Raw genomic sequence first — 53,326 nt, 5'->3', positions numbered from 1 at the left:
TAACAATAATAAAAGATAAATAAACAAGAATGTGTCCATAGTTCGTACTACGCGGATGTTTTTCTAAAAAAAATAAAAAAAAATAACCAACAACTGTGAAGCTAGTATGTTATCCATTATAATATAAATGCAGTTTCGATCAGTCCGAGCATCTATATTGTAAAAAAAATAATTACCCTCCACTCGCACAATCAATATATGAACACTCCCCATCCCCTATATGGGTCATTTAAAAAAAAAAATGTCGAATTTTCAGTACACCAATGCTATTTTTTTTTTAAATTTCTAATGGAAATTTCAATTGTAATGGTTTGAATAAAAGCTTGTCGGATTTGTGATTCAGAACATTAATTAAAAACACATCTGTTTTGATAAAATTAAACTGCATATATTTAAGTCCGATTTTTGGGGTATTTGTGTGCATGAGTACAGTGTCAGAAAAAACACATTTTAAATGATTTTTTTCCGATTTTCTAATCGCCTTGATATCTGCAAAAGAAACTTTGTAAAAACGTTACTGTAACGAAAAAAATTGTAGCTTCTTTATCATTGTATGTAACACTATGATATTATCTCAGAAACTAAAGTCATTCTGAGCGTACGGGAGGTGCATGTCCATCCTGTCACCGCTACTTAAATCAGCCGTTAAATTATTCTCCCTATGAATATTGAATCAGTCAGTTTTGATTTCAAAAGTGCAAAGTAATCTTTACATTTAAAACGCCTCGTTTCTTGAACGGCAGTGTCACTGTGAAGAGAACAGAAATTTCAAGACATTTAGTGAAAAAAATAGTGTCATGACTTTTTTTCATGTTTATGCTGTTATTAACCCGAATAATGTCAGTTGTTATGTTCCGCTGATCTCCGTCTAATCTCCGATTGCTACATTAACATTACAATTGAAATTATTGCAAACCTATTGCAACTAAAATTTTCAATTACAAACGTGTTTTGCAGGATCTCGAAATTAACGACTTCAAGTCTAAACCTCCTGATTGCACTTGTGCTAGTTCCCAATTCACATATAATCCTGCTGGCCACGTTATTACCGGTGACCTTAACATTGTTAATAACACTTCTCTACGAAATGCGTTATCGAAAGGTCCGAAATATCGTGAGCCTAATTTAAATCCATCAATTGGAAATACAACTTTAAAATTTTGATGGATTCAGTCGAGGATTATGCCAGGCAATGGGCTAAGCGCGAGAAGGAATTAAGACGTTGACACACTTTCCGAATGGATTAAGGCAGTGAGGTCTTTGATACAATTCAGAATTAAGAAACTGAATGGGTCCATCAATGTCCATGCTACGTCAAACTTTAAAGACCCAAATGTTGCAAAAGACCTATCCGACCTCCATGACAAATATGTTGTTGTCCCCGCAGATAAAGCCCCGAATAACATCGTTTTTGTGTGTAAAAGTCATTACATTAACTGCTTGATAAGCGAATTAGGTATTGACAATTCACTTGGAAACTCAACATATACCCTCACGATCGAAACTTAGGGAGCTACCACACTGAAAATCTAAATTAGTCAATTTGACCAATTTAATTAGTCATTTTGACTGTCCTCTAGGTGACAATGCACTTTAATCATTTTGACTATGCTCTTAGTCGTTTGACTAGATGATAAGTCATATTTGACTGGGTAGGGTGGTCATTATGACTATGTTAGGAAGTCAAAATGACCATATGTTTTACTCATTATGACGAATTGGATTGTTTAATTGACTATGCACATTTGTCAGTTTGACAATTGAATGCAGTCCATATGACTAATTGAAATAGTCGGAAGTGACCATGTTGGTTAGTCAACATGATTACTGTGAATAGTCACGACTGTTAGATTGTTATTCTAATTTGTGTTGTTTTTTGTTCTACCATTTATTTTGTGTGCGTTTCATTCCGTTTCGTTCTTGTATGGTTCAATCATTCCTTCTGTTATTCTTCTTTTTGTTGTTTCTCTTCCATGGGATTGACAAATACATATGGAATATAATATCATTAAAAATACCACAGCAGCAATACTAACAATGACAATAGTATAGGACCAGAAAGTGCTCAATGTTCAAAACCGTCCTATATCTTAAGTGTCCATGTGTAACCATTACTTAGTGATACATATTAAAGTCTAAAAATCAAATAAAGAAAATAAATTTATTATATCAAAACTCATTGTTCATTTGAAGTGTTTATTTCAAATATTTTGTCGGTATCAACTCAGCATATGTCAGTGTGGTATTCTCTATGGTCAAAAATCTCTTAGCTGTGTTCATACAAATAGAAATGTCTTCATTTGCTGAAAAATATAAATATATCATTTTAGAAGCTAAAATATAACAATAAACAAGTATATCAGTCATGTTAAAAGTTTAAAGAATTTTTTTTTTTTTTTTAAATCTTTGATCTAGTGATTTAATCACTCATCTTATACCATAAATTTGTAATGTAAGCACCGGGATCTTGACAGCCACCCATCTTGTACCACAACATTTCAATGTAAGCACCAGGATCTTGACAGCCACCCATCTTATACCACAACATTGTAATGTAAGCATCGGGATCAAGCCAGCCACCCATCTTATACCACAACATTGTAATGTAAGCACCGGGATCTTGCCAGCCACCCATCTTATACCACAACATTGTGATATAAGCACCAGGATCTTGACAGCCACCCATCTTACAACACACCATTGTAATATAAGCACCAGGATCTTGACAGCCACCCATCTTACAACACAACATTGTAATATAAGCACCAGGATCTTGACAACCACCCATCTTACAACATACCATTGTAATATAAGCACCAGGATCTTGACAGCCACCCTGAGTTTATAATTTATTGTTGCTGATATCGATTGCAGTGTTTGTTTTTAACAGTATTTGATCAGGTCAAAAAAAGATATCGTTAAATACTCTTTTCAATCGACAACGTGTTGTATGTGTATCAAAATTGATATCCCGTATACATATCCCCCCTTTTTTCAACATGTGCCGATATTACTTTCATTTATACTCTTTTTTTCTTAAATTCAATTTTTGTAAGTTAGAATTAAAACAAATATACATCATACTTACTTAAAACAATTGGTTTATTTGACAAAATAACAGTTTCCGTGCCTTCTGGTTTGTTTACATCTACACCATCTATGGAACAAAGGGAACGCGAAAGAGTGCGCGTGAAAACCGATACTCTACACCACGTGGTACTGTGACCACTCTCCTAGTCAATTGACCATGCAGGTAGTCATAATGACTTGATGGGTAGTCATATATGCTTTTGACTACCTTTCGGCTGATATTTGACTAACTGAATAGTCATCGTGACTAATTTAGATTTTCAGTGCATTTGATTTTTAGGGGGGGGGGGGGGGGGGGCTAGGATGAAAAATTTTGTCCTGCATTTTTTTTTTTAGCTGTAATCTCTGTCCTGCCTTTTTATTTTTCACTCTGTTTTCACTCTGTTCGTTCCTACCTTTTTTTAAAGTTTATCCTGCCTTTTTTTTTACCTAAATTGTCCTGACTTTTTTTGCAAGTGTCTCATCCTGCCTTTTTTTTTACTCAAACTCCTGTCCTGCCTATTTTTTGCAAATTTCATCCTAGCCCCCTCCCCCCATAAAAATCAAATTGTAGCTCCCTTACCAAAGAGGAAATCCTGGATAATCATAGGTCTCTTCTATGTTCCTTTGGAATTTCAACCAAAAAGGAAGAACTGGATCTTCCATCACTGCATTGGATACCTAAACTACATAAGTGTCCTTACAAACAACGGTATATTGCTGGGTCTTCCAAGTGCTCCACAGCAATCAAAGACGGGCTTCAAAGTTATTGTGAAACTGCCTATTCTAGAGGTGGCGTGAATCAGACGTGGATACTTAAAAATTCCAAAGATCTTTTAGAGTACATACAATCTAACTCTCTTTCAGCTTGTAGCAGTATTAAAACATTTGTCTTTTCTACTCTTTACACAAGTATTCCACATTCCAAACTAAAAGACAAATTGAAAGAGTTGGTATTACTTTGCTTAATAAAAAAGAATTGCCAACGTAGATACAAGTATCTTGTCTTAGGGTGGAATAAATCCTACTTTGTAAAAAAGAATCACTCTGATTCAAACAAAAAATTCTCCGAAACTGATATTATCAAGATGCTTGATTTCTTGATTGACAACATATTTGTTACGTTCGGAGGACGTGTTTTTCAACAGACTGTCGGCATTCCAATGGGAACCAACTATGCCCCTCTACTTGCCGACTTGTTTCTTTATTATTATGACGCTGACTTCATGCAGGAACTTCGTAGGAAGAAAGATTAGAAGTGAGCAATATCCTTTAACTCTACTTTCCGCTATATAGATGATGTTCTTTCACTAAACAATTCAAAATTTGGTGACTATGTGGAACGCATCTATCCCATCGAAGTAGAGATAAAGGATACTACAGATACAGTTAAGTAGGCTTCATATCTTGACTAACATCTAGAAATTGACAATGAGGGTCGGTTGAAAACAAAACTTTACGACAAAAGAGATGATTTCAGCTTTCCAATTGTGAACTTTCCATTTCTAAGTAGCAACATTCCAGCAGCACCTGCATACGGGGTATATATCTCCCAATTGATACGATATTCCCGTGCTTGCATTTCCTATCATGATTTTCCTGATAGAGGGTTGCTGCTCACAAGGAAGCTATTAAACCAAGAGTTCCAAATGGTGAAGTTGAAATCATTCCTTCGTATATTTTACGGACGCCATCACAAGTTGGTTGACCGTTATGGAATAACCGTTTCACAAATGATATCGGATATGTTCCTACAATCCCCTTCCCTTTCATGAATGTGACCTACCGAATTATACTATATACCGGATTTGTTTTCACATAAGCAACACGACGGGTGCCACATGTGGAGCAGGATCTGCTACCCTTCCGTAGCACCTGAGATCACCCCTAGTTTTCAGTGGGGTTCGTGTTGTTTATTCTTTAGTTTTCTATGTTGTGTCATGTGTACTATTGTTTTTTGTTTGTCTTTTTTTATTTTTAGCCATGGCGTTGACAGTTTGTTTTAGATTTATGAGTTTGACTGTCCCTTTGTTATCTTTCGTCCCTCTTTTAATATGTTATTCCTAAAGTATTGTTTGCTTTGATTTGCTTATGTAGAGGGTTGTTTGTATAAATAACTTTTAATAAATTTATTATTTTCAAAGTTCGACATTTTTTTTAAACGACCCATATAAGTTCAATTGATCGTTAAATTGGGCGTCAAAACTATAATTTTACTTTTAAGGTAGACACCAAATGGAAGTTTTTAACGACCTTGACTGGCTTTACAGCCCTTGCACGGTCGGCCCTGGCTTGCGCCTTTTTGGGCATTAAATATTTTTACCATGTGGTAATTGAAATAATTTAGAATGATAAAGAAAGTTTAATAAACACAAAAATTTAAAAAGCAAAAATTTGGATAAATAAATGAATAAAAAAAATAAAGAATTTAAGATTAAGTAAATGTAAGGTAGATAGGGTGTCTACCTCCATTTTGATTTTGGGGAAGAAAAAAACAGAAAACAAGGTCAAGATCTTTAATAGAATCTGCAAATCTCAAAATCTCAAAATTCTATGGTGTAGTTTACGCTTTATTGCAGAAAATTGGGTTTCCACTGCATAATCTATACAAAATCTGTCAATTATGAACACCGTGTAGCGTGAAATAAGCCCAGTGACCCATACTCTTTTTAAATTTTGTTTAAAAAGCATGATATAAACTTCATTTTAGGAAATTATTTAAAAGTTCTATAGATTATAATTTAGACACGCCATCTACCTTAAATTAGAAATATCATATCAGAGTCATCATAGGGAACATGTGTATTACGTTACAAGTTAAAATGAAACTTCATAAAAAAAGTACCTTGATTTATAAAAACTCAAGTTAACCCACGAAGCTGGCACTGTCATCGTGTATTTGTTCCACCTAACAGAAGTTCCAATGACAACTTTGTTATAAACATTGTCATAATATCTATTCCTGTTGGAATACATATTCTATACCTTTTGTTAGTTTAAACATATTTATTTTATAGTGGATTGGGAAACAAGTTTTGCAACTTATATTAATCCCTTTCCACTTTGCGGGTGCGAGTGCTGCCTTCCGTTAGGAACATATACTGTAATATTAATTCCTGTGGAATTGGAAATAATATTCCAGAATACTTTTTCCTTTTGGAACTTATATTATGAAGGGACTTCTGTTCCATGATAAGACTACAATCTGGTTACATTTGGCCTTCAATCATAGCATAACAGCACACAATTAAAAACAAGAACAAAAGCTAAACATATGGAATAAATAGCTAGATTTAAAACATGAATATATCCTTTTCTTGAAAAGATATTCAGTGTATAGCACTAACTATTATATGAGCTTTCGTTATACCAGTAACACAAGCAAATGATATACGTAGACAAAATGACTATTTATATACTATATATAGTAGGTCTAACCTTTAAACAATAAATTATAACGCAAACTCAATTAAAACTGTTTGCCGTCTGACCAACTTTGACAGTAAGTTTATTATATATACAATGTATATTTCTTTATTAATTTGATTACCATAGCCGAATCATGGGAGGGGGCCTGAGGCCCAGTCTCCCTCCCGCATTTCGTGGGAAAACTGACTAGGTTGGTTATATAGGAAAACAGTGAAGCATGACTGGAGCGGACCCCCCGCTTAGGTCAGTCAGTGTCCCCACCACCTTATGAAAATCCCCCCTCATGAAAAGGTCTGGATCCGCCAAGTGCTGATATAATAGTTCATATCTTAGAAAAATTTAATTTCATTTTAATTTAACAAATGACCACAAATTAGTCACCAAATGAGGAATTAACCGCCAAGTCGATTTTTTCAAGTTTTTATAGTATTTGGAATGAACAAAGTGGGGGGGGGGGGAGAGAATGACACTAAATTGGATATGCGTGAATCCTATTTTGGTATCTGATAAACGTGACCAACTTCTTAATATTAGCAGACCGTACGCGTATTTGGACCGTACGCGTACGGTCCAAATACTCATACGGTCTGGAACATATATATATTCACGAAAGCGACAGACACGGAAATTAAATCACCGTTTTTCGATTTGAAATTTACTCTTTTCAAAGAATTTCCGGTCAAACGTCATTTCGATTTCACCACATGGTCACAGATTTAATATCTAAACAACTGTTTAGAGTTTATCGTAATGGAATACACGTTTGAAAGTAAACCGGGTACTACCGGATTTATGTAAGATAATTGTCAGAAAGTCTCAAGATCAATATTTTACTTGATCATTGACATTGGGTTCTGTTGTAAACTGAAGTGATGTTTGTTGAGCTTTCTTAGATCTTTATAGGGTTTTCCCTGTTAAAAATTCGTTGTACACAGTAATTTACCGATTTTGTCTCTAGAGGTGATCAAGTAAGAAAATCAGAAAAGGTACAGAATAACTCCTCTGCAGACCCGTAGCAGACTGGGATACAATCATACTCAATGTTTCACTAACAGCTACAATTCCAATAGTGTCGACTTTAACAGTGCTTATTTGTTTAAAGGGGGGGTCCGGACAAACCCCTGGAACCCTCTGCTGCTCTGTGTACATTAGATCTAGTCCAAATAATTATGACATCTGTCAAGCCAGGCTATTTTTATTTTTTCTGGGTTGTCTTAGAAAAAAAGTAAAATAGCCTTGCCAGACGTCATAATTATTTGGACTTCATTAGACCCAGAGACTTTCAGATACTACCTTAGATTGGTTTAGTAGCATTTTAATAGACTGGTTTAGTACCTAGCCAACTTTTATCAAGGACGTATAAGTAACATATATATAATTATATTCATAAGTAACATATATATATATTCGTGCTTTCATTAATGAAATATTTTCATTTTACCAATTTTTGAAGCTTGAGTTTATTTTTCCCCCGAACTATAAAGCATGTTAAGGTTACAAAATCTTTGGTATGATATCCTGATAAGTAAGAGCAACTGAAAGAATTTAAATAAAGCTTGTAATCGGTACTATTTTGGGGGAACATTTCCTGTCTCATGATTACACATGTCAAAATTATTGGAAAACAGCAAAAACTTTCTTTTTTAATAGTTTGAACCGATTTATTTTATTTGATTTCACTTCTTATGTTTGCTTTAACCATTGTTAACTTGAATTAGTACCATGCCAGCAGTCACTGCCAGTCAGAGCTCAGACATAAATAAGTCTAAATTTGCTTTTGACTCTATCATCTTGGTCTTTATTTTTCTCCCTTTGATTTAAGACAAATAATGACTTCAATGAGTCAATAAGTGTAATGCAAGTAAATATTCGTCCTGAATTAAAAAGTTGCAAATATTGACAGCTACAAAAAAAAAATTCTCTGAAATTTTATTGCTAGAAAAGGAGGAGGGGGATGCTGACAATGTAACAGTGTGAACTTTAAAGGTTCAATGTTGGTATTAAATAAAGGCAACAGTAGTAAAACTGTATATCTCTGTTCAAAACTAATAAATCAATAGAAAAAAACAAATCTGGGTTACAAACTAAAACTGAAGGTAACACATTAAATATAAGAGAACAACGACACAACATTAAATTGTAACACACATATAAACGAACTAAGCATTAGACAAAATCCAGAATACACTATGTAACTTACTCCTGCATCATTTAGATTTATTTAAAAGACCTTTATTCATTGTTATTTAAGTATATTAATGAAGAAACATATGAAGTTTCATTTTTTGTTGCAGATTATGTTGTCAATGTGGGACCCAGATAGAACCAAATCCTTCCAACATGTGTGTAGCTTGTCTTAGAACACAAGTTGATATAACAGAAGGTATTCCTAAACAGGGTGTGTTGTACTTCTGTAGAAATTGTGAAAGGTTTGTATTGTATTGATGTCTATAGTGGTCTATTATCCAGCAGCTTAGGTCCTAAATAAGTATAAATTTGTTTTTTTTGTATTTTGGTAGATAAATAACTAAACTGCAATATGTTTGGGGGAAGTGAGACCTTACAATGCCTTAGGAAAATGTTAAAGTTTCCAGACATTAATAACTAAGAAACCTTCATGGAATGTGACTTACCATCAACAGAAGCTCATTTTGAATTATGAACAATGATGAAAAAAACCAGTATTTGAAACAATATTTTGGAAATATATATTACTTTTATCACTTTTTTGTAGTTAACAATCATGATAAAAGTTACAGTCTGGGGTATATTTTTTAATTCATAGAATTTTATGAAACTTTGCCAAAGGAGTCTTCATTGATCAAGTTCAAGAAAAACCAACATAAAAATTTTCTAAGGACTTGTAAATATATTCAAACTAAATTACAAATATCAATAATATAAAAAAAACACCATTTTTTTCTGAATTTACAAAACTAGTTATACACAAAATAAACAAATTCACCGAATGCTATAATGTGTCATGTCTTGTAGATATCTACAACCTCCTAACCACTGGGTGGCTGCACAGCTAGAATCTAGAGAGCTGTTATCTGTTTGTCTGAAGAAACTTGGTGGTGGACTCAAGACTGTAAGTGTTGCAACTCATAATATTGCCTTGATTAATATACAAAACAAAGATACACATATGTCTGCCTTGTTTGGTATAATAATAATTACACTAGATGTATGTTTCATTGTTATACTTTATTTTGATTGGCTAAGGGCACATCACTTGTTATTCCGTAAGCAATTGCATCACTCAATAAAACTTTTCATTCATGAAAGCACGTGGTCCCACAATAAAGTGCACAGGTGAACAATATACAAAATTTATAAAATTCGTGTTTTCATGATCATAGCAAAAAAATGTAATTATAAGTATTGAATGCTTCTTTTTGTAACTGTATAGGGTTGTAAAAGCGTTGACCGTTCCGCGCTTCATACAAAATGTACTTCGGTCAACGCTTTTACACCCCAATAAATTTACAAAAAGAAGCATTCAATTCTTAAATAAAAACAAAAATAGTCTAGGCACAGGGGCTTGTTACAATTGCAGGGTTACTATCCATACGAACCACTAAAAAAACACAAGGGAGGAAGCTAATTTGCGACAATGCTTCAAATTATTATTGTAAATTTTTTCTAAGACTTTTACTTACTTTGTGACCTGGATAAATATGTTCCCACTTGAATTATCTCTCCAATGACATATAATTGTTACCTTAAGTAACCTATATAACTATTGTAATCCTTAAAACAAACTCGACATTTCTGAAATAGAACCAAAATATTTTTAAGTGTGGCCTGAGCATTCTTGGAACCATCAGTTAGGGAGGCCAGCACTATTACATTACAGTAGATATCATGCACCGTGTCATCTTTGTGACTGATATAATGAACTCACTGGCCCCCTAAAGGCAAATGTCAGCTATTTACCAAGACAACTTCATAATTACTAGTTCCAGTGCTGAATATGAATTTATACTTTTATCTGTTTCAGGTTAGACTGATAGATGCAGGATTTGTTTGGACAGAACCTCATTCACAGAGAATTAAAACTAAATTGACAGTACAGAAAGAGGTTTGTTAAACTAAGTTCCAATATATCTTATTTACAGAGAATTAAAACTAAATTAAATTAGAAGTGGTTTTTTGGGATACGATTGCTGTCAAGCAATCTGTAGACTTTTACCATTGACCCTATGACACACTCCCTCACGTCATTCGTTTTATTCTAAACATTCGGCAACATCTCAGATTCTTATGATTGTCTTGCTTTAAAAGGTAAAAACAAGCAAAACAATTGAACATAAACAACTTTCCTGTAATGTTTTACTCATAATCTTCATGTGTGATATTTTCCTTGACTTGTATGCGTGTATTTAACAATACGGAAAATCAGAATTAAACAGTATTTATATTTAGTGTTTTTATAAATTTAGAAACACGTCAGAGGGAATTCCCAAATTTTGATAACTTGCGAGAGTTCTCTGAAAGCCGATCGATAATTCTATTTCTGTCACAAGAACTGAAGTGGAGTATTTCTATATTTTACCGTTATGAAACTGATATTTGATACTGTACTCTCATAAAGAAATGGAGAACCATTCATCATATCATTTAATAAACGTTCTTGTTCCAAATCGCAAGTCGCGGTTTGTTTATGTATTAATGTCCATGCGTGGTCTCACTAATTAAAGACAAAAAGAATTGTAGAGACAAAAAGCGTCAAGAAGCGACAAGAAGAATAATATTAGCAACAAGAAACTATTTAGCGACAAGAAAACATTTTTTTTATTTATATTACTCATTCGAAATGAATATTAAAAAAATATGCAAAAGAAAACAATTTCAACGACAGGAAAGTTAATTTTGATAGGGGAAAAATGAAACTTGTAAATCTAATTCAATTGCTACATTTATTTACATGATATTTTATAAGGTATCACAGGAAGTATATTTTGTCTTTTTATTTGTTTTTAAATCCATTTTTGTACAATATATAATTAACTTGCAAAATGCATTATTTGTGCATAATTGTCCAGAAAATACATACACAAATTGTGAAATACAAATTAAGAACTGAAATCAAACAAGAGGAAAACATAATTAAAATGTGAATATTTTTCATCATTTTATTTAGTGTATTGTCTCATTTAACGATATTTATCATGTTTATGCATATAGATTGAAGATTAAAGGAAACTGATGACAATCTTGAGTTTTCAACAGGTGTTCACTATTCGGTACAATAATTTTATATTCTGGTGCGTGTAATTGATGAAGGTGTTAATGGATGTTATTGTTGCAATAAAATAAAGGACACGCACCTAGTTAATCTCATTTGTTGCTCTTAATTGTGTATTACCTTAGAGTGAAGCCACAGCTAATGTTGGTCCTATCAGGAAAAATTAATTGTACAGTTAGGAAGGAAATAATATTTCATGTTTTTGTTTTATTAAATCCTTCAAAAGGAAGGTGACAAATCTTTGTTTTTATTTTCATTTTATAGCGTTTACATTTCCTTTGCTCTTACACATGTTTAATTTCTACATCTATCAATATGATAATAAAAAGTACACAATCTCCTCATCGAATTTTTTTTATTTCTTCATCTTTCAATATAATCCTAAATGTATGTGATAACAAAATGTATTCTTGTCGCTAAATAGCTTCTTGTTGCTTTTTGTCACTTATTATTTTTCTTCTTGTCGCTTCTTGACGCTTTTTGTCGCTAATTAGTGAGACCCCACATGCGTGTAGTTTTCCTGATTTCAAGGGGTATCAGATTGAGTGATTCCCCGCTTCATTGATTAATTTGAAACTCATGGGATTCTTTCTATGTCTGCCTGCATATGGAGGGCTATTGTTGTTGCATAATTTTAAATCACATGCATAATTTAAATTAAAATAAATGTTTCATCGTAAAAATTACCTATAACACCCCTTCAGCAGAAATGGAATCTTCCATGTTATCGTTTCGAGTTGTCTCCCTTTTCGAAGTATTCGCCAAGAAGAATTAACTCGTTAATGCCGGTAAACGTCGTATTATATTAAGAACGATCTCAATGGAAACAGAGGAGTGTGTACGGAAAGGAGTCATGCCCTCTGATCCAAAGGAACTTCAATAATTAAAGAGTAAGAAATGGGGTTCCTCCTAAACTGGTCCGCCGTTCTATATATAGCTTCGCATCGAAGGTCAGTGAAGCGATAAGTGAACACAATAGGGGTCCAGTTTAGGGTTCCTCCTAGAATTACGGTGATAAGATACGGAAGCAAGTTAACTCGTACCACGGCATTGGAACCAAAAAAGTTAACTTGTACTACTGGGAAGTCGTAACATTCAGAAAAATATATAAAAAATATGATGTTTTATGGGTTTCTGTTTGTAAACATAATAGAAATAAAGTTGAATTACTTGAATTTTACACAGGAGTTAAATGAAAACTTAGACAAAAATAAAGAATGTTTTAAAGCATTAATGTTTTAACTGATCTTTCAAACTAGAACATAGGCGGATCCAGCCCCCCTTTTTTTTGTGGAAAAAATTTGGTTGATAATAAAGAGAATCATTGAAGCATGACTGGAGCGGGCCCCCTCTTAGGTCAGTCAGCGGGTCCCCTCTTAGGTCAGTCAGCGGGCTCCCCCTTAGGAAAAGTTCTGGATCCGCCACTGTAGAACTTAATCCAGAGGAAAGTTGAAACATTGCTTTAACTGTACCTTATTAAAATTGAACATGTTGAATATGTATATATCCAATTTAAGTTAATTAAAGCTGTAATCCATGATCACAAATTGAATGCTATGTTTACAATTGTTGAAAGCCATGTGCTTTTTTTGCGGGGAAAATGCGGACCCCCTTAACAGGAATCAGTTAAATTTCATTGTTACATTTATTTATAGACAGTAAAAATAATTTTGGCAATCATTTTGACTAACTGCTAAGATTTAATTATTCATGAAAAATTTTCTTCGGGTGAAACTGTATATACCTTAATTATCTACATCTGCCACAGTATTTTATCCAATATACAAGGAACATAAGCTACAAATTGGTCATTGTACTTTCAAATTATATACATTTTACAGACTTAAGAGGTATTGGGTGAAAGTAACGTATATCATGTATATTCATCATTTAACACCATTTGAATGCATTTAAATAAGTTGGTACGAGTTAGCAATGGTACGAGTTTGCATTGGTACAAGTTTTTTTTTTAATGGTACGAGTTTACAATGGTACAGGATAACTATAATTCGATAAAACACAATAAGTACATGGCTCATACACTTGTAACGGGGATTGGCTATTCTTTAAGTTGAGTGACTATTCAGATTGTTACATTTTGCATGTGCAGTTGAATTAGTTTAGAGAATAATACTATCCAGCTGTACCAGGGTTACCGGCCAAAAATGCTTGAGACTCGCGCATGTTCATGCTTTTTTTGCAACAGTATTCTTGGATCTATTTCTTTCCTCTTTGATCTTTTGAATTTTGGCCAAATCTCATGCATTTGTTTAATGAAAATTTGGCAGAACTGCTATACATGTGTCAATGAAAACTATGGCAATCGTATCCCTCAGAGCATTCTGCTCTTTGATTAAACATGTTAAATTTTCATTAATATAAAATTATTTGGTCATTTATCCACAGTATTGACCTACGGTAAAATCAAAAACAAAAATTCATTAACTTTCTTCATATTTTTGATTGAAATACATGTAATACCAAAAAGATCATGTTATATGCTAGCCATTGAGACAACAAGTACTCTTCACAAGAGACCATATGACACAGAAATAAACAACTCATCAAGACAGTAGGAAACATACAATTATTTCTGGATCACCAACATTATATATGTTTGTTTTATTTAAGGTTCTCAATGGAGCAGTTTTACAGCAGGTGTTTGTTGTGGAATTTATTGTCAAGAATCACATGTGTGACGATTGCCACAGAGTGGAGGCTAAAGATTTCTGGAGAGCCTGTGTACAAATCAGACAGAAGGTAAAGTTAAATTTATTGTCAAGAATCACATGTGTGACGATTGCCACAGAGTGGAGGCTAAAGATTTCTGGAGAGCCTGTGTACAAATCAGACAGAAGGTAAAGTTAAATTTATTGTCAAGAATCACATGTGCGACGATTGCCACAGAGTGGTGGCTAAAGATTTCTGGAGAGCCTGTGTACAAATCAGACAGAAGGTAAAGTTAAATTTATTGTCAAGAATCACATGTGTGACGATTGCCACAGAGTCGAGGCTTAAGATTTCTGTAGAGCCTGTGTACAAATCAGACAGAAGGTAAAAAAAATGCACCTGCTTTTCTAAAATATGTTTTTCATACTTGGCAATCAGAAGTGACTGAATATAACATCCAACAGAAAAATGAAGCTACTTTTGTAACAATGATTGCAAAACTGGGGGTGTATTTACCATGAATATTGGGCAGTGGAAAATGGTGGGACAGTTGAGACAGATCTTTCATGTACAAACAGGAAAAAAGAAGAATTCTGTACAGACTGCTTTGTCAGTTTCCCCTAAGAAGAAAGAAGTCATTTAGTATCAAACTACACTTCTTTACAAAAGTCAGTACTGATAGTGAAATTATATTTGTGAAAGTTTGTCAATAATATGCTAAAAGTAAGACATTGCAATAAGTGAATGGTGGAGTGGGGAAAAGTATTTCTGAAATATCCGGCATTAAATCATTTATTCATGTTATAGAGGTCACCAGTCTTGCAGGAAATGGGGAAAAGCAATTAATTCATTTATTAAATACTTGAATTTATTTCTGGATTCTGCATTTTAATATTGAATATTTTTTGTATTATATAAGAAAAACTGTTTTACATATTGATTTATACTTTTGTATACTTTTCAGACAAAGCACAAGAAGACATTTTACTATCTAGAGCAGATTATTATGAAGCACAAGGCCCATGTGAACACAGTCAACATTAAACCATGCCATGGTAACTATATCTATTAGCTTGCTAGGTCAATAACACACAGTCAACATTAAACCATGCCATGGTAACTATACCAACTATAGAAATAAGAATAGTGTGGCATGAGTGCTAATGAGACCACCTCAGCATGTTAGGTCAATAACTTTGAAATATACATACATCTGATGTACAGTAGTTGTCATTTGTTTATGTAATATATACGTGTTTCTCGTTTCTCGTTTTGTTTATATAGATAAGACCGTTGGTTTTCCCGTTTGAATGGTTTTACACTAGTAATTTTGGGGCCCTTTATAGCTTGTTGTTCGGTGTGAGCCAAGGCACTGTGTTGAAGGCCGTACTTTAACCTATAATGGTTTACTTTTTAAATTGTTACTTGGATGGAGAGTTGTCTCATTGGCACTCACACCACATCTTCCTATATATGTTTATAATATGTAAATATGATCTTTCCTCTTTCTATAGATGTTTAAAAGACAATTGTAACTCATTGAGTCATATTTTTACAACTCTGCTTCCAGAAGAGAGTGTATGATAGTAAACACCTTTACTGTCTGTCCATCTAAAGAAATTAAGAAAACCAATAGAAAACCAAATAAAAAAATTTAAAGAAAATGTTTTAAGATATAACAAAAGAAACTAAGAAACCAATTGAAAATAGAAAGAATGAAACTATTTAGAATATAGAGGTTAGTGGAAATGGTGGACAGTGGATTCAAGAATATTCAAGAATGAGTTTATTTAGAATATAGAGGTTAGTGGACTTCCCCTAGGTTTGGAAACAACAATGACTAATTTGTAACATTTATTTTTTAGAGGGTTTAGACTTCTTCTACATACAACCACAGGATGCTAGAAAGTTGGTAGACTTCCTCAACACAGTCGTACCATGCAGGTTTGTTATTAGGGCTGTTCCAGAAAATACTATTTCCCCTCCACAGGGACGGCACTTTTTTTAACCCCCACCACCCACAGAAATAAAATTTAATTAGAACAGCACTCCCTTTGCATTTTGGTATTTCAAATACAACCACCCACATAATATTTAAAAAAATTGCCTTCCCTGGGGGGACATAGTATTTTCTGGAACAGCCCTTACTGTACATTCATTTATTTTTGGTGGGTACCAATTTCATGGTTTGAGGAAAACTTACTTATTTGTAGATGTTTAAAATCCTGGTTTTGACAAAGTCTGCACTCATTCCTATAGAAAATTTGTATAATTCCTTGCTCATTTAATAGTTGTTTTTCTGTACACGGAATTGGTATTCTATGAACATTCTTGAATCCACTCTATCTCAGTTTCAAAATTTGAAAAAAAAGGAATGGATAAGTGTTTCAGGGAGAGAAACAGTTTAAATAAAAAAAAAAAACAGAATTTTTGCTCAGAAGAAAAATGGATGCACCATAAACACCTATTCAATATATATTTATAGATATCGTTTTAAAAAGTTGGATAAAGGGGAATCTCAGATGCAATATCAATTGAAACTTTGATACTTTGAAAGGAGTAGGGAAAACACTTTGTTCAATTAAAAAAAAATTACACGATGAGGGTGTCCATTTTCACTGTGAAGTTCTCAATGGTCAGCACTTTTAAAAACCATCTGTTTTCTTTATGGAGGTAACTCATTTTTTTAATTTTCTTTTTATCATGAATCTCAAATACCAGTGCTAGTTTACAAGTTAAAAATATCCCTTGGTTTTGTAATATTTGACAAATCTCAGGAAAAAGAGTTTAATAAGATATCATATATATAAAGAAAAATAGTATATTTTATCCAGGGTTTGTATACACACCTTCTCTATTTGTAACTCAGATGTTTTATTTCAGAACACAGACGGCAGAGGAATTGATATCCCATGATATCCACAATAACACGTTTAATTATAAACACACCTTCTCTGTGGAGATCATACCTATTTGTAAGGTAAGAAATTGAATCTTTTATAAGAGAGTTAGAAAGTTTACCTATTTTGAAATTAAGAAGTTTGCTTACAGTTCTCCCATTTAACATTACATACAGTCTGCAGGTAACGCTACACTGGGTTTTGCAGAACCCTTACTAATTATTTGTTTTTTGTTGTTGTTATGAACTCATTTATTGGTTTAACCCTTAGACTGCTACGCGCGACTATTGTCGTTCCGATAAGACAGTCCGCTACTGCTACTGGCGACTATAGTCGTTTTCCGTACTCGTTTGTTTACACAGTTACCATGGAATGGGCGGAGTCAATATTCATGAGATTGCGGCAGTTTCGACTTGTATGGATTTTGATTGGCTTAAAATCTGCGTTCTTTCGAGTGTCTCTTGACTTTTAATCAGGTATAAGCGATAAACCGAAAGTGAAAATTTTTGATGAAAAAAGTGACAAAATGGCGGACATTGTTTGGAGAAATGGCCAACACGTTCAGAAGTATTTCAATGATAACGATTTAACAGCGGCGGACGATTAAAAGGATTTGGACGAGAACCGAAGATATAATAGACAGAAATGGAAGTATTCTATCAAAACTGCAAACAGAAGACTTTTAAAGCGAGAATTACGGGATTCCCAGACATTGTTCAAAATGGATGACATGAAACAGGATTTGCGATGTTTATCATTTCGCCTTTCAAATGTGAATCAATATTGACTAACATCGATAGACCCGAACTTTAAGTTTGTCAAGATTATATATTGATGAAAGCTTTAAAAATGAACTTGTCGTGTAAATATATTTGTACATGGAAGTAAAAGTCGGCGCAGTGAAAGTTGGAGGAAAATACTGGAAAATATTTGCATCAAAAAGGCCGTTGGTCTGAGAAGAAACTTTTATTTTTTGATAATCACAATGGAACTTAGTTCATAAAAGATATTTAAAACTATATTGGTTCAATTCTGAAGTCATGGATACTTTTACATTGATGGATCGTTTAATAAAACATGAAAAAATAAGTTTACCTTTGTTTACCTATTTTCGCACCAGTACAGGTAAAACATGACCAGAGACTCACACAAAAATAAAATAAATTAAAAATACAGAATCTAACAATACTTTTTTATATAACTTTTATTGATGAATATTCAATATTTACAAAGATACAGCAATTGTAAGTGAACATGTTTATTTCATCAGTGATTAAAATTTTACTCAGCATTACACAAAAGTACAATAGAAATCAATGCAGCAGTCTAAGGGTTAATAAAGACAGAATGACTGTGGATTCATTTATTTTCATGGGTATCAATTTTTGTGCCGAAAAACTTTCATGTTTGGGGATATTTGATTTCGTGGTTTTGCCAATCTCTGTATAAAAGGCCTATTGAAAATATGTTATTGGTTGAACATTTGAATTTGTGATTTAACCTGTATCCTTGAAACCCATGAAAATTGGTATCCAATGAATAATAATGATTCCACAGTATAAAGGGTAAGAAAAACTTAAAATTCTTAGTCATATCAATCTGTAGTTGTATAGTACAAATGTATTCATTTTAATTAACAGGATAATATTGTGTGCCTGCCTCCGAAGTTAGCTCAGACACTTGGAAACATTAACCCACTGAGTTTGTGTTATAAAGTTACCAACACAATACATGTTATAGATCCTACTTCACTTCAAGGTAAGTAAAGGAACTCTGAAAGGGGTTTGGAAAACGATAACAAAAAAATACTTCATCCCAACCTAAATTTGTTTGGGCTTGGCCCTTTTAATCAATGTAATCCCAAGTGGAATAGTACATCTTTGAATCTGTGCTCATATCCATAAAGAATTATATCAGGCTAGTGTTAACAAACTTGTTAAGAATTATTGAACAATCTTACCTATAATTAATGGGCATCAATTAATCATTTTTAATGTAATGTGCCAAAAAAAGTTATTTTAATGAATAGTAATATTGCAACTATTGTAGGTAAAACTTAGAGTTTTGGTCTAATTAGAAAAAATCATCCAAATCTTAGGGCCAATTTAACCCTTAAAAAGTTCAGATGAAACAATATTTCCTACAGAATGGGGAATTTGGTTAAAGCAATGAAATCAATAATATATAAAAATTCCTTACACCACTAAAACTGATACCCATGCATACATGAACTTAACTAAAATTAAATTGGCTTTTTAATTTTCATCAAATTTTGACAAAATATTTGCTTTGATCCTTTGCTTTGATGAAAATATAAAATTTAAAAAAACATGAATCATACACTTTTCAGATTTTTTGATATTTTCAAAAGTAAATAATGATTAAAATGTTCTGCTGATTTTTACAGAGTTATCTTCCTGTTGTGTTATGTACCACCTTAATTTGTAAGCATAGATTCCAATTCATTAATACTATTTCAAGATATTTTTATATGGTTTTTCCTATATTTCAGTGGCAGAAGTAAAATGTCAACAGTATTGGAGATATCCATTTCTTAATGTGTGTGAACCTAAACAGCTGGTCGAGTTCATGGTGATAGATGTAGAAATAGTGGCAGATAAAGACAAACCAAATAAAACTCCTGTGTCTCATAAGGTATGAATTTAGAGTTAATTCCCCTGGCAGATAAAGACAAACCAAATAAAACTCCTGTCTCTCATAAGGTATGAATTTAGAGTTAATTCCCCTGGCAGATAAAGACAAACCAAATAAAACTCCTGTCTCTCATAAGGTATGAATTTAGAGTTAATTCCCCTGGCAGATAAAGACAAACCAAATAAAACTCCTGTCTCTCATAAGGTATGAATTTGGAGTTAATTCCCCTGGCAGATAAAGACAAACCAAATTGAACTCCTGTCTCTCATAAGGTATGAATTTAGAGTTAACTCCCCTGGCAGATAAAGACAAACCAAATAAAACTCCTGTCTCTCATAAGGTATGAATTTGGAGTTAATTCCCCTGGCAGATAAAGACAATCCAAATTGAACTCCTGTCTCTCATAAGGTATGAATTTAGAGTTAACTCCCCTGGCAGATAAAGACAAACCAAATAAAACTCCTGTCTCTCATAAGGTATGAATTTAGAGTTAATTCCCCTGGCAGATATAGACAAACCAAATAAAACTGTTTCTTCTAATGTAGAAATTTAGAATTATTCCCTTTGAAAGAGAAATATGAGCCTTGCTTTCAATGATTGTTTAACGAACTTCTGTTAAGCTTGTTTCTATATATATAACCTTATATATAAACTTATTTCAACTGAGCTTTGTTTGCTATGAGAAATATTGCCATAGGAGACAGGGCATTTGACTGTCTGTCCTGTCTTCTTGTCTTTCTGTTTGTCCCAATTTCATTGCAAAGCTTGAGGTGGACATTCATGTCCATAGACAAGCTCTTGTTATATTTTTAAAAAATGCACAATTTATTTATTTCTGATAATCACGATGCAGTTTAGCTTTCACTCACTTATTTAATGCTATTTTAACTATTTAGAAAGATTTATCTCCCCTTCGCAAGTGGAATTTAAATTGTAACAATGTCTTTGTAATACAAAATTTCTGTTAATAATCTCATAGATATGTATAGGCCCCCACCTTAGTGGAGGAGGCAGTACAAGCTGTATCCTTCACTGCCTATCTGTCTGTCCCAGCATTTGGTTGTCCAAAAATTGGTGTCCTTTCTCCAACTTTAGTTTGCCCAAAACAAATTCTATGAAACTTATGTACAGTGCTAATTACCACAAAACATAGATCAAGGTTGAATTTTGATGGCATCACTTTTATTGTTCAAGAGTTACAAATGGAAAAAAAATGCTTTTTTTTTTAGATCTTTAACTTAATTTTACCTGAATAAAATGTTAGGAAACATACACTACTTATTACCACAAAACACAGATAAAGTACAAATTTGAGTAGTCACGTTTACTGTTCTTGAGTTATGTCCCTTTATAAAGCTATATGCAAGCAGGGGCATCAGCAACCCATGGACACATTCTTCATTTATTTTATGTGATTAAGGTTTTGTAATGAAGTACTTATATGAAGTCATCCCCAATTATTTTGTTATAAAATAGGCCGTTATTTTTCTCTAGGTTTGAATTGTTTCATATTTTCATGTCATGGCCTTTAAAACCCGACCATACAGTGTGGATTCTACTTATTGTAAAAGGCTGTAGGGATGCCTACAATTGCTTACATTCACTTCATTTGAATTTTGGTGGATAGTTGTCTCATTGGCATGCATACCACATCTCCTTATTTTTATATTGTCCTCCAAAAAGTTGTTTAGGAAAACTAATTCTTCAGTGTTATTTGATTTACAGCATGTTTTAGCCAACGTTTGTGTGAATCAGGTGACCAGTACTGGACTAAGTGATCAGCAGTATTTCTGTAGAACACATCTAGGTCATTTACTGCATCCTGGAGACTCAGTTTTAGGGTAAGTTTATAAAGCAGTATTAACTACATACTTGTGGCAAATATAAACAACGCAAACATAATCTTAGTTTGCCGACAACCCGTCATGCTCGATGGACACTAGATTGTATTAGAAATATTTACAAATATTATTATCATCATTATTACAATTACAATGCATATTCAAACATCATACAATTCTAATGTATGTATTATCCTAAATACACCAAAATCAAACTTCCGACTAAATGCACCCCTTCATAGACGGTCATGGCCGGCCAGGAACAACTAGAGATAAAACGATATAATCGACCAAAATTCTCTAGAAACCTGTGTCAGTGGATGCCAAGTGCGCAATCCCATCTCCAGGGTCAGGTGCTCTGACCTACACCTTAAACATGTGTTTACTGGCAAATTGAATGCAGTAAAAATATCAACGTATATACATGTACATCAAAAGTTAAAGTTGAGTGTTCACTCGTTGCATGACAGCTAGAAAGTGACCCTATGCTTTACTACCAGAAAGTATACCCATTGGTCACTATGTGTGACCCTATTATATCATGTACATATTCATACCACCCGTACCCGTCAATACAATATTTTCCCGCTATACTAAACGAAACGCTGGAAAACACAATTATATAACAAGGACTTCTACATCATTTTGATTGGTTGATAAATTAATGGCTTCATGATTCTGTCTTCACAATAAACTTTTGAATCTGCAGGCTTTTAAAAGTATTAATTTAGGCCTGTGACCTCAAATATTACATGCATATGTAGGACATTATTTAAAGTGTCAATGAGATACCAATCTATCTTGTTTTTAGCTCACCTGACCTGAAAGGTCAAGTGAGCTTTTCTCATCACTTGACTTGGCGTCCGTCGTCCGTCGTCTGTCGTCCGTAAACTTTTACAAAAATCTTCTCCTCTGAAACTACTGGGCCAAATTTAACCAAACTTGGCCACAATCATCCTTGGGGTATCTAGTTTTAAAAATGTGTCCGGTGACCTGGCCATCCAACCAAGATGGCCGCCATGGCTAAAAATAGAACACAGGGGTAAAATGTATATTTTGGCTTATATCTTTAAAACCAAAACATTTAGAGCAAATCTGACATGGGGTAAAATTGTTGATCAGGTCAAGATCTATCTGTCCTGAAATTTTCAGACAAATCTGACAACATGTTGTTGGGTTGCTGCCCCTGAATTGGTTATTTTAAGGAAATTTTGCAGTTTTTGGTTATTATCTTGAATACTATTATAGATAGAGTTAAACTGTAAACAGCAATAATGTTCAGCAAAGTAAGACCTACAAATAAGTCAACATGACCAAAATTGTCAGTCAACCCCTTTAGGAGTTATTGCCCTTTATAGTCAATTTTTAACAACTTTTCGTAATTTTTTGTTACTTGTTCAAAAATCTTCTTCTCTGAAACTTCATTGCCAAATTTAATTAAACTTGGCCACAATTAACATTGTGGTATATAGTTTAAAAAATGTGTCCGATGACCCCGCCTACCAAACAAAATGGCCGACATGGCTAAAATTAGAACATAGTGTTATAATGCAGTTTTTGAATTATATCTTTGAAACTAAGATATTTAGGGAAAATCTTTCAACATTTAAATGTCCATCAGAATAAGATCTATTCCCTCACAAATTATCAGATGAATCTGACAACTCCTTGTTGGGTTGCTGCCCTTAAATTGGTAATTTTAAGGAAATTTTGCAGTTTTTGGTTATTATCTTGAATACCATTATAGATAGAGATATACTGTAAACAGCAATAATGTTCAGCAAAGTAAGATCTACAAATAAGTCAACATGATCAAAATTGTTAGAGGACCCCTTAAGGAGTTATTGCCCTTTATATTCAATATTGAACAACTTTTCGTCATTTTTGTAACTTGTACAGAAATCTTCTTTTCTAAAACTATGGGCCAAATTTAACCAAACTTGGCCACAATCGTTACTAGGGTATCTATTTAAAAAAAGTGTCTAATGACCCCACCTACCAACCAAGATGACCGACATCAGTAAATACAGTAACAGGTGAGCGACACAGGCTCTTGAGAGCCTCTAGTTATAGATAGAGATAAACTGTAAACAGCAATAATGTTAAGTAAAGTAGGATTTACAAATAAGTCAACATGACCGAAATGGTCAGTTGACCTGTTTAGGAGTTATTGCCCTTTATAGTCAATTTTTAACCATTTTTAGCTCACCTGGCCCGAAGGGCCAAGTGAGCTTTTCTCATCACTTTGCGTCCGGCGTCTGTCGTCGTCCGTCGTCGTCGTCGTCGTCGTCCGTCGTCGTCCTGCGTTAACTTTTACAAAAATCTTCTCCTCTGAAACTACTTGGCCAAATTAAACCAAACTTGGCCACAATCATCATTGGGGTATCTAGTTTAAAAATTGTGTCCGGTGACCCGGTCAACCAACCAAGATGGCCGCCATGGCTAAAAATAGAACATAGGGGTAAAATGCAGTTTTTGGCTTATAACTCAAAAACCAAAGCATTTAGAGCAATTCTGACAGGGGTAAAATTGTTTATCAGGTCAAGATCTATCTGCCCTGAAAATTTCAGATGAATCGAACAACCTGTTGTTGGGTTGCTACCCCTAAATTGGTAATTTTAGGGAAATTTTGCTGTTTTTGGTTATTATCTTGAAAAATATTATAGATAGAGATAAACTGTAAACAGCAATAATGTTCAGCAAAATAAGATTTACAAATAAGTCAACATTACCGAAATGGTCAAATGACCCCTTTAGGAGTTATTGCCCTTTGTAGTCAATTTTTAACCATTTTTCGTAAATCTTAGTTATCTTTTACAAAAATCTTCTCCTCTGAAACTACTGCGCCATATTAAACCAAACTTGGCCACAATCATCATTGGGGTATCTAGTTTAAAAATTGTGTCCGGTGACCCGGTCAACCTACCAAGATGGCCGCCATGGCTAAAAATAAAACATAGGGGTAAAATGCAGTTTTTGGCTTATAACTCAAAAACCAAAGCATTTAGAGCAATTCTGACATGGGGTAAAATTGTTTATCAGGTCAAGATCTATCTGCCCTGAAAATTTCAGATGAATCGAACAACCTGTTGTTGGGTTGCTACCCCTAAATTGGTAATTTTAAGGAAATTTTGCTGTTTTTGGTTATTATCTTGAAAAATATTATAGATAGAGATAAACTGTAAACAGCAATAATGTTCAGCAAAATAAGATTTACAAATAAGTCAACATTACCGAAATGGTCAAATGACCCCTTTAGGAGTTATTGCCCTTTATAGTCAATTTTTAACCATTTTTCGTAAATCTTAGTTATCTTTTACAAAAATCTTCTCCTCTGAAACTACTGTGCCATATTAAACCAAACTTGGCCACAATCATCATTGGGGTATCTAGTTTAAAAATTGTGTCCGTTGACCTGGTCAACCTACCAATATGGCTGCCATGGCTAAAAATAGAACATGGGATAAAATGCAGTTTTTGGCTTATAACTCAAAAACAAAAGCATTAAGAGCAAAACTGGCATGGGTTAAATTGTTTATCAGGTCAAGATCTATCTGCCCTGAAAATTTCAGACGAATCGATAGTCAATTTTTAACAATTTTCATAAAATTTGTAAATTTTTACTAACACTTTTAACTGAAACTACTGGGCCAATCATTATAGATGGGGATATATGTACGCAGCAAGAATGTTCAGTAAAGTTAGATCTACAAACATATCACCATCACCAAAACACAATTTTGTCACGAATCCATCTGTGTCCTTTGTTGAATATTCACATATACAAATGTACCAAGGTGAGCGACACAGGCTCTTTAGAGCCTCTAGTTCATAAATCTTAGTTATCTTTTACAAAAATCTTCTCCTCTGAAACTACTGGGCCAAATTAATCCAGACTTGGCAATCATCATCTTTGGGGTATCTATTTTTAAAAATGTGTCTGGTGACCCGACTATCAAATCAAGATGGCCGCCACAGCTAAAAATAGAACATAGGGGTAAAATGCAGTTTTTGGCTTATAACTCAAAAACCAAAGCATTTAGAGCAAATCCAACACGGGGTATCTGCCCTATAATTTTCAGATGAATTTGACAACCCATTGTTGGGTTGCTGCCCCTGAATCGGTAATTTTTAGGAAATTTTGCTGTTTTTGGTTATTATCTTAAATTTTATTATAGATAAAGATAAACTGTAAACAGCAATTATGTTCAGCAAAGTAAGATTTACAAATAAGTCAACGTGACCGAAATTGTCAATTGACCCCCTAAGGAGTTATTGTCCTTTATAGTCAATTTTTAACAATTTTCATAAAATTTGTAAATTTTTATTAACATTTTCCACTGAAACTACTGGGCCAAGTTCATTATAGATAGAGATAAAATGTAAGCAGCAAGACTAGTAAAGTAAGATTTACAAACACATCACCATCACCAAAACACAATTTTGTCATGAATCCATCTGCTTCCTTTGTTTAATATTCACATAGACCAAGGTGAGCGACACAGGCTCTTTGGAGCCTCTAGTTTATTAGACCATATATATATTTAAAATGGTATATAAAAATCATCTTTGAAAATGAACGCACAGAGTTGTAGAAATTGAAAGTTCAGTAGTTTTCTCTAATGTTTTTACATGTAAACTTTAAAAATAAGAAGATATGGTCTCATTGCCAAAACTATTCACCAGTGACCAAATGATTATTATTAATGATAGGTCACTGTTCTGCCTTCAACAATGAGCAAAACCCATACTATACCATATAGTCAAAAAAATAAAAGGCCATGACAAGACAAAACATATAGTGTATATTTAGTTAGTACAAAGCTATTGATTGAAAACTACTTTTCATTAATTTACATGAGCATGGGTAGTAACATGCATTTTGTTCTTTGAAGGTTTAACTTTACTAACTGTAACCTGAATCACGCAGAGTTTGACAAAATGAAGGCTGACAAGATCCCAGACGTGGTGAGTTATATTAACACAATAAGTACGGGAAAATCATAATCTTGACCAAGCAGAAAACACACAGTTAAGTAGAGGCATTGAGACAGGTTTATGAATAAAGGGAAATCTGGGGTAAATGTCAGTGAGACAGCAAACCAACAACGCTAGAAAATTTATCTCAGGGATGGTCTTGACTCCAACAGGGAACCAGAGTTATTTGGACTAATGAATTAAAGGATATATGTGAATTATTTGCTAATGAGGCAGCTACCCAATGACATACATTCTTTTGTGAAATGTCATTTGATAAGAAAAATTAGTTTTATTTTTGTCACGCCTTGTCAGAGTCAAAAAGCAAGACATAGGTATGCTGTTTCCGGTGTCTGGGATGGCGATGGCGTCAACAATGTATAAGTTTGTGATTAGGTCTAGTTTATGGTGAACGGCAAGTGGTAGGTCAATCATATTTGGTATGCAGTTGTATAAGCATTGGCACATCTCATTTCCTTGGAGATTATTTTGCCCTGCCCCCTCAGTCATGGTCTATTGACTTCGAAACTTTTGCTTATTTTACATGTATTAGTTTGTGATTAGGTCAGTTTATGGGGAACCAAAAGTGGTAGGTCAATGATATTTGGTATGCAGTTGTATAAGCATTGGCATATCTCGTTTCCATGGAAATAATTTGGCGCCGCCTCCTTAGTCAGCGTCTATTGACTGAATTTTTTTCTCTTAAGTAATCATGTATTAGTTTGTGATTCGGTTAGTTCAAGGGGAACCATTAGTGGTAGGCCAATGGTATTCAGTTTTATAAGCTTTGGCACATCTCATTTCCATGTACAATATTTGGCCTAGCCCTTCAGTCACAGTCTAATGACTTTGAAACTTATCTTAGTTTACATGTATTAGTTTGTGATTATATCAGTTTAAGATGAACTGCTTATGTTAATTTAATGATATATGGTATGCAAATTTATTGGCATTTACAAGTATTGTTTCCATGGAGATTATATAGCCCCACCCCTTCTTCATGGTCCATTGACTTTGAAACTTTACAAGGTAATGTTAGTATTTATATTAGGGAAAGACTTATAATAAGTCAATGGGATTTGGTATGCATTTGTTTAGCATTGGCATATCTCATTTACATGGAGATTGTTTAGCCATATAACTCAGTCATGGTTCATTGACTTTGAATATTTGCATAACTTGTGTAAGATGTTAGAGTATTGCTATTTGGATTTCAATATTTGCATAATCAAAATAACAAAAAGGTGAGACACATGTCTGTGATAACAGTTTATTATGGTGACTTGAAAAACACCAGTACCACTCAGATTACAATTCTACCTTGACAGGTAAGTTTGTATCTAGCCTATAAAATACTTATTTAGCCTTGAGTATTGAAAGGTCAGTTTATCCCATACATACAAAAGAAGTTTACCTATGAGGGTCAGAATGGGGTTTACAGAATAGAGAATACATGTAATAGCAACAAAAAATAATAGAGAATAGAGAAAATGAACATCAAAATAAAGAATAGAGAATAATTTACTGCATTGCAAAAGTATAAAGAATAACTGTGCAAAATAAAGGGTTACTTAGGTAACTGTAATGCAATACTGATAATATAATCATGATCAATGTACATAATTGATAAATAATATTGTAACACTTACAGAAAGACTAAATTGGAAAATCATTTTCATGAGAATTTTACAGAATGAGTTATTTCAAGGCTATTAAAAGAAAATGCCCTAAAACTTTAAAGAATACAGATATTAAAAAAACCCATCCAGGTCCTCATGTTATTTACATTGTCAAAATATAGGCCACACCATTGTTATTCCAAGAATAATCTAGACATCTAGTCAAACTGGTTTTAAACTAGTCAAACTGGTTTGGTATAACTGACAGTTTGCTCCTGCCCTAGATGTCTATTTCACAGTGACCTTATGTGTTTGTGCTTAGAGTACATTGTACTGTCATATTTATTGATTTTCTGTTGGGACATGACCTAAACATGCAAAACAGTGGCTTGAGATTTCAATTTAAAAGGAATCCTATATGAACTTATTTTAGTATTATAAATTAATATTTGGAATTTTATATCCTGATTGATGATTTTTTTGGGGACCAAGATGTTTTCTTCATTCTAATTCACATTATAATTATTTAACCTTCAATTCACATTTAAAGATAAAAAAAAAAATTCAGCTCTCGTTTTAAATATTTTGCAACTAAATTTAATAATCCGTTAGAATTTGGTGTAAACAAAAAACAAGAGAACCTGCCAGCATAGTCTATTTCTATAAAGTCAAGCCGATAGTTTTTTTTATATCTGAAAAGAAAACTAACACGTAAAAAAAAGGCCGAAAGTAACCCCTAAAATTCAACATTAACATATTTTAAACAATTTAATCAAGATGCACAAAGTTTAAGCATTGGTCAGAATATAGGGTTCTTTTGTACTTTAACAATATCACAATAACAATAAAGTGACCTTAATTTTGGACAAGGTAAATGGCATGAAGCCAATTTTACCAACTTCTTTTGTATGAATGGGATAAACTGACCTTTCAATTCTCAAGGCTAAATAAGTATTTTATAGGCTAGATACAAACTTACCTGTCAAGGTAGAATTGTAATCTGAGTGGTACTGGTGTTTTTCAAGTCACCATAATAATCTTAAACTTTAATGCATGAATTATTAATGTAACATCCATTCTTGTGGGTAGAATCTCTTGCTTTTATTTGTATAGCTATAGGTTCAAGGTTACTATTTTGTATTTTTTAGATGTTGGTGAAAAAGATATTTGGAAACAAGAATTCGAGAAATAAAAAGAGGAAATGGAAACTAAAGCATCTCCATGACGACCTTCATGCAGATACATCTAGCAATGAAAGGTACATAAATTATCTTTCTCTCATAAAGGCAGCTATAATCAGTATCAAACCCCAGCAAACAAAGCTTGGAGGCATACAGGATTCACCAGGTCTCTTTGAAATCTATGCAGAAAGTCAAAAATATAAAAATGTCATTGTCTCAATACCGATTTTCACAGGAGCAACTATAACACATATACAAGGGGTATTAGCTGCAGAGTGCTGACATCACTAGTTTCAGACAAATTCTTGATACTGAAACATTTATAATTTCAACTAGTGCATGCTTTACCTGAATTTACATATTTTATGAATAACTGATGTACCTGTTTGACCCAGTGTAATTTTGTTTTGAGTGACAGAGGGATGAAACTAAAAGAATCTTTTTATTAGGAGTTAGACCTATTTTACTCAAATAAAACTTCATACAACTCGAACAGACCAATCTGGATTTGAGTTTTATGAATGCATAACACCGGTTCACAAGAGGTCAATCAGCTTAAATGACACAATAGAACAATTATTTCTTACTGTGACATTATAGTATGAGCATTGTGACTAAGAAAATATATAGGAAAGTGCAGAAATTTTAAAGTCGTCTATACATAAGTCATATCAATTTCTGAATATTCTTTTATAAGTGCCTTTAGCAATACATATACTGTTTGCTCTATCTAGATTAAACAACTGACATTTTGTTGCCTTCATAATTTTGAAGTGAATCATAGTAATCCCACTTTATGTCATCAACTTTGTTAACTTTAAGGTTCAGGTGTTAGTTATATTATTTTGGCTGCAATAGTTTTTGTGATTTTACTTTTTGATTACCATAAAATGCACCTAAATTTGTAATAGATCATGAACCTTTTGGCTTTCATCACTGACTTCCTGTTTTAAATATTTTAGAGATTATACTGACTTCCTTGAGGATCTAGAAGAAGATGAGGCTTTCAGAAAGAATGTGGATATATATAAAGGTAAAAAATCTTATTTGTTTTTCTCCATTTTTTTACATAAATAAGGCTGTTTGTTTTCTCTTTTGAATTGTTTTACATTGCCTTATCAGGGCCTTTTATAGCTGACTATGCGGAATGGGCTTTGCTCATTGTTGAAGGCAGTACGTTGACCTATAGTTGTTAATGTTTGTGTCATTTTGGTCTTTTGTGGATAGTTGTCTCATTGGCAATCATACCACATCTACTTTTTTATTTTAGATGGTGGTATTGCTATAAAACTGACAAAATGAGAAAAACAAACAGAAGACATTCACTAGACGTAAACAAAACACAACTTAGAAGACTAAAACTGAGCACAGCTCCATCAAAATCGAGGCTAATCTTCGCTGCTTTCAAAATTATAAATAATATAATTAAGAGGAGATGTGGTAATTTTAGATGGCAGTACTATATTCCTTAAAATAATGTTCTCCACTTGATGTCAAAACGTTTTTTTTTCGTTGTATACAACTAACTTATCTATAAAATTGAACACTTCTACCATAATACACAACAGGTAAATTATACATGTATCAAATCTCCAGATCCAAAAGTTTTAACAAAGTACAAAATACCATTTCAGATGCTGACAAGCTTGCAGTTGATGCAGATGACACAGATGATGAAGAATGTCCACAGATCAGTCTCCAAGAGATGCTTGATGATTTACATATCTCTACCGATGCTACTGGGCCCGATGGAGCAGACATGATGATGGACTGATATTTTAATTTGTTTTGGTTACAAAAATATTTTTTGTAATATATGATAAAAAATATGGGTATTCTTTAGAGGTTATTGATGTGAAAAATTAGCTGTTTGATTACCTCACAAACTGTTTAGAATTTCTAAAGGACATGTGTTGAGTTTGTGAGTCAGGGACTAGTTTACATATCAATACACTTCAGAAAAATTGTGTATTCTCAACCCAAATATTTGAAGAAAAAGAAAAAATCAAGATTCAATCTTTTAAGAAACCCAGGAATCTATTGATCTGTATTGAGCTTGAATATATATCTCAGTGAAATCAACATGGAGTCATAAGATATAGAAGTAGTTTGTTAACGAAAACAAAAATCTTGACATAATAAAGGTTGTACAAATTACCAGTTTTGTAAAGTTTTTTCCCAACATTCTAACAATAATACATTTCCTTTGCTATTTATTGATAGTTAAAGCATATAACTGTTATCTGATTAAAATGTTTACTTGTTTATGACCCATTATCTTTAGTATCAGCTTAATAAATGATTCAAGATTTGTATCTGTTTTTACTTCTAAATCACCTATTAACATTACACATATATGTTATTGCATATATTGAAGAAGAGCTTTTGTTTTACGGATTTAAGTTTTTTGTTATGGAAAGTTTAGTATTTGAAACCTATGTGATTGATTGAAAGTGTGTTACACCATTTCAAAACTATTGGCTATATTGAGGCTGTCAGTTTTAATATTTTGAGGGATTTGTACTGACCACTGATCTTCGAAAAACCAAATATAAAACTTTTAACTTTCATAGCTTAATTTCTTTCTTCTTGTAGATAAAGCAATTGACTATTTAAGATTCTAATGCATTAAATGTTATTTATTTTTAAATTATGATCATTTAGTGATACTGTGAATTAATTTTTATTCTTTCAAGACTAGTTTTGGTGAGCAATAATGAATTTTAATGTTAATTTAAGTACAAAATTTCTAGCTGCCTGTGTTCAGAATTTGGCAAAACTGCACAATCAAATATCATTCAGATTACAATCCTGTTTTGAATCCATAGTATTTTATAATCTGTCCCTCATTGTTTCCTTAAATGAGGACAATTACAATGGTCTTATTATAAATTTAACAAGCTTGATAATATCATGTACAAACAAAAGATATGTAATAAACTTCTATATCTTATTTTCATTGTGTTATGTTGATATTTCTACATTAACCCCATTATTTTTTTATGTTTTGATAATGATTAATTTGATTGATTTTTGGATACTTAACACCCAAAAATCAAATCATAACATCTTAAATGTTGTGTAGCAATATACCATCCTGACTTGTTAAAGACATTTAATTAACATCTGTTCTTTAGTGTGCTATCTCACAAGGCCAAAGTCCACAGGAATACATGTCACTCTATTGTTATGCAAGTGGGATTATCATCTGTGTCCCATGAACACATTCCGAATTTATTAGTCCCTTACCGACAAAGTTGAAGGGGACTTCAGGTTTGCACTCTGTCTGTCTTTCCAGAAAATAAGTTTTTCACCTTTTTTGGTGCTTGAAGATATTTGGTATATTGTTTACTAATGACAAGTTACAAATCAAGTTCAAATTTTGTTCCGGCTTGATAATTTTGTGCAGAGTTATGGTCCTTGGAATTAGAAAAATCACTCTAATAGTCAGTTTTCCATATTGTTTTGTCATACTTGAATATATTGATTTAATAATTGATAAATTGTTTTATTATGACAAGTTACAAATCAAGTTTAAATTTTATTCCAGTCTGGTGATTTTGTGCAGAATTTTATCCCATTTTCATGGTCCACTGAACATTGTAAATGATAGTGCTGATGGGGCATCCATATACTTGGGAGTTGGACACATTCTTGTTTTCATTTTGTCATGTCAGACATTTTAAAGCTTTTTATGCAGTATGGATTTTTTTAAAGGGTCAGCTGTGACTTTTAGTTGTTTAGAACCTTTTCCTGTAGTCTCTGGTTGAGAGTCTTTTCATGGGCAATCATACCACATGTACAAAAATGTACTTGCTTTTACTTTTTATACAAAATTGAATATACAAAAATCTGTAAAATTTCAAGGTAAAACTTGAGGGAAATTATACAAGACTGAAAAAGTACAATAGAGGGCTAGACTTGAAATGCTTACACATAGAACAAAATGATAAAGATTTATAGCAAAGTGAGAACTTCAAAAACATGTGTTACCAATGTTCTGTATGAGCCTGTCACAAGTCTGGAGCCTATAATTCAGTGGATTTTTTTTATGCTGCTTATTATAATTTGTTGTACATAAAACCCTTATGAAGCTACATATTTGGTTAATGCATACATTTTTTACATTCCCATTCCAAATGTTATCTAGTTTGGGGCAGCCCACTGTTTATCAAAATCCTTCATCCGCATCTGAGTATATTCAACCATTTTAAAATCTTTTAACAGTCAAATGAATGGGTAAACTTTTTAGCCTAGAACTAATGTTGACCAAACTGATGCATCATGGGAGGCCAATGTGTAATGTCATTTGAAGAAAGGTCACTGTGACTTTGACCCAGGTCACCCCTATGAAAGTAAAACATTATCTGAATTGTGTAAGGTGCACAACTTTTGTATCACAGCACTAAGACACTTTTGATAAAAACTTTGTATGCAGAAACAACATCAAATGTGTCAAGTACCAAAATCAATTCACTTATGTACTATGTATGTAATCTGTAGTACGGTACTGGAAATCTACATTTAATATTCAGTACTATTGTGTTACTTACGAATTATTGTAATATTTAACTACCTGTATTTTACAGTACTTGATTTGTACTTGAAATCTAAGTACTACATATTTTTGGTTGCACGGTTACAATTTCAGCATTTTGAACGTTTGTCTTTTTCAAATCTCATAAAGTTATGATGTTCAAACATGGAATACTGTGATCATTGTTGGTATCATTTTTGTACCAATATTTTGAGTACAAATCAAGTACTGGAAAATGCAAGTACCTAAATATTACAATAATTTAAAAGTAAAGAAATAGTACTATAAAATATTACAAGTAAACTTTTAGTACTACAGATTTAAGTACAGAAATAGTACCTATGCAAAAGTAGCTGTGTATGCAAGGTAACAGTCTGTACATTGTCAGATATGCATACAACTTGTTTAAGAGAGACCAAAGATAACGAAGGGACACTCAAACTTGTGAGTAAAAAATAAAGTGATAACGGTGACCATGGCAAAAAAACGAAGAAAAAAAAACGAAGCTAGACTACTGAAGTAGCATGTGTTAGTATTGGTTTATCAGGGTTCAAATTTCTTTTCAATGTTCTAATAATCTTCCCTTATGCTTCTTAAACTATTTACTTGTACATGGATTCAGTAATTTTTCTCAACAATCCCTGAAATTCTCAAGTTTTGTAGGGAAGTCAAAATACACCAATTATTTTTTTCTGTTTGCTTAATATGTTTATCTGAAGCATTTTACAAACATCTCCACAGGTACCCTGTAATTCAGTGGTTGTAAATGTAGTTTGTTTATGTGTTACATTCATGTTTTTTGTTCATTTTTGTCGAGCCTACAACTTTTGTTGCAAAAAGCCTGACTAAGGAATAGTGATCCGGCGGTGGCTACGGCGTTGCTAACTTCTTAAAAGCTTTATATTTTAGAAGGTGGTTGACCTGGATGCTTCATACTTTGTATATAGATACCTCATGTTAAGAAGTTTCTGTCAGTCACATGTCCAATGTCCCTGACCTCATTTTCATGGTTCAGTGACCACTTGAAAAAAAAGTTCAGATTTTTTGTAATGTTAAATTCTCTCTTATTATTAGTAATAGGATAACTATATTTGGTATGTGCGTACTTTGCAAGGTCCTCATGACCGTCAGACAGTTTTCACTTGACCTCTACCTTATTTCATGGATCATTGAACAAGGTTCAGTTTTGGTGGTCAAGTCCATATCACAGATACTATAAGCGATAGGGCTAGTATATTTGGTGTATGGAAGACTGTAAGGTGTACATGTCCAAGTGGCAGGTGTCATCTGACCTTGACCTCATTTTCATGGTTCAGTGGTTATAGTTGGGTTTTAGTGTTTTGGTCTGTTTTTCTCATACTTTAAGCAATAGGTCTTCTTTATTTGTTGTATGGAATGATTGTAAGGTGTACATGTCTAGTGGGCGGATGTCATCTTACCATGACCTCATTTTCTTGGTTCAGTGGTCAAAGTTAAGTTTTTGAGTTTTGGTCTTTTAATCTTATATTAGATGCCGAAGGACAACTATATTTGGTGTATGGAAATATTTTATGATCTATATGTTAGGCCAGCAGGTTTTATTTGACGTTGACCTCAATTTCATGGTTCATTGCACAGTGTTGAGTTTAAAATTTGGTGTTTTGGTCAATTTTTCTTAAACTTTAAGTAATAGGTCAACTATATTTGTTGTATGGAAGCATTGTTAGCTGTACATGTCTGCCTGGCATGGTTTATCTGACCTTGAACTCATTTTCATAGTTCATTGATCAATGTTTTAAGTTTTTCTTGGTTAATGTTAAGTTTATGTGACAGTTGTAATAAAGCTTTATACTTAGGACTATCAACATAATATCAATGATTAGCAAAGAAGGTGAGACATTTCAGTGTGTGCACTCTTTGTTTTAACATAAATTGGGCTGTTAGTTTTCTCCTTTGAATTGTTGTAAATTGTTATTTGAGGGCCTTTTCAGGGGTCGAATTTAAGTTTTTTTGTGTACTGGCCAGCCGGACCAGTGGACTGAAACTCTACTGGTCCGGCTCCAAATCTACTGGTCCTGCAAAAATGACATTAATTTGACAAACACTAATATAAATGACAGATGTTTAATTTTATTTTGATGCTTTCGCTAACATAAGTTAGACAGTAACAAAGGAATAGACTAGTCTTTATTCTGATTTTGATAAAGGCTTTGGTAATCTCAATGATTTTCTTTAATCAAAATCAGGATCAAGGACACAAAAAATATCAAAATTGTCTTCCACGTCCACAATCTGAAATTTGACGATCCATTTCTTATCTAGGTCTGTCACTGCAAATTTTTCACATATTGTACAGTTCATTAAATTCCGATCTACTATATAATGCAACCATTCACGATCTTTTTCCAATGATTTTTGGTATTTGCGTTTCCTTTTGTAACTTTTGTATACTTTATTTCGATCTGCCTTTTGAATTTTAGTTATCTTAATTTTTTTGCCTGGCGGTTTAACTCCTTCCAAAAATTTCCACATTTTATATTGTTGTGAAGGATGCTCACCCGAGATATTAATTAACTTGATCAATTGTAATATCCCTGGGCCTTTTATAACTGACTATGGGGTATGGCCTTTGTTCATTGTTGACGACTGTAAGGTGACCTATAGTTGTTAATTTCTGTGTCATTTTGGTCTCATTGTCAATCATAACACATCTTCTTTTTTTTAATTGAAAAGAAAATTGTCAAAATTTGGAAATACATGTATTAAAAAACAAAATCATTGTCTTTGTAAATGATTAAACCAACTTTTAAAGACAGACATTCTCATTTCCATTCTCAATTTTAAACACAATATAAGAAGATATATAATTCAATACAATCCAAGAAGAGAAGGAAATATAATTTCATAAATATAGACAAGGATTTTTATAGTAAAATCTTACTTTACAAATCCTTGATATACATAATATAGATAAACAAAATCTTGATGACTAAGGGAGATAACTCTATCCTCAAAATTAAAATAAAATAAAATTGAGAATGGAAATGGGGAATGTGTCAAAGAGACAACAACCCGACCAAATAAAAAAACAACAGCAGAAGGTCATCAACAGGTCTTCAATATAGCGAGAAATTCCCGCACTGTATAGTTACCTATACATTATACAAACAAGTCTTCACATGACAGATGGTGACATACATACGATTAAAGGGCAAGAGTCCATTGAAGAAAGAATTCCTTGTAAATGTGTTTAAAGCTTAACAGAAAAATCTACAAGAATATACAATTGTCAATTGCGAAATTTGGAAAAAAAAAAAAATGAACAAAGAAATAGAAAAATACAACGGGTTGTGATAAAATCTGTTTGATAGAAATTATAAAAATAATTCCCGGTAATTTGTATAATTGATTGGTGTTTACTGAAAGTCCACTGACAAGTATTTTATTTAAGAATGAATGCTTTTTTTTGTAACTTTATTTGGGTGTAAATGCGTTGACCGAAGTACATTTTGTATGGAGCATGTATGAAGCAGTCGTAAGTGCTTCATTCTAAAAATGTATGCACGGTCAATGCTTTTACACCCCTATAAATTTACAAAAAGAAGCATTCAATACTTATAATTACATTTATTAGCTATGATCATGAAAACATGAATTTTATATTTTTTTAATTTAATTTACCTGTTCACTTTATAATGTGGGACAACATGTTATCATGAATGAAAAGTTTTATTGAGCAATGCAATTGCTTACAGAATAACATGTGATGTGCAGTTAGCCAATCAGAATAAAGTATCAAAATCATGATAATAAAACATACAACAAATGCAATTATATAACCATGCATGATAACAAGCCTATGTGACAAAACATACATCAAAACCTCTTTTGATATAAAGTCTTTCTATCAGGTGAAAAAAAATCAGAAACTCTTACTGAAAAAGTTGATATTTTCCAAACTTTTTTTTAAATTTCAGGGTGGAGTATACCAAGGATTTGTATAGTCTAACTATACAAATCCTTAAGTATACAGATAATTAAAACAAATAAATATAAAATCAGAAATATGCTTTAAGATTTTTGATGTATGAGCAATATAATCACAAAATGAATATTGCCAAAACAAAACAAAAGTTCATTTCTTATATTTCTTATCAAACAATGATACTATTACTACAATACTCTAGAAATAAGCTGTTTTGGAGAAAAGTTCTAACAGGGATGGAAGGCGCTTTTTTTTTTTTTTTGAGGGACTTTGGAAATGAGCCTTTTTTTGGTGGGAATTCAGGAGGACAACTGTTCTAATATATCCGCCATGTTGGATTTTACCGGAAGTAGGGTTTTTAAAGACATCTTATCTATATCATATATCCAAAAGTAGTACAAAACAAAGGTTTGAACCAAATAATATGATAGTAGCATGTTAATAACACCTTTTTACATACAAATGTACTAGCCTTCGATATTGGGCGAATTAAAGTATGACGCCATTTTAGATTTTACCGGAGGTGAGACATTTTTATACGACCGCAAATTTTGAAAAAAATTTCGTCGTATATTGCTATCACGTTGGCGTCGTCGTCGTCGTCGTCGTCGTCGTCGTCGTCGTCGTCGTCTGTCGTCGTCGTCGTCCGAATACTTTTAGTTTTCGCACTCTAACTTTAGTAAAAGTGAATAGAAATCTATGAAATTTTAACACAAGGTTTATGACCATAAAAGGAAGGCTGGTATTGATTTTGGGAGTTTTGGTCCCAACATTTTAGGAATTAGGGGCCAAAAAGGGCCCAAATAAGCATTTTCTTGGTTTTCGCACTATAACTTTAGTTTAAGTTAATAGAAATCTATGAAATTTTGACACAAGGTTTATGACCACAAAAGAAAGGTTGGGATTGATTTTGAGAGTTTTGATATCAATAGTTTAGGAATTAGGGGCCAAAAAAGGGCCCAAATAAGCATTATTCTTGGTTTTCACACAATAACTTTAGTTAAAGTAAATAGAAATCAATGAAATTTAAACACAATGTTTATGACCACAAAAGGAAGGTTGGTATTGATTTTGGGAGTTTCGGTCCCAACAGTTTAGGAATTAGGGGCCAAAAAGGGACCCAAATAAGCATTTTTCTTGGTTTTCGCACCATAGCGTTAGTATAAGTAAATAGAAATCTATGAAATTTAAACACAAGGTTTATGACTATAAAAAGGAAGGTTGGTATTGATTTTGGGAGTTTTGGTCCCAACAGTTAAAAAGGGGCCCAAAGGGTCCAAAAATTAAACTTTTTTTGATTTCATCAAAATTGAATAATTGGGGTTCTTTAATATGCCGAATCTAACTGTGTATGTATATTCTTAATTTTTGGTCCCGTTTTCAAATTGGTCTACATTAAGGTCCAAAGGGTCCAAAATTAAACTTAGTTTGATTTTAACAAAAATTGAAACCTTGGGGTTCTTTGATATGCTGAATCTAAAAATGTACTTAGATTTTTGATTATTGGCCCAGTTTTCAAGTTGGCCCAAATCGAGGTCCAAAATTAAACATTGTTTGATTTCATCAAAAATTGAATAATTGGGGTTCTTTGATATGCCAAATCTAACTGTGTATGTAGATTCTTAATTTTTGGTCCAGTTTTATATTGGTCTAAATTAAAGTGCAAAGGGTCCAAAATTAAACTAAGTTTGATTTTAACAAAAATTAAATTCTTGGTCCTCTTTGATATGCTGAATCTAAACATGTACTTAGATTTTTGATTATGGGCCCAGTTTTCAAGTTGGTCCAAATCAGGATCTAAAATTATTATATTAAGTATTGTGCAATAGCAAGTCTTTTCAATTGCACAGTATTGTGCAATGGCAAGAAATATCTAATTTCACAATATTGTGAAATAGCAAATTTTTTTTTAATTAAGAGTTATCTTTCTTTGTCCAGTATAGTAAGCAAGAAATATCTGCAAGATTTTTTTTAATTGGAGTTATCTTTCTTTGTCCAGAATCAACTTAAATCTTTGTTATATACAATATACAATGTATATTCACTTTTTACTACCAACTGATAAATTTAAATAATCTTTACCATTCATTGATAACAAGCAGTTTTTTTAGATCTTAATATTTTATGATGTATTTAAATGAGTAGTAATTGTTGCAAACTCCATTAGAATATTTTAATTGAAATTAGTTTTGGAATAAGGGAAAGGGGGATGTGATTTAAAAATTGGGTTCAATTTTTCTCATTTGAAATTTCATTAATAAAAAGAAAATTTCTTCAAACATTTTTTGAGAGGATTAATATTCAACAGCATAGTGAATTGCTCTAAGAGAAAACAAAAATTTTAAGTTCATTTGAATACATTCATTCTGTGTCAGAAACCTATGCTGTGTCAACTATTTAATCACAATCCAAATTTAGAGCGGAATCCAGCCTGAATGTTGTGTCCATACTTGCCCCAAACGTTCAGGGTTCAACCTCTGCGGTCGTATAAAGCTACGCCCTGCGGAGCATCTGGTTTTCAAATGCCTCCCTATCTGAAATGAAAGAGAAATAGTTGAGGAAGGTCTATGCCAAATTTCATGCTTGTAGCAGGATGTGCACAATTTTTCATATAGCCGCCATACTAGTACCTCTTCTACTCTATAAATTATTATAACTTTTTTTTTTACCAAACTATGATACAATTTGTATGAAATTCTAAAAATAAGTGTTATTAAATGTCAGTATCAATTGTCATCAGGTATTGAATCGTCAGTTTCATCTACAACAACTAATTTTAATATTTTTGGCGTTGCAGTTTTACATCTATCAATTTGTCCATGATTCCTAACTTCCTTAGCTGTTCTAAACCCCTTCATGCATCCCCCACATCTATACGGCCTTGACATTGGATGGACTCTTCCAACATGATAGTCATAATCACTCTTTCGATTGAAAAGACCATCACACAATTGGCAGCTGAATTTCTTTATTCGACTTGTATGTTTTTTCTGGTGATTTTTCAAGTCGGCTAATATATTGAAATGAATTTTACACACGGAACACTTATATCGTTTCTCATTCTGATGAACTTGAATCGTGTGAAGGACTTTGGAACTATTTTGTGAGAATCTTTGCCCACATATTTGACATGCATATTTCTTAGTGCCATCAAATGGGTGAACAGTTTCAATATGCCTTACTTTACCACTTCGTGAACTAAATTCTTTATCACAAATGTGACAGAAATATTTCTCTTTTTCTTCCTCCTCCTTTCGACATTTTGATTCATGTTTATCAAGCATACGTTTCAAGTAAAACCCTTTATCACATTCCGAACAGAAATAAGACTTAGCTATGCCACCGTGTTTCCCCATTTTTGTTAAATTAACTCTTACAACTTTTAAACCGTTCTGTATTAATTTGGATGTGTTAGCCTGACTGGTACTTATTTTTTTGTTGTTTCTATTGGTACTATCTATCTCATTTCCTTGCTGATCTGTAACAGATGAGAGCATGTACATGTTTTCTTGTTTCTCCTGTTTGGCTGTATTGTTCTCCTCAAATGATACACAAGCATTTCCACCCATTGGAGAGTAATCTATTAATCCTTCCATATTACCAAAATTCATGTCTGAATTATGTTCTACTGATAAAACATCTTTTGTAAAATTACCACCATGCTTGCCAACATTTGTCATCTCCAAGAGGCTATCCACTTTTATGGAACCAATATCTGAAACTTTCAACTCAGAAGAGTTGTCTCCCATTTTAAATATTCCAAAATTTTCAGATGAATTTTCTTTATTTGTTTCAAAAGAGTTTTTAGAAATGTTATTTGAGAACTCAAGAACAGGATTCACATCTTTATCATCTTTTATTTGTACAGTGGTTTCATTTATCTTTTTAATAAAATCATCAATTTCGAACTTTAGCTTATTATCTCCCTTACTTCTGTTCTCAATACTGAAATTTTTAGATGAAGGACATTCATCCTTGTTCACACTTGATACTTTATCATTTTCCTCACCTTCCTGTTCAACCATGTACATGTTAATATCTGTTAAACTTTTTTCTGACAAGTCTTCTTTCATATTAACACTATCTTTTTTTTCATTCAAACAATTTTCTGATGTCTTTGAATTTCGAGAAACATCTGAATTATTGCTAGTTATCTTTTCTAATGTGTTGATTGCACTGTTGTCATGACAATTAGAATCCTTACTACCCCCTGTGTGATTTTCATCAATGACAACTTCTTCAGTTCTTTTGTGGTTTATTTTCATTTTCTTTGATGGTCTTTTCATAATTTGTTTATCAATATAGACATCTTTTTGTATAATACCAATTTTTGGTATGTCTTTAAATTTAACTGGTGTATTAAAGTTCTTTTTCTCAGCGCCAAGAACTTCAACAATTTCTTTGAACATACTTTCTTGCCATTTATTCCACTGTTCTTTATATGTTGACTTACATGGCTTATTCTCAGATTTTGGGTTTTTGATCAGACCTCGGTTATTTTTTAATATAGAATGTAAGATCTGAATCTGGTCCGTATCGCTCTCAGTATTAGTTTTTTTCACTTCAGCTTTTTGAAACAAACGATTAAAATGAAGTTTATAATGTGTGATCTTTGCACTTCTGTCAACGGAAGGTTTACCACAGAACTCACAATTTGTTAACGGAGAATCCTGAACATGTATATTCATATGTCTGAGCAACGCCCCCTTTACTTTAAAACTTTTCTTGCATATTTTACAAGCAAATGGACGATCATCAAAATGAATTCTAAAATGATTATTCAAACTAGCTGAGGAAGTATACATCTTTTTACAAATAGAGCACTGATAAGGGGATTCCCCTTTGTGTTGTATTTTAACGTGATTATCTAGAGAAGGTTGGTGATGGAACCGTTTACCGCAGACTTCACATAAAAATCCTCCCGTATAATTATGTGTTATGAAGTGATGTTTTAAGTTCCCTTTACTGGTGAACTGTTTCCCACATAGAGAGCATAAAAAAGGCTTTAAAATTAAATTTTTGGATGCTTTTTCATTGCTATCTTGCATCTTTGAGGAATCTTGCATCTTCAGGGAATCTTGATTGTCTTCGTACTTTTCCTCATCATTTAAATCTTGATTCAAAGGTAGATCTTGAATGTCTTCATTCTTTTCGGCGTCAGTTTTTCCGGACTTATTTTCAGTAACCACTTTAACTTTTTCAAGGTCATATTTTTTATCTTGATGATTGTTCTTGAGTTTACACACCTTCAAGTGTCGCTTAAAATAATATTTCTGGCGATATTCCCTCCAACAAAACTGACATTGATATTCTCTAGTTGGATTATGGATATTTTTGTGTCTTAGAAGTGTCTTACGACTTTTGAACGTACTTAAACACTGGTCACATTTATAGTTACGTTCATTCGTATGTTTGATCATGTGATTTGTCAGGGATCCTGATTGAATGAAACTAGCGCCACACTCTTTGCATTTATATGGCTTTTCGCCAGTGTGTACTCTATGATGGAGGTTTCGAGAACTACACTGGGTAAATGTTTTATCACAATAATTACATTTGTATGGCCGTGAGTTTGTATGAATACGCATGTGTCTTGACAAATCACTCGCAAGTTTAAACTTTTTATCACATTCAACAACGGAACATTCATACGGTCTTTTATCTGAATGGTATTTTTTATGAGTAGTCAGTTGTTTCAAACGAGCATACTGTTTTCCACATATATCACATTTTAAATCGTCACCAGTTTTTCTTTTCCTTCCTCGTTTAGCAGAAACAATGGATGAAGCCATTTCTTTTTCTGAATTAATAGGTAGATCATATAGCTTGGTTTCATACTGTATATCTCCTAAAGCTGTTATTTCTCCATGAACTGGATGTCCCAATTCTACTTGGTAAATGACCTGATCTGTTTCATTAAAGGTCAAGGAGGTTGTAGGAATAGAAAATATTGTCATGTTATTTTGGTCTGCGTGACATATCTGAGCTTGTGTCATTGTACCTTTAACCAGGGACTCACTATACTAATGTTAGCAAGTCCCTGCTCTGACCTGATAAATCTGAAAAAATAGAAAATTCTTTATTATAAAATTGAAATTAACAAACAAAACTGGGAGCTACTTCTCACTGCTGATACCACCGCTAAAATATTGATAATTTAAATAGTGTAAACTTTACATATATATATGCAAGTGTTTGGTAAACAGGAAGTTGTTGAGTGATGACTCCACAAATGCAATGCAGGACATAGCTTACTAATATATATAAACACTAAAACCAAATTTGAAAAATCATTAGGATTCAATTCCTTTGAAAAATGCAACAAAAAATATTCATTGGACTGAATGGATAGAGGTATAAAAGCAGAATATCCAACTGTTTAAAGCAGGTGTATAATTAGGAAAACAAAGGTACAATTGAACCAAGAATACAGACATTGTCATGCTAAGCATTTGATTTGATATTTGGTGTTTTAAAGCCACTTTTAAGCACCACATTTAGGCTTTTTCCTGGCGGCTTTTTTTATAGGTGGATGAAGCTGCAAACCACTGACCTTCGCTAGAAAAACTGACAATTGTAGTCAATTAAGATGGGAATCAAGTGCACCCGCAGGAGCAAGGTGCAAACTCACACCTTCAGTGTTGACTGGTTAGGGATAACGCATGTTACAGTAGTAGCTACTTAAACCACTCGGCCACTGAGCCCTTGCTAAGCATTTGATTGTCTTGCCATAGAAGTTCCATCATAATGAAAGATGTATACGTAGTTATATATTATATAGAAACATTACTTTGTAATTCGAATAGATGGACAAGGTGATTGCAATATTAGTGAATGTGGTGTGTCCAGAAATTTTCATAAGAGGGGCCCAATAACTGTTTAAGTTGCAGTCTATACAAAATCAGACAATTTTGCACAATCTGTGACCATACTTTTTATTATATTCTTGCAAAAAGCATAATAAAAACCTCATTTTGACAAATCATTATGATTAAAAAATTCTATGGATTATGATTAAGATCTCTAATGAGTGATTTTTCAGAAAAATAATACATTGTATTTATAAAATTGAGAATGGAAATGTAGAATTAGTCAAAGGGATTACACAACCCAACCAATGAGCAGATAACAGCTGAGGGATGGTTCTCAGCTGGCCCTTAAATAAAATTGTGTACTAGTTCAGCGTAATTGGATGTCACTAATTCAAAACATATAAAATGAACTCTATTGCAAAACATAAAAAATGAGCTCTATTGCAAAACATATAAAATGAACTCTATTGCAAAACATACAAGACTAACAAAGGCATGGGCTCCTGACTTGGGACAGTCTAAAAAAGGGCCAGCTTAAACATGTTTTGTGAGATCGCAACCCTTACCTTATACCTCCAGCTATGATGTAGAATAAAGAAACACATAGCAATATGCACAGTAAAAGTTTTGTTAAAAGTTTTAAAGACGTCGGAGTCCAACGTCATCATAGGATAAACACATGTAGATAGCTGATTGGCCTTTAAGGGTATGTTTCATTTAATAGCCATCTATAAAACACTAACATAGACAACTTTCAGGTTCTTTGCATTTCCATTAAAATAGTTATGCTGCATTGCACAAATTATTCAGCAAATAAATTCTTAAAAAGATAATCAGCCTTGCCTGTCATTAAGGACTTTTGAATACTAGTAGGTTATGTTTTCTTGTTGGAATTGTTTTACATTGACAATCATACCACATCTTCTGTTTTTTTATACTGTACAGAAACTACATAATTTCAATGATGATCACGAAAAATGCTCTATGAACTTTGATGGCGATGGACTACAAGCGCTCACCTCTATATGGTAAAAAGTAAAAACACAAAAATACTGAACTCCGAGGAAAATTCAAAAAGGAAAATCCAAAATCAAAAGTCCAAACACATCAAACAAATTAACAACTGTCATATTCCTGACTTGGTACAGGCATTTTCTAATGTAGAAAATGGTGGATTGAACCTGGTTTTATAGCTAGCTAAACCTCTCACTTGTATGACAGTCGCATCAAATTCCATTACATTGTCAACGATGTATGAACAAAACAAACATACTCAAAATGCACATATAATTGACCAACTTTTCTAGTTAGGGATCATAAGTCAAAAGTGGTCAATTGATGGATAGTTTAATAAAAAAATTCATGAATTTTGTGGGTACAAGTGAACCACAAATTAAATGTTCAATAAATGTCATCAGTATGGGCTTTGCTCATTTTTGAAGGCTGTACGATTACCTATAGTTGTTAATATCTACAGGTGTCATTTTGGTCTCTTGGGGAGAGTTGTCTCATTGGCAATCATACCACATCTTCTTTTTTATATTTTAAATAGACTTGTACACAGAATTTGGCAAAACCATGAAATTAAATATCCACAAACATGCAAGTTTTCCTTAATCAATAAAAATAAGAACACATGAAAATAAAAGAATCCACAGTACATGGTCATGTACATAGCTATAGTTAATTTGAATATATGACTGAAGTTAGCTCTTCCCCAGACCAAAAATTTATGATGTTTTCACCATATTTATATTTATACTTACATAATTAAGAGCCATTCCACACTGTTTAACTAGATATAGTCTAGATAGGATGTATTCTATAAATTGATTGAAGATGTCTAAACTTGCTGATGTGATGGTTGTAAATATAATTCTCTGAAAAGAAAAGAAAAATGGGCATTTAGAAAGGTTTTTTTTAACTTCTGTTGCCAGTATTTATCATGTTTAATGTCTTTTATTTGTTAAGGTGGTACCATTTTCATTGTCCATGAAATTACACTTGAATGATTAGTAAAGCCACCTGCAAAGGGCTGATATTTAAAATACTATTATAGTGAGGAAATCATAATAATTTAATAAAAGAAGATAGAATGACTTGTTTACTTCTACAAGTGAAAAAAAAATCTGAATGTCTAAGGGACATAATTCAGCCAATATTTTTTTTACCTATACAAGTAAATAAAATTCACTTGTATAAATATTCTACAAATTTACTTGTATAGGTATATTAAAATTACTTCTTCAAGGAATTAAAAATAACTTGTACAAGTAGTTGCTCTTTGTTGAAGGCTGTACAGTTATCTATAATTGTTAATTTCTGTGTCATTATGGTCTATTGTGGAGAGTTGTCTCATTGGCAATTATACCACATCTTCTTTTTTTATATTTACCATAAAGTTAATATATTTTGTCATATAAAATGACCAAAATAAGTGTGATTTATATAATTTTAAGTGTTTTATAATGGTTTAGGAATTTTGGGAATGTAATCAAATAAACTCATCATAGATACCAGGATTAAATTTTTATATTTATGCCAGACAAGTGTTTTTCTACTATAAAAGACTCATCAGTGACACTTGAATCAAAAAATGTTTTAAAGGGGGCTAAATAAAGTACGAAGTTGAAGAACATTAAGGACCAAAAATTCCTGAAAGTTTTGCCAAATACAGCTAAGGTAATCTATTCCTGAGGTAGAAAAGCTTTAGTTTTTAAAAAAATCAAAGTTTTGTTATTAATAGTTAATTTATAATTATAAATATATCAATTATAACTCAAGTCAACACAGAAGTGCTGAATACTGCCAATACTGGACTGGTGATACCCTCAGGGAGTCGTCACCAGCAGTGGCATTGTCCCATTTTATTAAGACGCTGTATCAGGTCTGTTTGCACCCTACACGTTTACGTCTCGCATGTTCACCCCCTAGGTCCGTTCGCACCTTACACACATCAATGATCACGTCCAATTTTCATTGCAATTAAAATAAAAATTATATGTATATCATGTGTACATTGTATATATGCCAAATAAATTATATTTTTCTGAATAAAATTTGAGGAATTATAACATGTTTTTTTTATTAATTCATTTGATGATTAATTAGGGACGACATAAAGGTTCAATGTAGGATAAAAAACTTAATTCACATAGTTTTTTCACTGACCCCCACACCCCCCTCTTAACTTAATTTGGGAAAAATTGATTTACCAATAGGGATATATGTAAAAATAAATTTTAGATATATATATATACAAAACTTGCAGAATTTTAACCCCCACCCCCAAACTATTTGATTTAAGTCTTTTATCCTACATCGATCTTTTGATGTCGTCCCTTACACCTTAAGTAAGAATCCTGGGTTTTGATTGGTTGATAGCCAGTGTATTTTTCACCAATTTACTGTTATCAAACGAATATCTTTCATTTTTCAATGCGTCGGGGTATTTGCAAAAAGAATTTGCCTTTTTTACCCTCTCTGTCGTGGTATTTAGCAAAAAATACTCTTTCTGACTGGATGCTTGTAACCTCACGATCATCAATGCGTTTTTGAACATTAACATTTTGTGTGATTAAACAGATACATACCTGTCAACTGACCCGTATTCTGTGGGTGTGACCCGAGATTTTCACAATTCTGAGGAATCACCCGGGACACCCGCCGGGTCATTGAAATAACCCGGGAATTCCGAAAATGACCCGATTTCACCTGTATTTCTTAGCCTTGAGATTGATTTCATAAGTAATATTTCTTTGACATACCGGCAAATTCGTAATTCTTCCATGAACAGGAAGATCATCTAGCTATTTAAACTGTCAAATTAAATGATCCATTAAGTGCATGGCTTCACTTGACAGCTTTGGTGTCAAACACACTGTTAATTAAAACCAATTACCTTAGCTTTTGGTCGTAAATAAATTGCATTATTCGTTTACAAAAATATTTCAACTAGACAGTTACTTCCAATTCAAAATTATTCCTTATATTTACGTTTTATGGGTGAAAAAGATAAAATCATACAAAATATAAAATTCAAATACATATTGGAAAATAACTTTTCATTATTTTTATACCTTTATACAATATTTAAAAAAAAAATGAAAATTATTTTTTACATTCATACTTCCTTTAACTGTATTACTATATTTTATCATACTCAAATTTCCTAAAGGTGTGAAAGAGGAAATGATTAAAGGCAACATAGCCAGTATCTCAAACATTTTTAAACATTACATTTGAAAAATAAATTCTTGCATTTACATTAAGTGAAGAACATAAGACTGAGTTACACAAATTTATAAAAATCCTATAAAGTGCAATGAAATAATATTTAATAGGATTTAAAATGACTTAACCAAGTGAACATGTATTGATGTTTTGGTATCTTTGATATACACTATAAGAAAATGTACCATTAATACTGAAATTCAGTTCGAAAAAGTTCGTACGCGTTATTGTAAAGCAAAATTATATCCGGGTGAAATTTGATCCGAAGGAAAAAATGTCACAGTAGTTGTTGTTATTTTTTTATCCGGAGGAAAATATTTCCCTGGGATATTTTTTCCTTTGCCGTGAAATTCTATCTGGGTAGTTCACTTATTGAATAGTTATTAGAAAAAACGATGTATCCTTTACAAATACTATGAAATAATAATAGTGTATTTGAATTAAACCTATTTTGTAAAAAAAATGTATTATAATGGGAATTATTTCACAATTATCATTGAAAAAAAATCCTAAAAACAACCTAGTAAATATCATTCGTTTAAAAAGAAAATTATCATTAAACATAAGAAAGAAAACCAGAAATAATTTCAAAGATTAATTTGTAATTGTGAAATAATATCATGATTAAATAAGGTAAGTGAAATACATGTAAAAGTGAGTTGTTTTCAGATCTCAGTACAAATATAAATTAAAACGTAAAGGTAGAAATATAGTTGCATGATCTTGCATTACTACTGTTAACAGTAATGGAAGAATTTGATTATGATAATATTTTTAATATTTAAATAGTCTGGGGACAAAGATGTTGTTGTTGATTATATGGAAATCAGATAAATTATAGCACAACAATATATTGGAACAAAAGCAATTTTAACAGCTGGATAGTATACTTACCTGTGAAATGTTATCTGTCTTATTAAAAAATCATGTTGTAAGTCATCTTGTTATATAAATGAATATATAAAAAATATGATTCAAGGAAAAATTTCACTATGAAAAAGATTCAGGAATATATTATATTACATTGTAATATCTTTAAGATATAAATTGCTCATAATTACCTCCCTTTGATAAATTATGCAAATTTGTTTTACCTTTGTGAAACATTTTATAATTAATGTCAGGTATATATTGATTGCGGGTAAGTTACATACTAGTTAGTGGGACTATATTTCACAAGGTTCTGTGAAATATGATACGACAAAGATATACCGGTACATACTATCCGCATAACACAGATAGATTTTCACTCCTCTGGACTTGATTAACTAGGAAAAAAAGTCTGACGGACAAATTTTACTTCATGTACCTGACTAAAATTATTGTTACATAATCATAGTAATATTAAACAGATATATCATGTTAAGGAGGGGTATTTGCGAAAAAATACTAGTCGAGAGAATGTTAAATTTCAAGAGCCGTAAGTCAAATACCCCTCAAGAACATGATATATCTTTTTAATTACACCGAATGTTTTAATGTTAAAAAAAGCATTGACCTTACAAGCGTCCAGTCAGATTGAGCATTTTTTTTGGCAAATACCACGGCAGGGAGGGGAAAAATGGCATATCCTTTTGGCAAATAGCCTGGGCCGTGTTTATTTTGAACGATATTCATTTGATAACAGTAAATTGGTGGAAAATACACTGGCTATTAATCAATCAAAATCTAGGATTCTTACATAAGGTGTAATTAACTAGTAAATTTTGTAACCATGGACTAGTTTTACTAGTAATATTTGTCCGCTCAGACATATTTTACCAGGACAAATTTATCACTTGTAATTACGTAGGAGTATTTATACACCATGTACAAATGCTGGTGGTATATTGTTTTGTGTTTGAAAATCATGGTTGCTGTTTTAACTTACTTTGATGTACATACAGCATGTACTTAGGTTGGTATAAGTTTATACAATGCATTTAATTAACAAAATATTATTCCACAAATAAAACGTACGTTGTAAGATTGTCAATTTATTTTGAAACAATGACAATTTTTTTCTTATAGCATAATAGACTTACCAAAACATTATTAATATTAATTCAATCAATTAAAACATAATCATAGCAATACCCTCAACATCATTAACCAAACCGTGATAAAGATTTATTTGAAACGTGATAAAGATTTATTTAAAACTAGATAAAGATTTATTCAAAACGTGATCACAAAATGTCTTACTATTCCAATCATTGACAAAACAAACAAAAAAAGGGAGCAAAGGTGTAGTGTGGAAACAGACTATGGTGCGAACATGCCAACAAGCCGTAAGAGTGAGGATTGTCAAAAGTATTTGCACTCCTTGTATGCCAGAGAGAGTATGATTTTACGTTTTACGTGGCAACAGCCTCTGCCTTTGACGGAGGGAGTATGATTTTACGTTTTAAGTGGCAACAGCCTCTACCCTTTTGTCCGCAGGAAAGAGAGTATGATTTTACGTATATGTCGCTTAAGTACTTTCAAGTGATATGAAAGACGAAATATACCTTCTATTGACTTGATAGAAATATAAAATAATCGTTTCATCATTCTACAGACCTTGATGGTGGATGTAACAGATTATGTGGTCTTGTTTGTGGTTTCACCGCTTGAAAGTGCAAAGCAAATGTAAACCAACATCGGGGATATATGATCCGGTTTTATCATAATTTTGTCGAGTTTTTTTTAAGAAGAAATTGCTTCATCTCGCTCATGCATAAAACAGTTAGATGGAATGATTTATTTTGCGAGATAAAAATATAAAGTTAGTAAGTAAGTAAGTCAGCCAGTCAGCAAAACTTTATTTTGATCCGACAAACACTTCAAATATAAGCTCTAATGGGCTTTTCATGTTCAACGAATATAAAAAAAAACAACATATGCAATAACAAATTAAACAAGGCATGCAGCATGCAAATAAATAATAAAAAAGAAGCACCAATTTTAAATTTAACTCTAGCATATATACATGTATCGTGCTAAATACCAAAACATATATGAAGCACTATTTTTTTTTAAATTGCAGTGTAACTTTTTTTTAAATAATTCATACTGTAAAGCAAAAATTTCCGGCAAATCTAATTATTAAAATGGTAAAAACAAAATTTCAGTAAAAATGAGTTGCAATGCAAGCTGTATGTTAATGCAGAATAAATCATAAATAATGTAACACAAATTACATACAGGCAGAGCAAAAACATTCTGTTCTACACCAGGACTGAACAAGACTTCTAAAATGTGAGAAGCTGTTAACAGTCCTGAATGATTGTCTGGTAAATTAAGCTATTCCACATTCAACAGCAGTAAAACTAAAACATTTTTTTCCATATGAGGTAGTTCTAACTTGTGGTATTTCCAAAATATTACTGTCTCTAAAAGAATTTTTTTAAATAAGTCGCAAGCACGGGGGGGGGGGGGGGGGGGGTAACTTCGATATTTTTTTGGTAGGGGTGTGCCATTTTTGCCTAAAAATACGTACCCATTTTAATATAACATTCACTATAATTCAATACCTATAGTTATATACAAATTTAAGAAAGAATGACCTATACTTATATGCAATATATTTGAAATATGACCCATGCTTATATAAGCACTAACTCATCATCACTCATAATTCATAAATATACCAGCTACCCTTAAGTTTTTATATATAAATTGACATCGTTTGTTGCACATATATTTTATAATGTAAGATTCTCAATTTAGCATATTTATATATGATATGTAGATCATACCCCAAATCAATATACAGAACATCAAACGTAAATGCATTTTAATATAGGGTGTCATTAAAAAAGGACAATTATATAAAATCTCGCAAAATTATGACCCATATTTTTGGCACATCCCCGTATACCCAATAATGGGAAGTTGACCCCCCGTGGTCGCAAGTGCCACGGTCCTGATGCGTATGACTTGTAGGATTGGAACCTATATGGGCGTTTTTCAATAAAAACGTATTTTCACGGCTTGTCCCAGCCACTTTAAAAAAAAACGTGTTTGATCTTTGCAAGTAATTTTTTGTGCAGTTAGTACATTGAATTAAATTTAACATTTTTAAGCAAAGAAACAGTTTATTTTTAGAGGGATTGATAAGATATTGACCCCTGAATGGTCCAAAACAACCAAAATGGCATGTTCGTAGACCGCCTGTTCAACATTCATACTCTAAAATATCGTAAAAAAATGAAGAAATAAATGTTT

The 53,326-nt window shown here is 32.5% G+C and overlaps 2 protein-coding genes across 3 annotated transcripts; one reads left to right on the top strand and one right to left on the bottom strand.

The window, feature by feature from the left end:
- The first annotated feature begins 7,146 nt into the window (after positions 1-7,146).
- On the top strand, positions 7,147-32,545 carry LOC134690716 (60S ribosomal export protein NMD3-like). The gene is made up of 15 exons (XM_063550742.1): positions 7,147-7,292; positions 8,793-8,927; positions 9,493-9,589; positions 10,502-10,582; positions 14,381-14,509; positions 15,384-15,474; positions 16,285-16,363; positions 17,303-17,399; positions 18,960-19,077; positions 19,832-19,974; positions 21,700-21,815; positions 26,711-26,783; positions 29,560-29,669; positions 30,555-30,625; positions 31,227-32,545. Exons 1-15 carry the CDS (start codon positions 7,249-7,251, stop codon positions 31,364-31,366), a joined length of 1,524 nt encoding a protein of 507 aa, XP_063406812.1. The 5' UTR covers positions 7,147-7,248; the 3' UTR covers positions 31,367-32,545.
- An 8,069-nt stretch (positions 32,546-40,614) lies between these two features.
- LOC134690715 (uncharacterized) lies at positions 40,615-51,784 on the bottom strand. Of its 2 annotated transcripts, none has more exons than XM_063550740.1 (3): positions 51,680-51,784; positions 46,672-46,785; positions 40,615-44,152 (listed from the first exon to the last, which is right to left on the bottom strand). In XM_063550740.1, exon 3 carries the CDS (start codon positions 44,087-44,089, stop codon positions 40,820-40,822), a length of 3,270 nt encoding a protein of 1,089 aa, XP_063406810.1. In that variant the 5' UTR covers positions 44,090-44,152; positions 46,672-46,785; positions 51,680-51,784; the 3' UTR covers positions 40,615-40,819. The 2 variants fall into 2 exon arrangements, with proteins under 2 accessions (XP_063406810.1, XP_063406811.1); XM_063550741.1 differs by having other exon boundaries at positions 51,628-51,720.
- Between the last annotated feature and the right edge of the window lie 1,542 nt (positions 51,785-53,326).

This window comes from Mytilus trossulus, chromosome 11, assembly GCF_036588685.1.
Source record: "Mytilus trossulus isolate FHL-02 chromosome 11, PNRI_Mtr1.1.1.hap1, whole genome shotgun sequence".
Classification (NCBI taxonomy): Eukaryota; Metazoa; Mollusca; class Bivalvia; order Mytilida; family Mytilidae; genus Mytilus; species Mytilus trossulus.
Note: the sequence above shows the minus strand (reverse complement) of the source record. Positions and strands in the feature narration are given on the sequence as shown.

Bases quoted from the DNA above. Each gene is read 5' to 3' on its own strand.
- LOC134690716 (XM_063550742.1), top strand. From the start codon at position 7,249: ATGGAATACACGTTTGAAAGTAAACCGGGTACTACCGGATTTAT. The intron at 15,475-16,284 runs GTAACTATATCT...TTTATTTTTTAG, and splicing joins CAACATTAAACCATGCCATG to AGGGTTTAGACTTCTTCTAC. The intron at 19,078-19,831 runs GTAAGTAAAGGA...CCTATATTTCAG, and splicing joins AGATCCTACTTCACTTCAAG to TGGCAGAAGTAAAATGTCAA.
- LOC134690715 (XM_063550740.1), bottom strand. From the start codon at position 44,089: ATGACACAAGCTCAGATATGTCACGCAGACCAAAATAACATGACAATA.